Consider the following 71,690-nt stretch of genomic DNA (forward strand, 5'->3'; position numbering starts at 1 on the left):
ATTTGAAAAGACAATACTGTGAGAAAGCACAGATTTTGCAGGTGAACACCACCGCAACGCACCTAAAAGCGCGAATGAGGAGTCCACTGACCAAGGAAGCCAGTTTTGCAGCTTTCTTTTCCTTAAAATCAGCGGAATATATAGCGTTGCCGACGCAGACACTAATGAATCCAATTAACGATGGTGGCCTATTACATTAAAATTGAAAATCGGTTTTTGAGGAAAGAAAATGGCGCAGCAACTGTCTCACATATCTCGGTAGACAGCCGAACCCCGCCGTAAGGGATAGGATAAAGAAGAGAGTGAAAGAAGAAAGCAAGAAAGAGGTGCCGTATTGGAGGTCTCTGGTATAATTTCGAACAACTTGGAATGTTGGTGGTGGCGGTGGTAGTGGTATTATTAAAAATAATAGTAAAAAGAAGGAAAAGATTTTTGCTAGCCCCGGCATCTGCCATCGATAGTGAAGCACCTGAGCTGGGGCAGCGGAAATAAAGTATAGCAGGCAGAATGGAGAAATGAAATGAAAGAGGTGAGGGGACAGGAAGAGAGGATAGGGGGAGAAGTAATATGTACAAACTATTTATACAATAAGAAATGTGTCCAGGTTGTGCGCGTGATTAGTTCATTTTAGAGGAATTAAATCACACAAGCGCACAGCACTGTGTTGGTTACAACTGGAGTGGGGCGTCCAGTTATTAATCATTCAAGGTAGCACTCGCGGAGCGTTCGGTCACTGCGTGTAACTACCTGACGGAGAACAGACGGGACTTCAAGGCCGTGTGTTCGAGGAATGCACAGAGGCTCACCAAAGTTCGCTCACGAGTGCGCGCACTGCCCTGCGGCCACAATAGCGTCTTGATGAAGTCTGGTAGTATGCACTGCGCCCTATAGGCCGCGAGCATATCGCGACGAGCATCGGCTAACGCGGCACAGTGAAGGAGCAGGTGTTCTAGTGTTTCCACTGCACCGCATCCGTCACGCACATCACTCGTCGCGATTCCGTGACGCACCCGTCGTTCCCCGGGCCACACGCAGCCAATGCGCGCGCGGAGGATCATTGCACGTTGTGACCATGTAACTAGAGCGACAGCCGGTGACACTGTCGATGCGCTCACCTCCCGCGATGCGTGGGTCGGGGTGCTGCTTTCGGAGACGGTCGTGGATGGCCGCACGCACGTCCTCCAGCACAAGGGGCAGATCGCTGGCAGGTAGTTGGTGTGCAGCGGTCGCGAGGTCGTCAGCTTCTTCGTTGCCTGCGATGCCGCAGTGACCGGGCACCCACTGTGCACGCACGGCACAACCTCTCTGCGCGAGGCGCTCGATGCGCGAGCGAATTTCCCGCACTAGTGGGGTACCGCGGCCGTTAGATTGCAAGCGGCTGAGGGCGGCGCGGGAGTCGCACAGCAGAGCATTCCTAGGCGGCGGAGGGCCGAGCGCGAGCAGCAGGTCCAGCCCGACCCGGATCCCCATCAACTCCGCCGTGGTGGAGGAGCCCAAGAAGGCTGCGTGTTGCTGGCTGTGCAGTCGCAGGGCGGGGATGGTGGCCGCCGCAACAAGGGAGCAGCTGTCGCGGGCCACTGAGCCATCGGTGTACACGAGGAGATGGTCCTGGAGCTCCTCGTGAATGACGGCTCTGGCCAGCTGCTGCACAACACAGAGGGGTGTGCTCCGCTTTCCCGCAATGCCGATGATCTCTCGCTGTACCTCCGAGGCCGCAGGCCAGGGCGCGCAGGAGCCGTAGGGGGGTGGGCCTTGTGTCAATTGCTCATACTCGAGCAACGCCGCGCCCATTCGTGAGCGCCGGTGCGAGCGCATACGCTGCAGCAGCGAGCCGCCGTCCGGTGCGCGGTGAAGCCAGTCGATGTGATTCAATGCCCTGCGCGCTGCTTGGAGCTCAAGTGGCCACGCTCCTGCCTCGGCCAACGTTGCGGCGCACTGCGAGTTTTTGGGCAGGCCTAGGCACACGCGCAGGGACTTGCGGTGCTGACGTTCGAGTTTCTTCCAGCAGGGCTTGCGCACCGTGACGAGCGGCAACGTATAGAGCACCGCCCCCAAAGCTGCGGCATTGTATAGCCGCAGCGCGGCTTGCTGGGAAATGCCCTGGCCTCGAGCGGTGAGCTTGTGCACGTCGGCCATTATCCTCTTCATCTGCAGACAGGCCTTGGTCGCCGCGGGGCGGACGTAAAGGCGCCAGTCGATGTCTAGACCAAGGTACCACACCGATTTACGCCAAGGAATCGGAGTCCCGTCCAGTAACAGTGGCGCAAGGTGCGTGCGCGAGCGCGAAACGCAGGCCATGGCCACCGATTTGTCCCCACTCAGCGACAGACCAAGGCCGCGCAAGCTGGCGTCGATTGCGGTCAGGGCTCTCTGAAGACACCCCCGCGCGCGGAACGCCTCGCCCGGTGGTCCCCGGCAGCACAGAGCTATGTCGTCTGCATATATGGACATGTACACATGGTGTCGGCCGCTCGTGGGGAGGGAGGCCGGCACCGCTGACATGGCCATATTAAACAGAAATGGTGATAAGACAGAGCCCTGCGGCACGTCCATGTCCACTGGGCGAAGCTTGGAGAGCTTACCTCCTACTCGTACGCGCATGGTGCGCCCGCTCAGGATGCCATGAACGTATCGCAAAAGACGCGCGCTCACACAAGCCCCCTCAAGCACCGCGAGAATTGGTGCGTGGTGAACGTTGTCAAAAGCGCCCGAGACGTCCAGTAGTAGCAGCAGCGCAACCTGGCCTGCCGCCCTGGCATGCTCCAGCGCTGTAACAACGTCCGATATAGAATCAGCCGTGCACCGCATCCCACGGAAACCCGTCTGCCGCCCGTCAAAGGTTCTTCGGCGGGCGCTCGAAGCGAGCGGACGTGTTTTTTAGCTTTCTGCTCCTTCGGACGCTGGGCCTAACGCTTCGCGGCTTTGCGGGGTCTCCCCATGGAGGCCACAGACACCGTGCACGAGCTAAGGCCTGTGTTCGGCGGTGACAATGAGCAACGCAGGGCAGGCCACTCACGAGCACGGAGACGAACGCCATCCAGAGCGAGGTCGTCCAGCACCATTCGGCGAATGCAGGCCGAGATCGCTGATCTGCGGGACACGGTGATGTGCCTGACGGCGGCGCTCATCACCACCTCGGAGAACCTCGAGTCCGTCATCGGCACCTTGGACGTGTCCCCGGCGGACCCACGCGTTCTAGCCTTGAGGGACGCCATGGCGATCGCTCACCAGACGCAGAACTCCATGGCGCCACCCTCCCCGCCTCTGGCCACCTCTGCGCTTCCTGCCGCCATTGCTACACCTAGAGAACCGGCTGTAATGCCCTCTCCTCCTGATGCTGTTGCTGCGGGCTCACCGCGGACACCTGCAGCCGAGGAGAGCATGTGCACCCCAATGGACGAGTCTGCTCTCCGCAAACGGCGACGCTCAACGGGGTACGAGGAGGAGAGGGACTCGGAAACCAAAAGGGACATCGCGGTGGCCAAGCGGGAGCTCGAAGGCCCCCCCCCACCCGTCACTGTTCCCTCTCCCTCCACACTCGAAGGAGCAGGGCCTTCCCAGCACGAGCCCCATGGAGCCCACCTCCAGCCTGCTGCTGATGGTGCTGCTGTTGCTGCTGGGGCGACGGCGTCCGGAAGAAAACTGGGTGCGACCTCACCAAATCCCGGGGCACGAGACCAGGCTGGGCCTGGGGCTTCGTCTGCTGGCAGCGAGCGCGTCCAACTCCGCGGCGCGCCGCAGCAATGCGCCGCCGACCGCAGCGACACTGATGCTGGGGCCAGCCTGGTCCCGTAGCGCATTATCACTACCAAGGCGCAGCGGCGTCGGAGAGCTGCCCTGGAGCGAGCCGCGGCTGCCGTGGAGGTTCCGCCCAGTCTGGTGGGGACGGTGCTGTTTCGGCCGGCGAACCGGGGCACCGCCTTCACCATAGAACAGGGCTTGGAGTTGGCCGAGGAGATCGGATCCCGCCCGGGCGTCCTCGCCGTCCGGGTAAACATGCGGGAGAATGTGGTGGCAGTGGACGCGGGGAGCAGCGATGCTCTCCAGGTCCTGCTAGCCACAGCCGTCATCTGCGGCGTGCCGGTCTGCGCCAAGGAGCCTCCTCCTCGGAATCAAAGCTCCGGCCTGGTCTTCGGTGTGGACGGGCGCAGGACGGCGGAGGAGCTGCTAGCGGCGGTGGAGTCAACGGTACCGATGGTGTCGGCGTCTCTGTCGGGCAGCACACTCGCTCTCCGTTTTGCGGCGCCGACACACCCGGCGTTCATCCCCATATTCAAGCGCAGGCTCGCGGTCCGCCCCTGCCGTCCCCGGCCGCTCCAGTGTTCCAAGTGCGCCAGCCTGGGGCATGCCACTGAGGTGTGTCGTGCTCCTGCCCGATGCACGCGCTGCGGCGGGCCGCACGAGCCTAGTAGCTGCGCGAGCAAGCCCCGCTGCATTAACTGCGGGGGACGGCACGCAGCCATTGACCCAGTGTGCCCGCACTGGCAGCGAGAGCGTCACGTGGCCACTTTAATGGCCACATTCATGGCACGATGTCCAGGCGGGTTGTCCGAGCCGTCGTCCAGGCTGAGACAGCGGCCCCAGCCCAGCAACATCAGCAGACGCCGCGCGCGCTTTCTTATGCGCAGGCCGTGAAGGGAACACCCCAGCAGCAGCAGTCACCGAAGCAATGGCAGCGCCGGCAGCGGCGATCCGGTTGCCCGGCGTCCCGTACAGCGCGGCCCGAACATGCGGCCGCTTCTCATGGCCAGCCCCCTGACGCACGGGACTCGGAGATCTCGCTCCTAAAGCTGGCGTTGCGCGCCCTCAGCGCACTTTTCACGGAGGGCACCGATGGACACCGGCCTTGCTTAGAAGCAGCGGGTGCTCCCGCACAGATAAGCCAGCATGATGGCTAGCCGCCGGACTCCCTCCCGCATACCATCCATCCTGCAGTGGAACGTGCGCTCACTTGCGGCGCGGTATGCCGAAATGCGAGTTCGCATCGTACAGGATTCGCCGGAAGTTATCGCGCTGCAGGAGGCGTACGTACGTTCACATGACGGGGAGCCCCAGATGCGGCTACCTGGCTACATTGGCTACCACTCAGCCACCACGTGCGAGGAACCCACCTGTGCCGCAGTGCCCTGTTGTGACACATCTCATCGCCCCGGGAAATCAAGGTGCGCGATATACGTGCGGCAGGACGTCCAGCACACCCTCGTCGGCTCGGCGGCGGCGACATCTGACGCCCAGGAGTGCGTGGTGGTGACAGTGCGCGTCGGTGGTGTTGACACGTCGGTGGCCAGTGTTTATGTGCGTCCAGCTGTCGTGTGGAACGCGCTGTGTTTTCGTGCTGTGTCTTCGTTCTGTGCCCCGCGCCAAATCATCTGTGGTGATTTTAACGCCCACCATAGTGCGTGCGGCAGTGCGCGCAACTCATCGCATGGAGACGACCTCCACGACGCAGCAACGCAGCTGGCACTCACCCCCTTGAACACCGGCCAGCCCACCTTTCGACGACGCGGAACAACCGGCTCCTGCATCGACGTTGCCTTCGCATCCAGAGGCATCGAGGCGACATGGCGCCGATCACCATCTCTCTGGGGCTCGTTGGAGGCGCGCCCCAAACGTGCCTACTCCATTACCAACTGGAGTATGTTCAGGCGGGCGGTCGACGAGGCGGCGGTCACTGGCGCAGATTTCTTTTCAAATCTAGTCCGAAGCGTTCTCGCAGCCACCCAACGAGCAGAGGTAAGGGCAGGGCAGCCCACACCTGTTATGAAGCTGCTCAATCTGCTCGAGAAGAGAGATCGCGCAGAGCGACGGGCGCGACGGACTGACAGAGCCGCTGACTGGACTGTCTACAACCGCTTGGACGCAGCAGCGCGCCACCACGCCAATAAGCTATACCGCCGGCAGTGGGATTCACTATGCCAAAGGATGGAGGAAGATGTCAGCTCGCGGAGGCTGTTTGACACCCTGCGGCGCATCACCCAACTACAGGCAAACCGTCAACCGTTGGCCGCCCTCCCAATCTCCAGCGGCCTCAGCTTTGTAGAATTGGCAGAGCGGTTTGCCGATCGATTCACGCCGCCCAGCCCCGCAAATGCAGCTAACATAGCTGCTCCTGAGAGCCCCAGAAGCGACGCCAATCCCTCGCCCGTCGCCTCGGAAGGTTCATGTGATTTGCCGTTCACCGCGGCGGAACTGAACAATGCGCTGCAGCGCTGCCGCCGCCGCTCGGCGCCTGGACCGTACGGGGTGACATACCAGATGCTGCGAAACCTGGATGCGTAGCAACTAAATGCTCCTGCAGCAGATCAACCTGGTGTGGGAACGCGGGGTGCTACCGGAGGATTGGCGATCCGCGGTCGTTTGTCATATCCGAAAGGCAGGGCGCCCACCTACGGAGCTGAGCGGATACCGGCCAGTGGCATTAACATCGGCGGCAGGTAAGCTCATGGAGCATATGGCGTTGCAGCGTCTGAACGAGCGGGCTGCGGAGGCTCATTTTTTTGACGAGCAGCAGACGGGTTTCCGTGGGATGCGGAGCACGGCTGATTCTATATCGGACGTTGTTACAGCGCTGGAGCATGCCAGGGCGGCAGGCCAGGTTGCGCTGCTGCTACTACTGGACGTCTCGGGTGCTTTTGACAACGTTCACCGTGCTCCAATTCTCGCGGTGCTTGAGGGGGCTGGTGTGAGCGGGCGCCTTTTGCGATACATTTATGGCTTCCTGAGCGGGCGCACCATGCGCGTACGAGTAGGGGGTAAGCTCTCCAAGCCTCGTCCGGTCGACATGGGCGTGCCGCAGGGCTCTGTCCTATCACCATTTATGTTTAATGTGGCCATGTCGGTGGTGCTGGCCTCCCTCCCCGCGAGCGGCCGACACCATGTGTACATGTCCATGTATGCAGACGACATAGCTCTGTGCTGCCGGGGACCACCGGGCGAGGCGTTCCGCGTACGGGGGTGCTTTCAGGGAGCCCTGACCGCAATCGATGCCAGCTTGCGCGGCCTTGGTCTGTCGCTGAGCGCGGACAAATCGGTGGCCATGGCCTACGTTTCGCGCTCGCGCGCGCACCTTGCGCCACTGTCACTGGACGGCACTCCGATTCCTTGGCGTAAATCGGCGCGGTACCTTGGCCTGGACATCGACTGGCGCCTTTCCTTCCACCCCGCGGCGACCAAGGCCTGTCTGCAGATGAAGAGGATCACCGCCGCCGTGCACAAGCTCACCGCTCGAGGCCAGGGCATCTCCCAGAAAGCCGCGCTGCGGCTATACAATGCCGCAGCTTTGGGGGCAGTGCTCTATGCGCTGCCACTCGTCACGGTGCGCAAGCCGTGCTGGAAGAAACTCGAGCTTCAGCACCACAAGTCTCTGCGCGAGTGCCTAGGCCTGCCCAAAAACTCGCAGTGCGCCGCAACGTTGGCCGAGGCAGGAGCGTGGCCACTTGAGCTCCAAGCAGCGCGCAGGGCATTGAATCACATCGACCGGCTTCACCGCGCACCGGACGGCGGCTCGCTGCTGCAGCGTATGCGCTCGCACCCGCGCTAAGGAATGGGCGCGGCGTTGCTCGAGTATGAGCAATTGACCCAAGGCCCACCCCCCTACGGCTCCTGCGCGCCCTGGCCTGCGGCCTCGGAGGTACAGCGAGAGATCGTCGGCATTGCGGGAAAGCGGAGCACACCCCTCTGTGTTGTGCAGCAGCTGGCCAGAGCCGTCATACACGAGGAGCTCCAGGACCATCTCCTCGTGTACAACGACGGCTCAGTGGCCCGCGACAGCTGCCCCCTTGCTGCGGCGGCCACCATTCCCGCCCTGCGACTGCACAGCCAGCAACACGCAGCATTCCTGGGCTCCTCCACCACGGCGGAGTTGATGGGGATCCGGCTCGGGCTGGACCTGCTACTCAACCTCGGCCCTCCGCCTCCCAGGAGTGCTCTGCTGTGCGACTCCCGCGCCGCCCTCAGCCGCCTGCAATCTAACGGCCGCGGTACTCCACTAGTGCGGGAAATTCGCTCGCGCATCAAGTTCCTCGCGCAGAGAGGTTGTGCCGTGCGTGCACAGTGGGAGCCCGGTCACTGCGGCTTAGCAGGCAACGAAGAAGCTGACGACCTCGCGACCGCTGCACACCAACTACCTGCCAGCGATCTGCCCATTGCGCTGGAGGACGTGCGTGCGGCCATCCACGACCTTCTCCGAAAGCAGCACCCCGACCCACGCATCGCAGGAGGTGAGCGCATTGAAAGTATCGCCGGCTGTCGCGCACTTACACGGTCACAACGTGCAATGATCCTCCGCGCGCGCATTGGCTGCGTGTGGCCCGGGGAACGACCTGTGCGTCACGGAATCGCGACGAGTGATGTGTGTGACGGATGCGTTGCCGTGGAAACACTAGAACACCTGCTCCTTCACTGTGCCGCGTTCGCCGATGCTCGTCGCGATATGCTCGCTGCCTATAGGGCGCAGGGCATACTACCAGACTCCATCAAGACGCTATTGTGGCCGCAGGGCAGTGCGCGCACTTGTGAGCGAACTTTGGTGAGCTTCTGTGCATTCCTCGAACACATGGGCTTGATGTCCCGTCTGTTCTCCGTCAGGTAGTTACACGCAGTGACCGAACGCTCTGCGAGTTCTACCTTGAACGATTAATAACTGGACGCCCCACTCCAGTTGTAACCAACGCAGTGCTGTGCGCGTGTGTGATTTAATTCCTGTAAAATGAACTAATCACGCGCACAACCTGGACACATTTCTTATTGTGTAAATAGTTTGTACATATTACTTCTCCCCCTATCCTCTCTTCCTGGCCCCTCATCTCTCTCATTTCATTTCTCCATTCTGCCTGCTATACTTTATTTCCGCTGCCCTAGCTCAGGTGCTTTAGTATCGATGGCAGATGCCGGGGCTAGCAAAAATCTTTTCCTTCCTTTTTACTATTATTTTTAATAAAACCACTACCACCACCACCACCAACATCCCAAGTTGTTCGAAATTATACCAGAGACCTCCAATACGGCACCTCTTTCTTGCTTTCTTCTTTCACTCTCTTCTTTATCCTATCCCTTACGGCGGGGTTCGGCTGTCTACCGAGATATGTGAGACAGTTACTGCGCCATTTTCTTTCCTCAAAAACCGATTTTCAATTTTAATGTAATAGGCCACCATCGTTAATTGGATTCATTAGTGTCTGCGTCGGCAACGCTATATATTCCGCTGATTTTAAGGAAAAGAAAGCTGCAAAACTGGCTTCCTTGGTCAGTCGACTCCTCATTCGCGCTTTTAGGCGCGTGGCGGTGGTGTTCACCTGCAAAATCGGTGCTTTCTCACAGTATTGTCTTTTCAAATTGCTTCATAATGAACTAATCACGCACAACCTGTACATATTTATTATTGCGTAAATTTTTTGCGTAGATTACCTCTCCCTTATCCTCTCCTCCTGTTCCGTCACTTCTTTAATTTCATTTCTTCGTTATGCCTGCTATCCTTTATTTTCGCTGCCCCAGCTCAGGTGCTTCAGTATCGATGGCAGATGCCGGGTCTAGCAAAAATTTTTTCCTTCCTTTTTGCTATTTTTTTAATAAAACCACTACCACCACCACCGCTCGTCAAACAAATCAGCCTCCGCTGCCCGCTCGTTCAGACACTGCAAAGCCATATGCTCCATGAACTTACCTGCCGCCGATGTTAATGCCACTGGCCGGTATCCGCTCCGTAGGTGGACGCCCTGCCTTTCGACCACCTGGGGATATTTAACGTGCACAGACATCGCACAGCACACGGGCGCCTTAGCGTTTTTCCTCCATAAAAACGCAGCCGCCGCGGTCGGGTTCGAACCCGGGAACTCCGGATCAGTAGCCGAGCGCCCTAACCACTGAGCCACCGCGGCGGGTACGGGCGCCGTTTCCGTTTCGCCTTTATCGAAAGGCGACCACCGTGGTTGGGTTCGAAGCCGGGTACTCCGGCTCGATCAGTACACTGTCGTCTTAACAACTGATCAACCGCGGCGGGTGTTACATTGTTCCCGTGTCGCGATTCTGCCACAATGTTGTCAACTCCAACGCAAGCAGCGCACATTTAGCTACTGCCTCGGAGCTCAAAGCGCGATTGAGATTGTCTACTAACCCAGGGAGGAAGTTATGCGCCTCTGATTTCCTTTTCTTTCGTGACTGCCGCAGAAGCATTACGTCCACCTGCATATTAAAGCCAAAGCTATACTGGCCGCCGGTTGAGCAGTTTCGCGTGATTTCTGGAGAGCCGTGCTGCGCATGCGCGAGGATCAGTGACTACACACGGCGCATTTCTCTCTCTCTCGCTCCCTAGTCACAACTGCGCATGCGCCACAAGTATAGCACCGAGCCACAGCTGTTCTGCCGCTGCGCAGAGACGCGCCTTTCCTCAAAATGCAACTTTCAATTTTCCGTTTTTTTCTTTACCTCCCTCCCTTATCCCTTCCTTTACGGTGCGATTCGGGTGTCTACCGAGATATGTGAGAGGGTTACTTAAAGCCCCTTGATAATATCAAAGTTCCGCCAACCACTGAACTTTGCCGTCGCCGCGCGACCTCCTCGCTTTTTCCTCGCCCCTTGCTCGCCCCTTTCCTTGGGGTCGGCTCTCCACCCGATTTCCTGCTCGACGATTGGTCTCCCTGCCGTTTCCCTTGGAAACGGGGGGGGGGGGGGGGGGGGGTCCGGCGTTTTGCTTGTGTTTTTCTTTTTCCGTCGCGCCATTTTTCTCCTAGGCTCGGCGAGCGAATATTACGCGCTGTGCTTTTATTGCAACGTGCAAGCGCTATACAGTGCTGTTGCACGTACAACTGCAGCAAGCGGCCTGAAGATGGTTATGCGGTATTCATGATACCATATATATTCACGTTAGGGGATTAACCGCGACATCATAATGAATGGCTGACGCCGTTGGTTGGAAGGCATCCTTCGAGGGTTGTTTGCTGCTTCGTTTTTAGGTATTTTGCATGCGAGGCCAGAACGGAACGAATCTCCAAAGCATCCGCGCATTGCATCTTCTCTCCAAATAGCGACTGGGCTCAAAACGTGCTAGTTCTTGCACCTGCAGCGTCCTCTTTATAACAGCAAATCTGCAATTTTTAACAGAGAAGCTTTTAACGTAAGATCCCATTTTCCGTGAACTTCCGGTTGGAAGAAACTGCTGTATACATGTACAAAGTGACGCTGATTTGAGTTATGACATGCGCAGCAGTTGTATTTCCTTGAGCATGTTTTTTCTCAACTGTCATCAATACTGCATAGCACATTTCTGCACTAGCGTAGATGCTGAATATTATGTGATTCTACCGTCTGCTGACCATGCTCTCATTTTCTTTAATGATACATTTTTCGTGATGCCTAATCAAAATATCAGCTTTATATCGTCTGCTACATAGTAAAACGAAATTTTGGTGTCAAATGTAATATTACATTATTGAGAGGCGTTTATCTTTCCTAGAGATATAGAATGCATACTCTCGTAGGTATACCGAGTGTATTCTTAAGCTTCCTTGACACCAGTACCTAATATTGTTCTATGAATTGCGGTCGATGAATGGTTGTCTGCGTTCCTTGATCGCATTGAAAGTGCGCAACTGTTTTATTCAGTGAACAGAGTAGAATGCAAAAGCCACTTTCACACTTTTGAGACAAACCTATGGACGGAAGACGCACTCATGACTACTTTATTGTAAGCAGCTGCACGCTAAATAAGACCTACTGCACGCAAGTATGCACAGGCAAAGAAAAACATTTCGAAGCAGTTCATGTTAAGCCTAATTATCTCTGTTGTTGTGAGATGTTTCTTTCAGTTTGGCTAGCTAGCATAATGCGTTTACACTTGTCCTTAGTTTTCCGTCTATAGTTCAAAGTTTGGATTTACCTGCAGTTAAATAATTAGCACTAATTAATTCGAGTCGATAACTAGCACATGTCATTTGCACTGAACCTAAGCTCTCGAAAGGTATATAACTCGATGCTATAATGCAAATGGTGGTTTTTATTGCTTAAAGCTCATTAATGCTAATTAATAGGGATCGCTAACTAATTCAGAGCATCTGCATTCATCCTAAGCTTTTCAAACGGTATATGACTTGATCGTCTAGCTCAAATTTTGGTTTTATGCAAAAGAATCTAATTAACGCAAATTAATGCGGATCACTAACTAGCACAGTGTCATTACGCTTGGCCTAAGCTTTCCAACGGTATACGACTAGATGCTGCAGCACAAATTTGGGTTTTAATTGCAATTTACTAAATATCAATTAATTTCGTCCAGTAATTGGTGAAAAATAAATGTATAAGTAACCAATGATCCAAGCTCATGGTTGATCACGTGATATATACTATGCTTAGACAGATAGCTTGACAGTAGTGTAATAGACTAAGTCCCGCTTCCACCTTCTCTGATCTTGAAGTTCAAAGCGCCAGCCTGGGTCATGTTTCGAAGTTTTACCGCGGTGACAGAGTTCACGCCCTAAAAAACAAACACAGACAAAGTCAGAGGCAGTACTAGATCAGGTGCACAAAGTAAAACACTATCATGTGACTTTAAAAATGTCTGCAGTACAGAACTCGCCTGAAAGCTTTGTTTACGTCAGTATTCTCCATTCAAACAGTTCTAAGAAGAAACCAATCTGTTCATGAACATTACTTTGGGTATTCTCAATGCTCTTCTTGCAATTTTTCAAATATTTTGTACATACCTGGAGCGCGGGCCTGGCCCAAAAACACGCGCTTCACTCACTGCTGCGGCCGGCTGACGGGTGCCAAGGAGAAAAAGCGTGTCGTGCGCAGAGCTCGCAGCCGCCGCGCGAGGAGAATCGAGGATGAAAGCGCGGCGCGGGGGGAGAGTGTCGCTATTTTTCAAATTATCAAGAGGCTTTACGGTTACTGTGCTTTTGCACGTTCGCCACGCCCATCTCGCATGACGTCACACCACTGATCTCCACTAGGTGGCTGGATGCCACATTCCCCGCTTTCCGAAGTAGGCGCAAGTGAAGCCACCGGTAGTTCAGTTGCATGTCCCCGGAAGTTCGGTGTCTGCTGTGTATTTCAATGCAAAAAGTCGCCTCTTTCGCTTTTCCGTTCTCAGTTTTTCGCGTTGTTTTCGTGTAACGTCGACTGTAATATCAAAGGAATAAGCAAGCTCAACGCGAGAAATGTGTGCATTGTTTGGGGAACCCTGCAATTTCAGAGAAACCGAAGGAAACAGGCATCCAGGTCTCACCATGCCGCGGTAAAGGGGTACGTGCATTAAACACTATTTTCTGATCTGGTTCTTGTCTTCTGAACGTAATTAGGGGAAGTAGTGGTATGACGATGAGTCTAGGTCATCTTAAAAAACAATTTTCGTGTTGCAAAGAAAAGGCAATGGCACGGAAATTCTGAAACTTGAACTGCCGCTGTTTCAGTTTCGGGTTAATTGGTGGCGGACGATATCGCTTCTTATCAATGGCAGGTGATGTTTATCGCTTTAGTGTGTCATTTACCTTCCAGACGTGCTTTCCATCTAACTTTATAGCACAGCCACGCTTCATCTACACAGCACGAGAGAAACGACTGACGAGAAAGACGAATGCAGCAGCGCATGTGACAAGCGCTGTTAGAAGTCAACTGCACCAAGCATCACCAATGAAAGCCCATTCAGTCATAATTTGCTACACTACGGAACAGTGCTTGATACGCTCCGTCGAAACAGCACCACCATATACATTTTGGACGCGTTAATGTGAGCCAGCAAAACATCGACGGCACCTCACCAAATTGCGGCCTCGCCCTTGCTCCGGTTCGGTCTAAACATAATTCGGTGAAATGGTGAATGCAAAGCCCGCTGACTAATGAAGGTTTGCAGCTATTCTTTCTTAAATTTATCCCCCATTGACGGTATAACTTGGCCTTAGAGCGCGACGACGTGCATCACAACAAAGAGCAGAGCTGGCGACACTAGCGCAACGGGACGATACAGTGCTGAGCAGACGAGGTTCCGTACGTACTGTGTGTAGCGACGTTCTGTCGTCTGCTAGTGTCGTCCCATAGCGATGCAATGGACCCTTATTTTTGAAACGTCCTTCCCGAGGGCTTTGCTGCTCTCCTCATGCAGTTGACGGCGCAACAGGTAGGCATTGTCATGAAAAAAGACGAGAACGTCGAAAAGACAAGGTGCTAAGTGGAACACGAAAGCTAAAACAGAAAAAACCGCGCTGAGGTCCGATTTCATGCACTGCCAAGGGCTGACTTCCGGGACATGCTCGCCAACTTCCGGTGGCTTCACTTTCGGACGCCCGATGCGGCATCCAGCCCCCTAGTGGAGATCAGTGCGTCACACCGCGCGGCTCGCCGCTGTTTGGTATGACGTCACACCGCGTTTCTCGTCGTTACGCTTGCCTCCGCTCGCTTCGCCAGTTGCGTCGCATACCTCATAACACGTCGGATTGAAAAGGAGAGCTCGCGTGCGCCGCAACCACAGTTGTGTCGTCTTTAATGTGACAACATAGCTAGAGAACCAGACGAACCTGGACTTGCAATCAAGATTAACCAAGGCTAACCATGCTATCTATGCCTTACCTTTCACTACGTACATCCTGGCATAGCCGAGCTAAGCCACTAAACCGCATCGTTCATTGGATGACCGCCACCTGCCAAGGTAGGCGCGTTGCCTATTCAGTGTGTGGAACGCACTCAACGTTAGAGGGCTAGCCACGTCTAATTACCCGATACACTAGATTCAGCGGTAGTTGAACTGCAGCTGATTTTTTAGACTGACACGAGACGACGGCGACGCTAGGTTTAAGCTACCATTCATAATACCCTTAAGAGGTAACAACGAGGAAGCGAAGCACAAATTCGGGCGGCAAAACCGCCCCTCTCCCGTTGTTTTCCATCAACAGCACGAGTGATGAACTCGGTTCCGCCCGACCATAAAAAAAAGATCTTTTGTCTGCACACGTGTCATGACACGGAAGAGCGGTCATTACAATGTGACAAAGGTGCTAGAGGCATCCAGTATGACGTAATGAATCAGGTAACAAACACTTCAGTGTTATCTGGGTCTTGCGGGCACCTGATTCATTTGTTATAATGAAGTTTCCTTTTTTTGTGAAACATATGCGTGTTTGCACACCAACTGCCAAGCCTGAGAAAACATCAAGTCGTCAACCTACTACTGCCAAAATCGACCCGGTGAAACAACTCATCGCACTTCAGGTCTTCCTTCTGAACAACTTTTGAGACTGATTACGCTTCTTAAGCTCTGCCTGAATTCATCTGTACAGTCTGTAAAATGAGTCAACTATTCACAGGTAGCATTGACTTATTTGACCTGCGTATAGCCTTTAATTGGTCTTCTATGAACGCACCTCGAAATAACAACAAAACTAAACACATAACCGCGAGTTGTCAAACAGCGCCCCCTCTTGCTGGTGTATGCCAAGATAAAATAAAATTCTGATTAAAAGGAAGGCGAAGCAACTGACCCACTCTCTGCATGTGGACACCTGAATTGCGGCTGGAGGGAATGGCTTAACGAGGGAGTGAATAGTGCGGGGGAGGGAACATTTTTTTTTTTGCGAGGTAAGAGGGTAATATTGTTTTCGTGGTTAAAAGCAGAAAGAGGTGCCATATTGGTGGGCTCCGGAAACCGAACACCTGTGGAACTTTAATGTGTTATTGACATTCCACAGCTCACGGGCACCGTTTGCGTTTCCCCTCCATCGAAATGCGGCCTCCACGGTCGGCTTCAGATCGGGGTACCCGGCGCGAGAGAGATACCAGAGTGCAGCGTAAGGCAGCGAGGAGATAATAGTGAAGAGGAGAGTAAAACTTTAATGTGCTGAGATTAGGAGGGTAATTATGGCCAAACCTGGCGTTATTCATTGTTTGAAGCCATGTTATAACACGTCGCAACGCTCAGAACCAGCCCTGAAGCTAAATATTGGCAGCTACTAGGCATCTGATTTGAATTAAAACATTGAAATAAATGACTGCACAAATTGAAAGTTGAATGCTTATTGTTGCGAATGATTTGAGTTCGTCGGCAGAAATAGGTGCATGTCCAGTTCAGAGTCAAATGCTACACTATCCCCTGCCGCATCAGCTTGAGTGATCACTTGAGTTTTTTTTTTTTGAAGCCACAGTATGACGTACTAAAACGGGCATCTATCCAAATCTACACTCCTGGTACATCTTCTACCCTATCTAGCATCGCGCTGTTATTCCTGTGGGGATTGGCCCACACTCTCCCAACCCCAACTCGGCCGGAAAGACTTTGAACCTTCGGCAACTGCCCGACTATGCGAGGTAAGCAATGTTCGCGACACAGAGGTTCGAAAAAAAAGGTTACACGTGTGCGTGCCGAGCTGCGACAGTATTTCGCGCGCGCACATGAATGTTGAGGACCAAAGACCGCCGTGAATATGACTGCATTCTAACGTAGCTCACGCAGTCTTATAAAGCGTGCAGGCGTTACCGGAGCGCGAAAAAGTCGCTATAACAAATATTAGAATTGCGTTTCTTGAGATACTAACAAATTTCAGCATTCATTTCCACTTTTCGAGTTTTCTGGCATTTGTATTTCCATGCGCATTGTTAAACATGCGGGTTAAAAGAATAAAAAAAACGACGCTCAATTTCTGCGATTAAGCCAATGCGAATTAAATGCGCTAGCATTGTCGAGGGCAGGGCTTTAATTTTGCCTCGCACGAGATTGTGACGGAGTGCTCTCACCTGTGGACTGATTCGATCGCGCATTAAAGTTGAGGAAGGCGACAATATCTCGAGCACTGCCCGAGAGGCTTGCAGTTGAGCACATGCGTGCTGTGAATGTATGTGAAATTCAGATATGTCCAAAATCCGAGTGGGATACTACTGCTAGCAAACTCAGAAGTCTTTTTCAATTCTGCTACAGGACCACTTCACGGAAGATCAGTTCGAGCCGATTATTTTACAGAATACGGGCAAAAATAAGCTAAAGCCATTTGCGACGCCAAGCACCTTTTTGCACCGACCAGCCGTAAAGCCGCGAAAGCCCCCCCCCCCCCCCCCCCGCAAAGAATAAGAGTGGATAGTGCTGGCATGTACATGGTGTTCATTGGGTCAAATTTTTGAATAGAACTCACATGGCCTTCAAGCCAAACTCACTATACCAACTTATTCTACAGTTGTCATGTTTCATGGTTTTCATGTATCCTGCGCAGACACCCCTAGAGTCGAGCCAAACATACAGGTGGACATCAGATCTTGACCTGTGGACACTGAAATTTTTAAGCTTTCTTACATGTACTCTCACAATTTTTCCTGTTTGCATTTTGCCTTCATGCTCTTCTCGTGTTCACATGCAGATGAAACATGTGGCACAGAGATAGACAAGTTGTATATTCTGTACTTATCAATTTTTTTCTCGTCCAGTGCATGCTGCAAACTCGCATGTTTCATGTACCAGTATCCACAGGCCATTCAAGCACAGAGGCTGCAGTTGAGTGTAGGTCAAAGCATTTGACATCCTGTATGTATTTTCTCTATATGAAATACCAATGCCCCTCTATGTGGGTTGTCATATTGCCGTGTTCTGTTCGCAGGTGCTTCTGACGTGCAATCAGACACAGGGATGGGTGTCACGTTCCCACAAGAAAGTATGGAAGCTGGTGAGTTAAAAATTCTTTTGATTTTTGCAGTGTTTTGCCATCCACTGCTTTTTACATACTGAAGTACGCAAGGTGGCACAAGCTTTTTTCTTCCTCTGCCAAGTTATTATTCTGCACTCAAAATTATTTCCTTTCTTATGTAATCATCAATACACTTTAACAACCCTGATTTGTCAGACATTAGTGCAAAGTGAGGGAAAATAAACTATGTGAAGAGCACAGTTAGAAAATAGCATCTATGAATACTGCAACTACAAGTGCTTGTCCAGTATGCTTTTATATGCATTCTCTTTTCTTTCATATAAGTTCATTCACTGTCAGCAACGTATTATTTCAAACACTGTTTACAGCTGCTCTGCATCTTATTTTGGTTCGCTCTTACATCCCAACTGATACAAGAAGCCTTGCAAAAGAGAATAGCGCAGCTTGAAGCTGAACTCCAGGCGACACGACGAAGGCTTCGACTTACTCAAAAGCAGCGGTTGCAGACATTAAAAGCAAATAAGCACCTCGTTGCCGGCCTGACTAATTATTTGAATGAAGACCAGGTTAAATTTCTAAAAATGGCAACAATGAAGGGAACACGGTGGACCAAGAAAACCATTATAAAGGCACTGAAAGTGAGATTTCCTATGGAGCACGTGGCTATGAAGCGGTCAGGGAACTTGGCCAACCTCTGCCAACAAAACATACCCTAAATCGTCACCTGGAAGGGTACAAGTTTGCACCAGATTTGCTGCAGGAGATCATGAAATCACTCGCACTTAAGGTAAATAGGCACATGCTTATGACCACACACCTATGCCACTATTACAGTAGCTCTGTTTACACTGACTAATCCTTTCCTTTTCACAGGTCAGCCTCATGTCACCTGAAGAGCAGCATGCCACTTTAATGTTGGACGAAATGCAGCTTACACCGGGCTTGGTGTACTGCCCATCTTTAGGTAGAGCGCTTGGAGCCCCCATTATCCCGCTTGCAGATGGAACACTGCCACTTGAAAGCCTGGCCACTCATGGGCTGGTGTTTATGATCGGGGGCATCACAACCCGCTGGAAGCAAACAGTTGCTTACCGCTTTAATGGGAATTCATTCCTTGCCAAAGCAGTTAAGGACATAAGCATTGACATCATAAAAGCATGTGAGGCAATTTTTAAGAAAGTAGATGTCATAGCCACAGACATGGGAGGAGGAAACCAAGCCATTTGGAAACTATTCAGTATAGTCGTAGGCAAACACAGCAAGCCTAAAACCTCGTGTCCCCACCCATGTGATGCATCTAGGCAGCTTTTCTTCATGGCTGACGTTCCTCATCTCCTTAAGAACCTGAGGAGCCACTTAACAAAAGGCCAGAAGATATATCTGCCGGAAGAATTAGTGACAAAAAACAATTTGCCAGGAAACATAGTGTCAATCAAGCCTATCAAGACACCGATTGAAATTGACGCCAATGCAGAGCTAAAGGTAGCGCCTCACCTTAAGGCTTCTTCAGTAGATCCAAGCCATTATGACAAAATGAAAGTGGGGCCAGCTTTCAGCCTCATGAACAGTGACACTGCTGCTGCATTACGCTTGCTTGTAGAGAACGGACCAGTGGATAAGTCAGCCTTAGCAACTGCATGGTTTGTTGAGATGGTGTTTCGATGGTTCCGTCTGATGACTTCAAGAACAACAAAACTGGCACTGAGCCATTTTGATGATATTGAGTATGGAAAGGCTCTTCCGTTTTTTTAGGAAACAATTGCACTTTTAGAACATTTCTATTAGTGACAATGAAAGAAAATCTGTTTGGAAGCCAGTGCAGACTGGCGTCATCTTAGCAACATCATCCGTGTTACATCTGCAGGCCCTGTTTCTTGAGAAGTACAACTTCAAGTTCCTGCTTCTAAGCAGGTTTAGCCAAGACGCCCTTGAGAATCTTTTCTCGACACTTCGGTGCAAGAACCCTGTGCCCCGTGTTTTTGAATTCAAGTGCACACTTCGAGCTGCTACAATGTCTCAGTTTCTGCGGCCAAGTAAGGACGGCAGCTATGCTGAACAGGACTGCTTTTTGTTGACTGGCATGGAGGAGGACAAACCAGACGAAAACAAGATGTATGTTGTCCGTCCATCTGACCTGCTTGACATTGAAAATATGGAACATGAATCTCTAGAGTACTTTGCAGGGTACGTTGTCGCACAAATCAAAAAAGTAAACAGCTGCCAAGCCTGTCTTGAAGAAATAAGCAGCTCAGCCGAGGGCAACAAGCTAACCATGCTGAAGTGCTACAACAAAGATAACCAGGCTTGGAAAATGGGTCCTTGACCCCACCTTGAGTAACTGAAAAATACCTTTTGCCATGGCGCTCTTTGGCCATAGACGCCCTTGCGCCATAAAAATCCATAATCATCATCATCATCATCATCAAAGAGAAGCCGGCACTAGCAGTTCTCTCATCAGCTGTTTTGCAGTTGATAGAGACTGCTGAAAGTTATGTACGCTTGAATGAGGATGGCTTAACAACAAACAAGCTCTTTACATCTAAGCTCCAAAGTAGCATTCAAAGTGCTCTGCACTTAGGCAGTTGTTTCCCTACATGCCACAGCATATCAGATGGACTGCTTGCAACATTTTTGAAAACCAGAATGTCAATACTCGTAAAAAAAACGAAGCCTTATCCTCCTAGAAATGTGGCAGCAGAAGCATTGGAATGCACATTGCTGCCAGTAGCATTAGGTAGTGCACTGCGATTCCTGACAGCTAATTTTGGTGTGAAAGCAGTACTCGTGTTATCTATGTCATGTGGTCAGAGGCAATAACTTCTACTACGTACTTTAGGGGAACATTTTGTTAGCAAAAAAGAAAAAGGAGGAAGTTGAGGAAAGGGAAGATGTGTGTCTCTGTCATGGTGTTATGACCCCTTTGGGAGGTGGGCTTGTGAATTGCACTGTATATTTGTTAGAAAAAAAATAAAGGGGGGAAGTTTAGAAAAGGAAAGGCATGCTTTCGTATGCTCTACCATGTCCTCTGCCCTATGTTAAAAATCTACCATTTTTTTTACTAACTCATAATTAGTCTGATATATAAAAAATATGGCCTTTCCTAATTTACTACTATAGTTTGACAATTTGAACTGTTTGCTTTACAAGAACTTATTTATTTCAGCAGAACTCTTTATTGTATACAGAATCTTCTATCCACTCGGCAGGATCTCCTAATTGTATTTTGTGCGCTGCATATGTGAATAAACTTATTATAAGGTGCCTACATTATTCTCTTTAAAAAACAAGTTTTCTATAGCCACAACTACAAAATATGAAACTGTGACACAATATCTCAATAACAGAACTGAAATCGTTGCTGTCAAATTACTGATCATAAAAAGAAAACTGTAAAACCGCCGGTCACTTGCACGCACGCGCGCACACACGAGCAAGCAAACATGAAGGTCAGGCTGACTCAGTTGCTGAGCTGCGCGATTAGATCGCGTTAGCAGCAAGAATACTCCATGGCACGGTTCATACGGCCGATGTAGAATGTCGCGACAGTTGCACAGTTGTACACAGGAGCTGAAACACAGTCTAGAGGTCGGATAACAACCGCAATACGCCCCAGAGAACGGCAAGAGGCACTGGTGACACTCGTTTGCACACACACGCACTGGCGACGTTGTTTACTTTCCGCGAGGATCAGCGAAGTTATGTAGCAAGTTTTCCAATGCAGGTGACCATCAGCCTTCTTTTTATGTAAACTTTTCGCCCATAGCAACCGCAATGTGTATTCAGCGCACGTAAGCAAAAAAAAGCCACAGAGCAACGTAACTAAACCCACCCAAATGCAACGGCGGATAGCATGAAACAGAAACACACAACAAACTCGTCTCGCGTCGTCTACGGCTGCGACTGTGTTGTCCACCGTTACAGACTTCGACTCTTGTCTAAAATGCTACGAAATCAATATTCTTCTCTTTTTTTAATTCTTTGAAGATAATTTTTGGTCACAAAAGTGTAACTTAATTCGAAAAGCGCAAAAAAACAAGACCGAAACACGCGGAATGCAGGTTACGGAGCATTTATCCTCTCTCGTGCTTTTCTTTTAGCACGCGTTTGAAATTCAAAGATAGACATGTTCCTTACCTCAGTCTTTTTTTTTTCGCTTTTCAAAGGACTAAGGTACCGAAACGTTTTGTTTTCTCGCATGTGAAGATAAGTTCCCCTCTTATGAATACCGCGGGCCATGGTTTAATTAGCGTGGGCGTCGTCTGCTACACAGGACCTTTCTAGGTGGCGCGCGCGGATGGCATCCCTTTGACAGGAGGAATTAATGGTATATGGTTTAGTGGAAACACATCTTAGAGACATGGAGCAACCACCCTGTAACCCAGACTACGCATGAGAATATTGCAATAGAACAGAGGGCAGCAGAAAGGGAGGTGGAATCGGGGCATTCATTCATAAAAGTATGAATTTTCAAAGGGTTAGACTGGGATGCTAGGAACATTTATGGCTAAAAGGAACAGTGGCAGGCAAGCAAACACTCCTTGGCTTTGTATACCTGTGGACAGGGGCTAATGCCAAAAAGGAAAACAGCAAAATGTTAGAATGTAATGCAGGCGACATTGATGAGCTAGGAGGACAGGGCGAGATAATTATATTAGGCGACATGAATGCACACATTGAAGACCTGGATAGGTACACGGATTCAACAGGAAGCATATGCTACAGGAGATGTGTGACAGGCATGATTTAGTTGTATGCAACAGCACTGAGAAGTGTGAAGGGCTCATAACATGGGAGGCGGGGAGTCTGCACTCGACGATAGATTATGCACTAATGTCACAGAGGATGTATAATCGATTAGGGGTAATGAACATAGATGAAGATGGTTCCAGAAGTCTAGGGTGACCACAAGCGTATCAAGTTGAGCTTCAGAAGAAAAAGCAATGTAGCACTGAAGCGAGATGAACAATCAGGGGGGAATTTTTACTCAAAAAAGCAATTGGAAGCAGCAGCCAAACAAATCGAGAAAGTAATTTTTGAGGATAGTGAAAAACAATGGACTTATACCAAAATAACTCGATTACTCTAGAGCTAGCTAAGGTGCGAGTAAAGCTAAAAGGGAAAAGATGCAAACCCAAGAGTTGGTGGGATGAGGAGGTCAAGAGGGCAATAGAGAAGCGCCAGGAAGCGTCCACGGAACACAGATATTCCAAGAACAGGGGGGAACCAAAACCCGAAGTAGACAGAAAATGGGATACCTTCATAAAGTGTAGAAGGGACGCATCTATTTGATTAATGAGAAAATTAAAAGAAAGGGTGCCCAATGGATGTCAAAAGTAAATAAAAAGGATAGAAAAGCAGCCCAAAAATTCGGGAAACATCTAAATGCAATGAGTAATAAGACTAGGCTAGAACAAAGGCTTATTGTTACAGATGAGGGTATTCGACTAGAAGGGGATGAAGCAATAAAACACATAGGAACAAGGATGATGGAAAAATTTACAGCAAAGCACATGGTACATAATTTATCGAAGGAGGATAGACCTGGGATAGACCGGTTACAGCAATAGATTCACTTGAGGAAGGAGAGTGGGAAAGGGCAGAGAAGACGGTTCCTATAGTGGCACATCAACAGGACCAGATGGCATCCCGATTATGTTGATAAAGAAGTTAGGACCAAAATCCAAGCAAACAATAATACAGGTAGTGAACAAAATGATAGTGTATGAGAAAGTCCCCAATGAATGGCGATTAAGTAGAATGAACATGATAAATACGTGAAAGGGGGACAAAGCAGACGTAAGTAACTATATCGTCCCATAACAGTGACATTTGTGGTTTACAGGGTGGTGATGCAGATTATAAAGGATAGACTGCAGGCTTGGGTGGAGAACGAGGGGGTGTTAGGGGAACCACAGAATGGGTTCCGGAAACAAAGGAGGTTGGAGGACAATCTATTTTCATTGACACAGTGTATAGAAATTGCGGAAAAGGAACACAGCCCCTTATGGCTAGCATTTCTGGATATTAGGGGAGCCTATGACAACGTTACTCAGGAACATTTGTGGGACATACTGGGCACATTGGACGTGGAAAATGGAGTAATTAATCTTTTAAAAACTATATATATATATATATATATATATATATATATATATATATATATATATATATAGAGAGAGAGAGAGAGAGAGAGAGAGAGAGGTAACAGCTAGTGCTCATAAAATGGGAAAAATGTATCAGGGCCCGTAGAGATACAGCGGGGGCTTAGGCAAGGATGTCATCTGTCCCCTTTGTTGTTCATGTTGTACCTGCAAGGGTTGGAGACCAGGCTAGAGGGGAGCGGACTAGCTAGGCTTCAACCTATCTTTTTTCAAGCAAGGGGAATGGATTAAACAGACATTGCCGAGACTAATATACGCGGACGATATAGTGATAATGGCTGACAACAAGGATGACCTGCAGAAGTTGTTGACATATGCAGTACAGAGGGAGATAGATTAGGCTCAAGTATAGTAAGGAAAAATCTGCAGTCATGATATTTAATGAAGAGGGCGGCGAGCATAGAATACAGGAGTTCGTGCTAAAAGTGGGGTGTGGATAAATAACAGTGCTGAGTATCTGACAGAGCATGAAAAATATGTATTGAATAAAGCTAGTAGGAATGCAGCTGTCATGAAAAATAGGGCACTGTGGAATTACAATAGGTATGAGGTGGTAAGAGGGATCTGGAAAGGGGTGATGGTCCCTAGCCGGACCTTCGGTAATGCGGTCCTGTGTATGAGGCCAGATGTTCAAGCAAGGCTAGAAAAACAACGGGGAGTAAGGAGGTTAGCTTTGGGAGCACATGGCAATACACCAAATCAGGGGGTACAGGGTGATATGGGATGGGTGTCTTTCGAGAGGCAGAGAGGCTAGCAGTAAGATAGCATTTGAGGAACGATTGAGAAAGATGGAGGAAAAGCAGTGGGCTAGGAAAGTTTTCAGATACCTGTATATAAAGAATCTTGACACGAAATGGAGAAAGCGAACTAGAAAATTGACAAGCAAATATCTGGACAGCAGTATGGGGGCAAATCAGCAATTATCGGTTAAGAAAAAGGTTAAAGAAATAGAGAGAGCTCTGTGGAAAACAGGGATGCTGACGAAATCGGCACTGGGAACATACCGGACCTTTAAACAGGAAATTGTCAAAAAAATATGTATGATAATTGTAGGGGAAGCTCTTTGTTGTTTGAGGCCAGGACTGGAGTTTTGCGGACTAAGGCGTATAGAGTCAGGTACCATGAGATAGACACTTTGTGCATTGCGTGCGGAGAGGAGGAGGAAACGGCTGAACACTTGAAACTTTTCTGTAAAGGGCTTCACCCTACAGCAGCGGGGCTGACTTACCCAAGGCACTGGGGTTTAGGGATAGTGAAGGGAAAGTGGATTTTAAGAGGTTAAAAGTAACCAAGCGAAGGTTATATGATTGATGGCTAAAAGCAAGACAGGAGTAAAATTTCACAAAACATGGCTAGGTGGCTAGAGCCACCGCCCGATTTAAAGGGTTCAGCCGTATCCATCCATCTACCTTTGCAGCACCACACCATTACTTGTCCAAAGATGAGCATGTAGATAGTTCCTACTGTTGGCGAGGTTGGCTCACGCTTGGTGTGTGTGCACGCTTTTCTGTGTTGCGCCGTGGGTGCAAGGGTCTTCCGTTTTTATGTGCCGGAATTTAAAAAAAATCCTGTGCGCAAACATTCTGGCCTAATAGAGAGCAAACAGCGCTCACAAGGTAGAATATTATTGCTTAAGTTGTTTGAGATCTAAATAAACATCGGTATTTGCCTGTATTTGGTGGAATTGGCGAGAAACTGTTTTCGGCTACGAGTACAGTTTTTGCAGACTCGAGCCAAGCAGCCGATCTCACAGCCAGTAAACCTAATACCGGGGCCAGTTCGAACGTATTATTCGAACGTATGCGCTAAGAGCGTGTGTATTGTCTTCTTGCGTCGCTCTTAGCGCATACGTTCGCATAACTATCTCACAGGCTGCGCCATCTGCCGGATGGCGAAGCAAACGACGTCTCGGCTTGGTGGATGCGAGAAGCGTGCTCTCTTCGAAGATGGGGTTCGTCTGCCCGCCAGAATTAAGATCACAAGGAACATCACTGCTTCTGCTACTAAATGCCGCACTGATAATGTGACATCAACAGCACTGCACACACTAATAACTGATAAGTCGTCGCTTGTAAGTTGCATGTTTATCTGGCAGATGGCGCAGCCTGTGAGAGCGGCTGCTTGGCTCGCATCTGCAAAAACTACTCGTAGTCGAAAGCAGTTTCTCGCCACTTCCACCAAATACAGGCAAGTACCGATGTTTATTTAGATCTCAAACAACTTGGGCAATAATATTATGCCTTGAGAGCGCTGTTTTCTCTCAATTAGGCGAGTATTTTACACAGAGGAATTTGTTTTTAATCCGGCGCATAAAAACGGAAGTCCCTGTATACGTAAAAATCGCGGTTCATAGTTGTGTGACCTCGCAGTGGTTTATTACGTTTACGTGAAGTTTGTGCTCGACAATGTGAAGAAAGCAACGTCGTCGGCGCTGATAAAAGCACTTCACCCGAAGAGCGTGGATGATTTTACGGTGGGACACACATACCGTGTGTACTGGGAAGGGGATGAGAAAACAAAGGGCGGCTATTATGACGCACAAATCCATCAGATGACAGGTAAGAAAGCCTTTATTATTGTCTGACTACTTTTGTAAATTATACCATGCGGTAGCTGTAGCTACCCGTGTTTTCCCATTGCGTTTAATGTATACGTAGAGCGTTGATAATTTTTAACTGCGTATTTAGGAACTTCGTTCATTGAGTCTCTATGCATGTACCGCCGTCAGCACAACCTGGACTCCATGTACGCGAAAACTCACGCGAACGCGACGGCGGCAAGCGACGAGCGACGCCGTCGCGCGAAGCAAAATGCATGTGTCGCTTGCCGTGTCGCTGGGATCTGCACCCACAGAAAATTTCGCTCGTCGCCCGGAAGTCCCCCACGCGACTGGCCAATCAGAGCCCCCAAAGCCGTTTCCGGTCTGTCCACGGTTTCTCACGGGTACATCTCACGACACCTGCCCGTCGTCTTGGTCATCGCCACCGTCGAGAAAATATTTGGTTTTGTAGCTGAAAGGCAGACCTACATGATTTAAATATTTAAAACAATCTACTTGTTGGGTGCGGAGGGCTAACAGCATTTGGAGCGGGCTACGCGAGCGGGCGTACTGCAGGGAGAGATGCGTGTCGAGCCGCGGGTACCGGCACTCGATCCACCGTGCCGCTGCGCTCCAACTGTGCAGAAACACTCGCGGCGCGCATTCTCACTGGTAAATTATAGTTTGCTCACTTACAATCAGATTGCGGTGACAGTTTATGGGAGTGTTTTTATTAAGCCGGAGTGCACAGACACCGAACGAAAGCACACCTCCCTCGTGAACCCGTGATGTGACTTCGTCTCCGCAAGCACGCCGTTGGTTATCTCGACTGCCGCTACACCGCTGTCGTAGAGTAAATATTCCTTTGGCCCTGACTATGAGGAACATTTACAAAATTTTGAGCGAGAACAGGTTACGGGCGTGTTTCTAAACTTGAGTGCGAAAAGCACTGAGTCCTCTGCGCACGTCGCGGGTTCGCGTCGCCTGCCGACGGAGCAGGCGAGCGTGGCCGTGCCGCCTTGTCGCGTCGCTCACTCTTTCGCGCACATGGAGTCCAGGAAACGCGAACGCTTGAGCGCGTGTCTTCCACTGTCCTTGGCGCCGCTGGCCGTCGGCCGCTGCGTCTGGGTGGAAAGGGTGGAAGCAGGGCACGATCTGTCTCAGCACCGTGCAGCATGGTCTCTGACTCGGCGCCCCGAGCTCAGGGGCTGCAATACCGGTGCAGGACGCGCCATCGCGCGTTCGTGTTCTCTGACAGCGGTACAGCACTTGAATTTGCTTGCCAGGGCTACTAATGTGTTCCTGAGATTTTCTGCCTTTTGTAATCGCTCACGCTGTTCTGCTGTTTTGCCGTTCAACTGCGATAGAGGTTTGCGAATTCCGTCCTGTTTGCAGCATGTTGCGTGTTGATGTATGTAACGAAATTAATTTGGCAGTGCCCGGTAGCTGGTAGAATCTCCCGGCTGAAATTCTCCTGGCACTTCATCAACTGCATGGGCCCCTATGAATACGTTTTTTTATTTTTTCACTGGCGCTCCTCCAGCACTTGCAGTAATAAACTGTCTTTTATGTAAGTATACAAGTGGTGAGTGGCTGGGCCTCCCAGGATGAACCTGTTGCGTTTGGGGTGGGGGCTGGGCAGCAGACCACTTCATAGCTTTAGACGTATGTGAAAGTCGTGAGTACCCGGACGCCCCGAATTGAGCCCCGAGTCCCGCGCTCTGGCTGTGTTTCGCTTGCGACTAGTTCGGAAGTATGAAATATATAGTTCACTGCTCTTGTTTCCAGCTTAGTTAATGACCACGTCTTATAGAGCGAGGGCAGTATAGCTACGTGTATCGAATATTAAACTGCATAGGCCTCCATAGCCAAGAAAGCCGCCAAATGTGAGAGAGGCTCTCGCGCCACACTAGGTAGCAAGCGTAGAGTCTGCATTGTTTTTGAAAACTTGGCATGGAGGCGAAATTTAAGAGTCCCTTATACTGCGCGATGTCAGTGTAGTTAAAGAACCCCAGGTGGTCGAAATTTCTGTAGCCCTTCACTACAGCGTCAATCATAGCCTGAGTCACCTTGGGATGTTAAACCCCCGTAAACCATAAACCGAATAGTACTTGGGGCTGCACTTTCACATAGCATAGTTTGTTACTGCGGCTGAACATTGTCACGAGAATTATGCACTGTAAAAAAAAATGACATTGCTCAATTGAGCAGCCAATGTCAGGCGAGTGTTGGGGTAATTCTGGCTGACGACAGAATTGGCCTTGTCAGTTAAATAATTTAGAAGCGGCTGCAAAAGGTTTGGTGCGTGAAATCTAACGACGTATTGCATTTTGTCATTGCAATCAACCTACAGAAAATTGCACAAACACACTCCTAAAATACATTTCTTTTGTTCCCAGAATCCAGAGAGGAAATGGATGAATATATTTTAGGTCCCAGACATCGTGGGGTAGTCGTGCACCCGCCAAAACGTCCGACATGCCTGGCACAGGATAAAGTATGTATGCGCATTTGAAAACTGAACCTTGTAGTGAAATGAGATGTTTAATAGGTTTGCAGTGACATTGTGTCTCATGCTGGCATTGCTGAATTTTGCATCCAAAGAAATTTAATTTTTTTTAATGCCAAATACAACATCGGTGATTCTGTGTTTTGACATTGTGCTGATAACTACTGCAGGTTCGAAATGTCAAAGGGTTGTGGATGCTAGCAAGGCAGGCCACAACAGATGAGCTGCTGGACAGCATAGCAGAGTGTGGAGGTGAAGAAGAAATAGAGAAGCTTCGAAAAGAAAATGAGGAGCTGCGCCAGCTAAATATGAAACTGCAAAACCAGTTGTTGCGCTTCCTCTCAGCTGATGGTATGCACCTTATGAGTTTTTTTTCCTATATTTCCTGCAGTGCAAGCTTATTGATTATATGTTTCCAGGTCACGTAACCTGGGAAAAAGTTTTTGGTGGTTTAAGAAGGAATTGCGTGTGTTGGGGTAGGAGGGGAGGGAATAGCTTACTGTGCATATTGGAGTCTGCAGACCGAAGAGCAGCTTGCTCTCACTTTGAAGGACTGAACCTGGCAGTGACTGCTAGCGAATCTTTCTGTGTTACTCTGTTACTCTGTTCCCTTGCTGTAAAACACCATACCAATAGTTGTTACACCCGCTACTGTGGCTGAGTGGTATGGGTACTCGGCTGCTGAGCCGAAAGACCTGTGTTCAGTCCTTGCCTCGGTTGCGGCGTTTTGATGGAAGCAAAACACAAAAAAGTCCATGTACTGTGCGATGTCAGTGCATGTTAAGAACTCCAGGTGGTCAAAGTTAATCCGAAGCCCTCCACTGTGGTGTCCCTCATAGCCCATGTGTCGCTTCGGGACATGGGTTAATTGCAAATTGTGGCTACCCCACAAATCACAATTTTTGGTTTGTTCACAAAGTCAGCACGCTTGTAGTCCACTCAGTCATGTTGGCTTGTTCAAGAATACCAGGCTTTCCAGTAATGGCAGATCTTCAAATTCATTAGTTCGGGTGTTGAAAAAGAAATAATTAGTTCATGACAAAGGGATCTAAACATGCACTGTGTGCTGGGACATGAACTGATAGATTTTTTGGCACAGCAGTGAGCCATTTCACGAAAAATCCCCAGCTATGGGAAGGAATAACGAGGGATAAGAATGTAGTGGAGCTTATTTTGGAGGCTTTTTTCGCAAAGGTGCATGGGTGATTATATTCGAATCAGTGCAGAACTACCACAAAGCTGCTAGTTGCAACTTTAGTCTGCTATGAATGAACAGTCAAACTGTCAACCAGCACATACATGCGCGTGTATGAGAGCTGTTTATGGAGTGCCAGCCGTTTGCCATTGGAACGGGAACACACTACTATGAATATGCTGGACATGTGCATCGTTTCCCGCTCCTAACTAAAACTTGTCCTTTGTGGCTTCAGCACTTCTCTTTTAAGCACTGACACAACCAAATTGCAGCGCGCTCTTGCAAAGAGCAGCAAACGCAGGAGAGGATGCTGAGCGGGCTGTGCCACTCTGATCTACACCACTGAGGAGCATTCTTTCAGTGTGGTAGTTTAGAGGCCTTGCACTCTACAAAGTAGGAGGGCTTCACATTATTCTCTTGGTGGTAGCTTAAGTGTCTCCCAGTTTTTTTGCCTCAGTATATCAAAAAATTAAGCTGTGCTCAAATTTCGCATTACGAAATCCCATAACTGTTGGTCAAGTTTTCTTTCATTAGCCTACGTCTGTGCTACCCTTTGCAGCACTGCCTGAACCTGCACCTTCCGTGGCCATGGCGGCTGCATCTGCGCATCTACATCTGTGGCATCAACACCTGCAGCAGATACCTCTTTGGCCGAGGCATTCCCGGCTCCTTCCTATCCACCCGTGGCCACCTCTCGGCCACCACCAAGCCCCATTCCTGTAGCCCTGGCTCATGTTGACATCGTGCAGAGTGCTTTGGGCAGCCAGGGCGAAGGACCCACAGCAGACACTACAGAAGTTTGCACGTTGGCCGAGGATGGGAGGGTACGTTTAAAAATACAGATTAATATTTAATATTAGCTTTCATCTTTTCGTGCACTGCAGTGAATGTGTGCCTGCTTTGATAATACTGCACTTCTTTTCAATTGCTGGAACCAATAGAGAACCAAACAAAATTTCTTGATTGTGATAGTTATATCTCTAATATTTGTCAATCCAGGAAATCTTTGTGAGAGGGCATTCATTGAAAGAGGCTGGAAACCATTGAAGTGAAACAAAAATTCAACCAGATGGTGATCAGCTGCACTTGGGTGCGAAGTAAGCAGTGTGGAATAAAGAACAACTGTGGGTTACAAGTATTCTAGCTGAAAAATAAATGCATAGGACCCAGGAATTGAGTTAGGCAAGACTTGTGATATATAGCTGGTTGTTTCTTAGAGATAGGATAGCTAATGAGAGGACACATAGTGAAAATATTTGGGGCCGTAGTTTCCTCAGGTTTGTTTTATTGCAGATCAGTGGGAGAGGCATTTGTGTTGCAGTGGACGTAACATGGCCAATTTTGATAACCATGATTGCTTGCTTGTGCCTACCTTTCTTGTTTTGTTATTTTATTACTCAGCCAGGAACAGCAATATTGTCATAAGCTGAGGACAGATATGAAGGTAACGTAACTTTTTTTTTGGTGCTGCAGTAGCGAATAGCAATGCATCATTCCGTCAGTAACGAAAGGGGAAGTAAAGAAAACCTTAGTAGCAATGCAAAAGGGAAAAGCAGCTGGTAAGGATCAGGTAACAGCAGATCTGTTGAAGGACGGTGGGGAGATTGTGATTGAAAAACTAGCCACCCTCTATACTCAATGACAATGACGTACGACCTCTACCGTACCAGAAGCTTGGAAGAACGCAAACACTATCTTAATTCATAAGAAAGAAGAAGCCAAGTACTTGAAAAATTACCGGCCAACCAACTTACTGTCCGTTGCCTACACGGTATTTACTAAGGTAATCACTAATAGGGTCAGGGCAACCTTAGACTTCAATCAAGCAAATGATCAGGAATACTTTCGGAAAGGGTATTCCACAACAGGTCATATTCTCACTGTCAATCAGGTGATAAATAAATGCGCAGAATATAACCAATGCCTATATATAGCCTTTATTGATTGCGAGAAAGCATTCGACTCTGTGGAGACCTCGGCAGTCATGCAGGCATTGCGGAGTCGGGGTTTAGAAGAATCTTATGTGAAAATACTGGAAGTTGTCTATAGACCAGATTCTTTTACCCTCGCATGCAGGCTGCGGGTGTGCTGCTACTCTCGACATCATTCGCCATCTGTCGGCGCACGCGGCACGTTGGACTGCGGGCGGGTCGCGCCGGCGGCACGTAGAATGCGTATTTGCGTGTTCTTCGCATCCGTTGCTGATGTGCTCCATCACCTAACGCATGTTGGTGTGTTGTGCGTCACTACTCAGATTTCCCCAGGCCGTTCTACGGTTATCTGGCACACATTGTTACACACATATCCGAGGGTAGTCGACCAGGTAGGGTGCGGATTGGAAGCAGGTACTTACAAGCACATTTCTGGCGTGTCGTTTGTTGCCGTCTTTTATGTACGTACCATCTATGATAATTTTATGTATCAGAATGTATATGTATTGATTTGACTCGATGGTGCAGTGATGTGCAAGCAGTAACCGGATCGGCCAGCTGCTGACTGAAGGTTGTCGAGGCGAAGCACTTGTTTTCGATCACCAGTACGACATATGTGCGCTGAGCTTGCTATTGTTCCTGTTAAACACATTTCGTGCATGGGGATGTAAGCACGACCGCTACCAATTTAAGTTGTTATTTCCGCATTTATCTCGGAGGGATCGGCGGGGTAAAGGGCTGACCGTAGTATCTCTGTGCTGCTGGTACCTGCCTGAATCACAGCAATATATACACGATTTTATTACGTTCTATGACACTTGGCCAAACGGCTACGTGACGCTGCCACACGCACCGAGAGCCTCCACAGAAAATAAACGCGACTTCGGGCCGCAGAATTCGTGAAAACTGGCCTCTTTGCTGATATTGATTCAGTTTTTGATAAATTAAGCTAAAAAACGTTTTTATGCGCCAGATAGCATAAACCATGACAAAATTTGTTTTCTATTAGCCCTGCGACTCAGTTGAGCTCACAACGATAATTTGTTGATATAACAGGCGCACCACGTAGCTGACGAAAATTGAAAGCCCTTTTTGTTGTGGTTGCTTTATGGCCGGTAGAAAGGATTAAGAGCGCATTGGATTTGAAATTGCATGCTAGGTGTGCACATAAGGCTTGATACTGACCAAAAAAATTTTCTCTGTGATGGAGCACCAAGACGATAGCGATATAAGCGCGAGCGCATGCTGAGCGCCGGCACAATTAACACGAATGTCAAACTAAAATGTAATGATTAACGCATCGATTTTATCCCTTTGATAATGCAAAGATTTCCCGCAACACAACCACGCTGTGGAAGTATGCTGGACAATGTTTTTTTAGCGCCCGCAGGGCAGTAATTCAAGGCTATATGCAGGCACGGCCGTGGAGCTACCGCAGCCCCCAAAGAAATGCCCGCACCGTGGCACGCCAGTGGGCGGAAAATGGCCGTGCCCGAGAGTGGCTCTGTATTCTGGTCTATAACTGCACAGGGTAACGTGATCTCGCCAACGCTATTCACCGCCTGTTTACAGGGTTTATTCCGAGGCCTGAATTGGGAACAGCTAGAGATACAAGAGTTAATGGAGAATACCTAAATAATATCAGATTCGCTGCTGACATTGCCTTGCTGAGTCGTTCAGGAGATGAATTGCAAAGCATGATCAGTGAGTTAGTCAGGCAGAGCAGAACGGTTGGTCTAAAAATTAACATTCTGAAAACCAAAGTAATGTTCGACAGTCTAGCAAGGGAAAAATGTTCACAATTGGTAGCGAGTTTTCTGGAAGTGGTAACGGAATAAGTCTACTTAGGGCAGGTAGTGACCGCTGATCCGGATCATGAGAGGGAAATAACCAGATGAATAAGAGGGGTGGAGCGCATATGGTAGGTTCTCTCACATCATGAATGGCAGTTTACCAATATCCCTCAAGAGAAAAGTGTGCAACAGCTGTATCTTACCGGTACTCACCTACGGGGCAGAAACGTGGTGGCTAACGAAAAGGGTTGAACTCAAGTTAAGGACAACGCAGCGAGCTATGGAAAAGAAAATGATAGGTGTAACGTTAAGAGACAGGAAGCAGGCGGAGTAGGTGAGGGAACAAACGCGTGTTCTTGACATCCTAGTCGAAATCAAGAGGGAGAAATGGGCTTGGGCAGGGCATGTAATGCGAAGGCAATATAACCGGTGGTCTTTAAGGGTAACGAAGTGGATTTCAAGAGAATGCAAGAATAGCAGGGGGCGGCAGAAAGGTGGACGGATGAGATTAAGAAGTTTGCGGGCATACAGTGGGCGCAGCTGGCAAAGAATAGTGTTAATTGGAGAGACATGTTGCCTTGCATTGGACGTAGTCTGGCTGATGATGATGATGGATTAACTGCTTAGTACAACCTGCACTGTCAAGTGAAGTTTATTTCAGCTTTTGTCTTACAAAAACTGTGGGTGACGAAAAAAGTGGTTCGCAATGACCGCTTGACAAGCTTCGTCACCCGTAGAAGAACACAGATTGCCTTGCAGCAACTGTTTGTAGGGGCTATATGGCTTGGTGTGTTTACTGAATGGCTCATGGCACTTTATTAGAAGAGTTACATATAGTTATTTTCACAGTTTGTAGTGTTGCTGAAAGTAGTTCTGTTTGGTTCCATGCAGGTGAACCTTGCCAATGTTGTTTATTTGGCCGAGAGGTTCTATGGCCAGTTGCTGGTGGGCCCAAAGGACTCGCACTTTTTGAAGCGAGCAGCCGTGGCCATCTGGTCATCAGAACCTCTCGCAAAAAGAAGTGTAACTGGTACACTATCGAACCGTTTCGTGGCCCAAGGTGGGGGAGAAGCCAGCTCAACAACCGCTGACCCCCCATAAAGTCAATGCACTAAAAGGTGAATGCGGTCAATTTGTTCACTCTTCTATAAATTAACTGCAGTTTAATTAGAGAAGAGTTAACAAAATGCAGTGTAATTTGAATTATGTAGCTGTTAACTTGTTTGGAAAGCTTAATAAGACACAAAGGTACTGGTAAACTGGCTAAAATTTTCTTTGAACGCACTTTGTGTCCGCAGAAATTGATTGCTGTTGGTGTCACACATGCTGTGTGAATAATATTGTGCTTCTATCTTCAGCCATGAAACTAAATATTTAAGGGTTTTTAAAAAAAAATAATGCCTGAAAGATTTATTGTTCACTGTTGGAAAGTAATTTAGGAATTATTTTGATAGATAAATTGACAACTAGTGGAAGAAAAGGCCAAATCCCACTGGTGAAAATGAATGCACAACCTCCACAAGCTGTGCGTAGTGTCTTGCCAACTGAGTTACTACGGCAGCCTCTGTTTTCAGTGACGTTGCATTGGTAGGATGCTGGTAAACTCTTAAAGTTGCTGAGAAGAGCAACCAGATTGCTTAAAGGGGCTCTGAAATGCCTTCCGAGGAGAGCACATTTACTCACTTAATCACTGCACTGTGTTGCCATGAAAACCGGAGCCAAATAATACTCTTCTACACGCAGCAGACGACCCACAATCACGCATCAAAGTTGGTGAGCCTTTCCCGGCGACTTTTTCATACTCGCACTCTCCTCCGTCCCACGTATCTGTGTAGACAAGGTGAGAGGTGGCCATTGATTAGATTCTTTGAGACATCAGGCAGCTACCGTGGCTGCGGCCAATAAGCCGCTTATCTCCGGCGGGTCGGGAAGCTCCGCTCCCAGAGGGGGTTCGGCGAAGAAGCGCCTACCTTCCAGCGCGCAAAAAGTGACGAGAGGAGAGGGAAAGGCGCGAAGAGGCTGAAATTCAAATTTAGACTACACGTAATTCCGCTTCTACAAAGCGCATTTAAAAAATCCTTGCTAGGCACTATTCGTGAAGCAGCATGCTGCAATATCCCAGGCATGCCGCAACTTTATTAGAGCCCCCTTCACAGCCCCTTTAAGTCAGGCCGGTGGCAGCGCCTACCATCGCAGGGCAGTGGCACATCGTTTAACCATTGCACCACTGTGCCAGGAGTGGTATGAGGACTCCCAGGGGTCTCTGAATGTAAAGTCAAGAATTACTAATTCCGCATTTATGGTCATTAACACATTAACAAAGCCATGTCATACCCTTAAGGCGGTGCTTAAGCCCCTTGAATTTTTGTTTATATGTGAACTGGTGCATCTTGTGGTGTGTCCCTGAAGAAGGGTCCGAGTTAGTCCCGGAACCTTGGGTAAAGTTAAAATATTGGTTGCCATCAGTTATCTCTTAACTATCTGAAGAACCCAACCAGACGGACTTCCGTCGAAGATGTTTTCGTTAAATAAAGAAGAAACTACGAAAAGCTTCTAAGCAGGCAGAGCTTAAGTGACCCTCCAATTTTTTTTTTAATAGCTGTGTTTTAGTGTAGCGCAGGCAAATTAACTAGTGCCTAGATTCACCTGTGAGTCATTCTAACACTCATGATGCATTAATTTCAATTTTCTATGCAGTGTTCTTCAAACATTATGTGACGTGCAAGGGCTACACGCCGGAGGAGGTGACGAAGGCGTCAAAAAATATTAGAATGTGGCTCTCACAGAAAGCATGCAAGCTGCAGCAACAGAGGCCACCAAAATAAACGAACGTCAGGTTTCCAATAACAGCGGGGGGTTGCGGTGCTAAGATGCCTTGGGCCAAGCAGTGGCCTGCAGTATTCTGAAATAAATAAGGCCGATAGCGACCATCATTGTGACCTTCATTGACCGAGCACTTGTTTTATCACTGCGCCGCCGAACTGCATGCTTTCTGTTTGAGGACATGAGTTAGCCCAATAAACAATTTTTTAGTTGGTCGCAAGCTACCTTGTCGTCATTCTGGCCTAACTAACGTTAACAAAATTTAACTGAAGCAACCAGTACAAGCTGCGTATGCTGCCACAGATATTGCCGTGTAATGACATTAGTACTGCAATTTCAGAAAGTATGTATGTCCAATGAGTGACTTAAGCTACCATAAAGAGCACCATTTTTTATTCTCTATGTGTATTCAACCTGTGGCGTGTCCTGAAACTGCCTGAAATATTTGGTTTAAATATCGTTGTAACAGACCTCGTATTATGCACTGGAATTCCCAGTGCCCTCTATTCTCTTGAATTCCGGGACTTTTACTAACATATAAGCGTTGCAAATGTTCATTTTTAGTTCCTTACACTATAAGCTAAGCCAGCTGGTATAACGCGCATTGCTGTGAAGTTTAGTGGAGCTCCGTTAAGTTGCGGAAATCTTTTTGTGGTGCTACTTTGTTTCCTGAATGACATGAGGAAAGTTCGTGCCATCGGGAGTTTTATTGAAAGCGATGACAAGGCTACAGAAATGCAGGAGAATAATGCAAACCTTTTAAACTAATCTCCTCTCAGATAAGTCTGTTTGCTCGTAAAGGCCGATTTTATTGGCAGAACACAGTTCCGAACTAATTTTGCTTTGGTGGCAGTTAGTTCATGCTCGCAGTTACTGTCAACAACTCACTTATTTTTTTCGCCAAACTTCAAAATGCTGTTCCAAGAGGAGATCTTGGATGTCGCTTGCGTGCAACGTGCTCTGCTCCTGAAGCCAGGGTTGGGTTCGTTCTATACCCGTTCTTTTCGCGAATGACATGATGTGTTTTCCTGAGGAGCACCATGAATTCTTGCTACCGACGCTGTTGTGCAAAATTAAAGCAGCTGCGCTTGAAATTTCAGGAGCTATATGTACGCTGCAGAATCTTTTACTTCTTGAAACTTGCCATCCAAGTATTACATGCCGCATATCATTCCACACAGTCGTAAAGAACCTGCCGGAAGACGGAACTATGTAAGCTGATAGCATTGCTTTTTAGCCAAATATAAGGGTAGAATGTGTTGACGTCTGTGCTTGAAGCAATTCGTTCGACTATACACAGTCGGGCTAAAGGAGAGAGCGCGGAATCGTTAATTTGTTGTTTCAGATTTCACGCATGGCAAAGGGGCTGACTACGCGGTCTTTGCATAAAGCGTAAGAAGTAAAATATAAAGGCTTGACGGTTACCTCTGACACAGGCCGAACGGTGTTGACCGAACTGGGAGCGAGCACGCGTTCTCCTTCCGCGTGAACGGCGGTCGCAGCGGCGGAGTGGTGGTGCAGTGGCGACCCCACCGAGGTGCGGCGGGAGGCGGAAACAGACCCCATTGCGAAGGCCGTAAGAAGAGTAGCACGCGCTCCCCTTGAGACCGGCCGTGAACAGGCTTAGCTATTTCAGTTTACAGTGTTGTGAACGAATGGAAGTAACTGAATCATGTAGAGCCAGTCTCGGAAAATCATCGCGTTTACGCATCTCAAAGGTGCCAGGTTTGCACGCCATCGATGATTCCCGAGTCGAACAGGTGCAGAGGTGTCGTGCTGCACTCTGTATAGATGGTGCACATACCAGCATTGCCCATAGAGTGACTCTATTCAGTGAATCTAGCATTGCCAGCATTACAGGAACACTACATTGCTCTAGGGTGCCTCGATGTTCCAGGCCATCGATTTAGGTGTGCGTGTGCGTGCATGCGCACGTGTGTGTGAGAGAGAATGCGGACCGGCTGCTCACGCCAGTCCGCGTGCATGGAGACCAACCGCCGCCTTCGAGGGTTAACACCTGTCTGTCACTGTAGTTTTGGCGGGCCGCGTCTTCTGCACAAGCATGGTGCACGCCCACCAGATGGAAGAACGTGAATTTGCGGATATGGTCGCAAGTGACCGCTAAAACTAGGAAAACAGTGCGGATCGAGGCCTGTTTTCATCCGTGATGATCGTTTTAGAGCGACAGCTGCAATTATAGGGACTTCGCAACTATGTAAACGGCTCTGCCTTTTAAGTCAGTGCTTCCGCAAACTGCCGCTTTCATCCGCTGTGGGTGACGGGCACGGTCTGGTCATATAATGTAGGCTAGCGAAAAGTCTGGGAGTTTCCTCTCCCATTCTCAGCCTTTCAGTGTGAGGAACTCTGCATGAGGGCAGTAACTTGTGCCGTTGAATCAGCATTTACTTTCTTGACAACTCCCACTGAGCATAGTCCGAGCCTCCAAGTAATTGGTTCCCGGACCAAACGAGCTGTGCATGTCGTTTACTTCTGGTTATTACAGGGAAAGATTGATGCCAAAATTACTGCGCTAATTTTTGTTGACATGAGATGGCATTTACGCCTTGATCGCATGTCTTACAGCACGACAAAACCGAAACGCATAGGGTGAGCGCGATATCTGGCTTCCAGAACGCGCTAGTTGGACAAAACTCAGAACATTGTGGCAAGCACCTCTCAAACGAGGCCCTCCAGCCAATGGTATCGACCGATTCTCATGACGTCGCGATTTATCCCATTTCACGGAGGTGAAACAAAAACATAGATATGCAAAATAAAATAGAGATCGTGCGCAGCTTTAAAACTTTGGCGCCATTTTTAAATATACACTGTCGTGGGATGCCCACATTGTTTCTGTTACAAAAAAATACTAAATAAAAAATCCTAAATTTTAGGTATAGTTTTTCGTAATCGCCATGTATTGCCTCGCCACTTTCCGATATTGATTTACATTTTTTTCCTTGAGACTTACGTACTGCCACTTGGTATGGGCATCAACTACTAAATCTAATATAGAAAGACTGCTCATCCTGCAAAAAAAAAGTCTTTAAAAGCTGTCGAGAATGTGCCAATGCACTGTCACACACGTGAATTATTCACAAAATACAGCGTTGTTCCAACCATAAAATGCTACGACTACCGGGTTTTCAAGTTGTTCAAACAAGAAATGAATAAGTGTAAGCAATGCGGGCTAGTTGGTTATACATTTGGTGTGTATAACGCGCTACACACTAACAAAAACGACAACTGGAATGGGGGACACAGGACAAGCGCGCACTAACAACTTAGATTTATTCTGGTACGAGGGTACGTAAATACATTTCATGCACATGCTGAAAACAATCAGTTCATTGCCAACGGCTGTGTCGCACGCTCCTTCGTTTCTTGATTAGATGTAACTCCTCACTTGATAACACCGAGGGTGTGCTTAAGCACTCGTCTTCACCGGCCTCCCATATCTCAAAGGCTTCTTTTATTTCTCTTTCTTTCTTGTCCTTTGCCCGAGCTAAAATTGTAGTCCGTTCAAAGTATGGTGAACATTTGTGATTTGCGCAATGGGGGGCAAGGTTCCCAGGATTCGTTACTTTTCCTAAGTTTTTACTGTGCTCTTTCAACCTGGTGTTTAGACATCTGCCTGATTAACCCATGTAGCTCATTAAGGGAGGAATCTACGTCTTTAAGGGAGGCATCTACGTATATGTTCTCTTCATCTTGTTCTCTATCAGCAGCCGTGTGTCGAGCTAGGTGGAGCCGTGCCGCCGTTTGTGGAGTACGTCTGTAGTGGCCGAAGTGTGGACGAAGCCAGGTTGGAGCCAGCCGGCTTTCATAATCAACCGGTGCCGAGAATTGGTGGTCTCAGCGTTCCAAGGCGCGTCCCTGTTTTGTGCAAGTTCTGCGTGTTTCGTGCCCAGTTACAGCTTCCTCAATGATTTTGTGTACAGGAGGAAGGGCCATCGCTTCCTCTAGAGCCTCTATGCGCGTATGTCGTGGTAGGCCTGTTATAGTGCGTAACGTGGCCCTATGCAGACAAGCTGGGTCTTCATGGATTTTCGTGGTCAGTTCGTACGAGGGGGCGCCGTAGAAAATATTTGACAAGCCTCGTGCCTTCCACCACCGTACTTGTTTGACATACGAGTGATGAGATGTAGGGTTCTCTTCTAGGATCTCTTGAGGCGTTTGATCCAAGTACGAAGACTGTTACAGCTGCTGACGGGCACACCGAGAAGCCTGTGTGATCCGTTATGAGATGTGAGCACCTGGACTGCCATGAGAAGATGCAGCTGTTGGGACGGGTTAGTACGGATCCTGCCATCAATGCTGAGAAATTCAGTCTTGTCAGGTGCCAGTTCAAGGCCCAGCTCCGTTAGTGAGGTCTCCAGGCTATTTACCGCTGCCTTCAGCTCGGCTTGCATGTGATCGCAGACTCAAAATCATTGGCCTCGACCCACACTGTTACGTCGTCTGCGTAGATCGCGAATCTTGCGGCACTGTCTTGTTCTAGGCGTCTTGCTGCCTTCGCCATCGCCAAGTTAAACAGTAAAGGGCTGAGGATTGAGCCCTGAGGAACTCCCCTGTCGAGGTAGTACGTATTTGCGAGGGGTCCATTCTCGGGCACCACAGTTGAGACGTACGGGTCTGCTCTGGAGAAAGTTTCGTATCCAGTTCAGCGCCCGTTGACTGGGGTAGGTCTGGGCAAGCTCCGCGAGGATGACATTTTGATCTACGTTGTCAAAAGCTTTTCTCATGTCGACCGCGAGGACGTAATCAGGCACGAGGCATCGAGAAGTTCGATTAATGACTCGCCGAAGCAGCCATAAGCAATCTTGTGTACGCAAATTGGGGCGAAAACCGGTATGCGCAGGGTGGTACCAAGTTGTGGCGTATTCCAGGTAGTATTGAATCTTATTGTTGATTTGTCGCTCAATCAATTTGCAGATTGTGGAAGTTGGAGCAATTGGTCTGAGGTTGGAAATGACAGAAGGATCTTTTCCAGGCTTTGGGGTTGACCAGTGTTAGCTTGAGCAGCTCCAGCACATACCCTGTCTCCCATGAGCTATTTACTGTTTCTAGGAGGTGCGCTTTGGCGGCATCACCAAGATTTCTAAGCATCTGCCAGGTGACGCCGTCGTGCCCTGGCGCCGAGTGGCTCTTTCCTTGAGAGAGCGCCCCCGACAGTTCCCCTATTGTGAACGGCTTGTCAAGTTCGGCATCCAGGAAACAAGAAAATACAATAGTACCTTTTTTCCTAAAGCACGCCATCGGTGGGGCTTTTGTGACCCAGGTTGCTCTTTCCGAGGAATATCTCGCGATTAATTATTCACTGAATTAGTTGCCACCTGCCACGGTGGGCAGGTTGTGATGGTGTCACGAGGCCACGTGACATAGGTGGCCCACCTGCCACTCAGGCGGGTGGCACTCAGCCACCGAACTTTTCAAGGTCGCAGAGGGGCCGGACAAACAATGACGGAGGGCTCTGGTGCTAGCGCACTGTTGTGTCTCTACCCCCCTCTCCATCCCCGCGGCAGTCTTCAATTATGCCAATCCCAAAGGCAGCGCAGGGTCTTGCTACTTTGGTGCTTCTCGGAAGACGCGCTCCCAGGCGACCAGGAATGCGGCGCCCAACACGGCGAGCGGCGAAGTTCAGTCTAGCCGAACCACGCGCCTTCACTGCGGCTAGTAACGACCTAGCGACAATGGACCACTCCACGCCCGGCGCCACGCACGGTGACGAGGGGCTGTCAATCATCCGCGCTTCGCTTCCCCTTCCCCCCCCCCCCCCCGGCCGACTTCCTGTAGAGCCAATGTGAGCTCTTGATTAACTAAAAGCCAGCTGCGTTTGGCTATTATCGTTCGGAAGCCGTCTGCGGCAAGAGCAGCGGCCCTCTCCAGCCGCAGACCGAACGAATTCGCAGTGCTGGACGGTGAAATTCGCAGCATGTGAAACGGACCTAAGGCACATGGTGAAGCCATTTTCTTAATTTGACATTATAAACACAAAGAGACACTTCATAATCAATTCTATCTTCACAAAGAAAACATCGCTGAACTCAAACAAATTTACAGTAATTCTGAAAAATGTGATGCTTCAAAATGCTCGGCATGCTTCCACTCTGTAGAAAGAGTTGTGTGTGCGAGAGGTTCGGGAAGGGGAGGTAGGTGAAGGAAAGTGTGTTAATGCGTGTGCGTGCACGTGTTTCCTGCTTTATGGCTATTTATAGAGGAGAACTGCCTTTTTTAAATTGGGTGCATCGTCAAGGGCAGGTGTTTTCTGGCATGCATGCAAGCGGCAACTAGGGTCGTCGAGAGCACCTGTACGTTTTGTTTATTTGCAACATCACTTTAGGTGCTCTGTGCTTTTTTTTTTCTAAAAAAAGGGGGCGGATGGGGGGGAGAGACAATTGGAATAAAAAGTAGCTAGTAACGTGACACCTCAAGTTACCGAAAAATGTTAACGGAAGTACGCTACCCGTTACAGTTCTGAAATGGTAACGAGTACGTTACTAAGTTACCGAAAAAGTAACGCGTTACCGACAACAGTGCCTACACTGTCAACCAAAGCACGGAACTTCCTCTATCGATCCGCAAGAAGATCTATGTACACCAGATACCCGGAAATATATATCCGACATCTAACGCGGAGCGAAGAGAAGCCGCAGCCGAAAGCCTGCGCAAGTAATGGGATGGCCGGCCGGATACGCGCTACGTTGATGCAGCCGGTCCAATGCAAGGGCGGATGGCAATCGCCATAAAAGAATCCCGAGGGCAAACTAATCAACTGCGCGTCAGTGCGCATGTCCAACCTCACTCACGCAGAGGATGCAGCCATTGCGCTAGCGCTAGCTGCGAACCCAAACGCTAATATACTGATAGATTCCCAAAATTCGTGCAGAAATGTAGACGAACTAATCCATCAGTCAGGTCTCACAATCTTAGCAAAACATACTCCTAATCAAGCCTCAATCATATGTGGTTACCAGGGCACACGGAACACACTGGAGGGATGATGCCGCCCACCGGCACGCCCGAGCTATCTTAAGGCGGGTTCACGCTGGCGAGTCGCAAACGTCGCACGACCGAGTTCGGTCAATTACTTACGGTTTCCGAAGCACTAGGAAAGCGGGGAGGGAGCGTAACAAATCGATTTAAACCTGTCGCGGGACATTTGCGACTCGCCAGTGTGAATCCGTCTTTACACCGGGCTTACCCCTTTTAGTGGGATAGGCAGAACATGTTACGCAGCCAATAATCACCTTTGCCTAACATCTACAGGCCTGCATACAGGCCAGAGAGACATATACCCCATACTTCATGAAACCCTAGACAATGCGGAAGAGCACACCTTTCATCGACTGCAAACAGAAACTTTCGTATCACCACTTAAAACTCCACCAATGGTACCCTCTACAAACCGCAATGCCCACATTTTGGAGAAATAGATACGGGTTTCCACATGGTGTGGGCATGCCAATTCGATCCCACTATTGGGAGACTTCCTAATCCCAATTTGGAGCAGTGGGAGGCCATTCTGCACAGCGAGGATCCGGACCAGCAACGAGGACTGGTTCGCAGTGCACACGCTCCATCGCAGGCTGCCGGAACAGGCGGACCAGCCGAGACTCCGAGAATTGGCATTCTTTCGATCAGTCAATTATCGTTGAACATGTTTCTAATTTTCCTCCGAAAGAGCTGCGCTGTCAGAAGTGTTTGGAAGGGCATTGTTGCACCCCCCGCATTCTATCAATCAATGAGCAGCGCAGGATGTTTATACTTGTTTACTTGGACGGCTGACACCTGGGAAGGGGCACGCAAAAACGACGCTGGAAGAGTCTACGCTGTGGAATGCGCTCACCAAGCATTTTTCAAAAAAAAAAGGGCCAACAGAATCACGTTTTCGTCTTCTTTCTTGCTTTTTTTTTCTCTGCCGCCAACTTGCCTGATCATCACTAAGGTCTGGCGTAAACTTTGAAATCCTCGAAGACTCGCTTCCTTTCATAGTGGCGTAGCCACCATTCCAACTTAATCGCTAATACCGGGGCTGGTAACTGCACTTAACACTGTTCCCAGCTGTTAATGGCGGAGAAAAATGGAGTAGATACCGTCTCTGTCAGACTTCTTATGCATTTTTCCCCCAGTTCACACGTTGCCAGTCGTGTGTGCGCATATGGTACAGTCTTAATCTACACATCTCGTTGTGAAGGCCGAGGCTCCGCGCCTGTATAAGGTCGCCTTGTTGGCCACCCGCCAAGCAAGATGTCCGCCGCTTGCCAGTAGCGCAGCGCGTTATCAGTGTCTACGCGTGTGAAAACACGCCTCTGGACATCTATCCAGCTGGGACGGGCATTTGTAGACGAGAGTGCGATTGGCATCTTCCCGCCGTCGCTGTTCTTTATGCATCGCAAGAACAAGCGCGAAATCGCCACATGTGAAAGCAGATTTCGCGCTTTTTGTGACCAGCTGCCAATTTCTAAATACACCCAAATCATTCGCATATGAGAGATGATCGTTTAGGGAAACAGCGTTGTTATCAAACTGCGCACCAGCCCGAACCAACGTAGTTTGTCTCCGCAGCTGCCACTCGTGAGTGCGTTGTCAAGGTGTCTCACAAATCAGACCACGGAGGCAAAGCAGACCAGGAAAATATTAAGGCACAGATGCAGTGCGGTAACTGCTCGACTAATTGTTCAGGCAAACATAAACACAAATCAGTTATTCGATAAGCTGAGAAATGCTTGTGTCTGCGCTTAGGTGGACGAACGCACAAATCTCTTGACAGTACGCCGCTGTTGATGCAGAGTCGGCACGATAATTATGGGTGGCAAGAGCGAACATCCAGTTCATCATCATCGGCCTTACTGCAGGACAAAAGCTGCTGCAATATCCCTCCAATTAACTCTGCCCTGATGCAGCTGAGATCAACTCAAATCGGTATGGTATGGTCACTGTTGGGCTCGCAGACACAAATCACATTAATCATGGAACAGAACTATCTGCGCAGAGCTGTATAAACTTACAAGGCGAGCGTACATATACTAAAAGACGCCTGCACACAACGCACTTATGCAATATACGTTTCTACAGCCGAGATTTCGTATTTCGTGCTCAGAGCGCGAGGAAGTCTTTCACCATATAAAGCCACCATTGCGGCACTTCCGCGCTGGCAGCTGCGATCTCCTTGCAGCGATCTCCAACTTTCCACTACTGAAACTGCGCGCAATTTAGTTGGGGTCTTCAAGCGATCGCAAAGATCCTGTAGCCAGCCTCGCGCATACCGCAGGGGCTTCATGCGATGCGCACGTCATTAGCGAAAACATCGCTGGCGGCATCAGTGTTTTTAATGCAGAAATGCGTTCTTCCACAGAGATTTCAGATATCAAAGAGCTCTGTTCTTCGGCGCTGGCGCGGCAGATTTTCTCGGCAACACTTTTGCGTCCAGGCACTGCAGAGCTCACCTGGGCGACAATGAATTTATAAGCACACATGAATGCTATGCATGACCACGCAGTAGCATCCATGTGAGCTTGGAGGGGAAAAAGAAGGAAAAGAAAGCCTAGACTGAATATAGAGACTTCCATGGGAAATCGGTGCGGATTCATTTCTGCAGCAGTTGCGTCCAGCGTTTCGCTAGTCTATCTCCGAATTGTTCGCTTCCTTAAGATCGATACTGCTGTGTCCCGAGCGCGGAGAGTGCATCAGATGAGGAAAACTGGCGCATCAGTATCCTCTCAGATATGTGAAACCGAAGTAGAAAATATTTTCTGCGCACAAGCCGTTTTTTTTTTCTTTTGCGTGCCATTCATCAAAGTTTCAATCAGAGTTTTGTTCGTTTTCTATTGTCTAATGTCTCTTTCTCAGCATTCCCGCGCTTCTAAGTGATTCGAAAAATATCATAACTTGCCTCAAGAGACCTGCAAAAAATGGAAGTGCTGTCAGATATTCAATACACAGTTCAGCTAATTTCAACCCTCAAATCAATCCACGGGACCGGTGGCAATGTACGAATTAACCAAATGTCGAATTATCGGGAGAACCGAAAAAGAGACTATAATTGTTTCCCATCAACATACATCTACCTCTTTAAAAAGTTGCATTCGTTGATTCCTTCGCGCGAGAAGTTTGCGTGACAATAGCTAGTTTACGCAGATCGGCCAAATGCTGCTGTGCTCGCACACTGTCGAATGAACCAACGCATACTTTCTCTAGGACACTCAGGGTAGTGTAAGGCAAAATGATTGCGCGCTCCGCGATGACACGAAGAACGCTGACAGCATGGTCCGGAACGCACACGCAATGAGAACAAAAAAATTGCGAAGCGCAGCAAAACACAATAAAGCTTTCCATCGTGCCTTCCGCTTATGATCATAGCGATGAGATACGGCGCCTTTGCATTTCGGTTGGACATCAGCGCTGCTCATGCTATAGTGGCCACACTTTTGAGTCGCCATCGTAATCACTCGGCGCTGCCTGTTGCAGTTAACCAAAGTGCTGCCAAATATTAACGATAATTTCGCGCCATAGAATAATACATGCATTTGAATACAGTTTTCTCATTTAACAAGCGGCCAAATTAACGAGGTTTTGCTGTGTACTAGTACATTCAGCAGTCGAATGTAGGGTGTAGGTAACGATAGAGGATCATGGGACGTGCGATAACACTGGAGTACCAGTAACACTAGAGCACCTGCCAGGAGCTGTTACACCACTGCTGCGAAGTGATGGGGAGACATTTTCTACGTTCAGGAAAGTGCTGGACCTGTCCAAAAATAATGCAGACATTCAACCTATAAATATGCACCATTTGCACGCGTAACTGACGTCAGAGTACCTTACTTTATTCGGGATCTCGGGCACTTGGAGCACATAATGTTTCCTCTTGTAAAAGCTTCGCGAAGTCAATCGTCTCAATGTCCTGCGCGAAGTAGCTTCCTCCATAAACGCCTTTAGGTTCCGAAATTGTTGTAAATTGCTGCGGGCCAAGTTTTTTTCTTTAGGGGTCTAGTATATTGGTTTAGCGCTGTGGAGGCTTTCCTTTGTGGCCGTATGACTGCACTTGGGCGGATGCAAATGAGCAATTATTCCCTTATTACTAATAGTCACATGTGGTGCAACGCCGCTCTGTGCCGGAATTTAGGAACCAAAAGCGGTATAGAGGCTAGTCCTTCGGGGACTAACGGCATTGTCACAATCCTTCAAACACCGGCCGATACTCCCTCAGAGATTCAACTTCAAAGGAAGCCCCCCTTCCTCAGCCACAGCTAACCGTTCATCGCGGCGACTGAGCGCTGCAGTTAGTTCCATTCTGCTCATTATATCACGCGGCCTGTGCGATTTACGCCCTTGGTATGCTTTCCTCGGGGCGGTTCATGGTAGCGATCAGCAGACTTAACCCCTGTCGCTTGCGCTGGCCTAAATCGCACAGCCAGCGCCCGCGTCGCTGCCCCGTCACCTCATAAGCGGAAGCACGCCCGGCTGAATGATCTGTTCGTTTGTAGGCGGGACGTCTGAGAGCCCTGCAATCGCGGCGCGCAAGCGGGCACATCACGCAGTATTTTCTTTGTATTTCGCGGGAATCTCCAGTGGCCGAATAGATGGAAACTTATAAACTGTTCAACCAGACGCTCTGCGGATCGTTCTACAACTTTCTCATTGGAATTTTTTGCCTAACCGCGTTGCTTGCGAAGCTGGTTAATTAATCTAGACTAATTATGCAATTACTCAGAATACAGAAAATAGTGTTATTTGCTCCGTACAACAACCAGCGACATGCATTTAGCTGTGTCATCTTAGAGTGGGTGGGCATGTTTTTAAACTCTGGCTAAAATTACCTGGGACACCATGCATATATATCGTGATCCTTACCGAATGAGCTCCGATCAGCGTCGTTGCACTTGCTTAGAAGCCAACTGGGCACGCGAAAATGACGGTTTGCATTCTGCCTCGCGAGAAAAATGGTTTGTAACCGGCAGGGCAATATAATGTTATAAAATAAACGACATAATAAAAGCTCTTACATTAAAGGGAATTGCGTTTTTCTTCTTTCGATCTTCGACATTATTTCGTTGCAGATCGTCGCTTTTATGAATTTATAACCAAGGCGGGAATTTATTATCCGCATATAGTAGAGCCCCTACATCTTCCCTAAAAATCGAAATGTATTGTAAGACGAGGAAAAGGGTTCTTCTCCTTACTTCACGGTGATTTATAGCTTGCTCGACGCGATGTGTTCCGCTGTACAACTGAGAAGCAAACCGGGCAGCCTGGTCACTTTTGGCAAAGACGGTACGTTAAATCGATGTAACAGCTAGAGGCGAATTCGCTGGCCAGGATCTCTGCGAGCGGGATTCACAAGGCTCGCTTATACCGCGGTTTATTTTGGCTCACGCTGGTACCCTCCTGGCTTCGATTGCAGCTCCAACTACTCTCACCCTCCCTTGGCAACCCGGCTATCCAGGGCGCAGATGAGATGCGCCCACCTCATTCTCAGAAAACGAGCTGCAAGTGGTCCAAGCTTATTGCAGGCGCGCCCAAGCAACAAAGAAGTTGAGCTTCGTCAAGCGCATTCCACGAAGCCCGATTACACGTTCGGGTTGCTAGCAAGTCGGCTCTTTCATCATACCAGGCTTGCGAAAGGTCCAGACTCACACAAAATCCAGCGGTGGAAGAGGGAACGCTAATTTGCGTCGGAGAGTATTTTTTGAGTGGAGCTGAGAAATCGCACCTCACCACTTTGCGGAGAAAACGCCCACGCGAATGCTTTCTAAACACTTCGTGTTCACTATAGCGTGACGTCGTGTACCTGTGCGTAAACCCGCTCAGTCTCCAACAACTTTCAAACTGCCTTCCACGCGCGCAGTTTAAAGGCGCACTGCGAATGATAAAAATAAAACGAACGCCATAGGTGATTTACAGACGTCTGTACATATGTACTAAGTCACCGGAAAAGGAGGCAAATATAAGTATTATGTCTCGAAGAAGTTTATAATGAGGCTTATAACAACAATGCCGTATATATTCCCCCTTCTTACGTGTTGCGATTCCCAATGTTGTGTGCAGTTGCAGAAAAAAAATATGTCAACGTAGTTTTCGTTTTATATTCAAAGAGAGAGGGGGGGGGGGGGGGTTAACCAGGGAGACGGGGAGGTTAACCAGGCGATGCCCAGTAGGTTACCGTACAAATTACACCGAATCGTCAATGCCTTCGAAACGTAGAGTCTTCTGCTCCTCCCAGCTTGTTCCCAGTTGTGCAAAAGCACCGAAAAGATGGAATAGCGAGGAAGAATCATTCCCCAAGCCCGTCTTCTGTGCACGGTTTATTGAAGCTGAATTTCATAATTTCCCTTTTCCACGCTAGCGGTCGCAGATCGAGTTGAAAACTGCCTGGATAACTACGCACCCGCTTCAAATTTCAAAGCAATCCAGCGTTCACGCTCCCGGCCTATACCGTATTCTTATGGAGCCCTTCGTTTTCGGGTAAAACCTAATTTTACCCAATTATTCCAACCCGAAGACGTTTATAAATATTTGAGTCAAACCCGATTTCTTAGCGAAAATGCCCCTTCTAAAAGAACACACAAGGGCACGGGAGTGAGTTGCTCGTCAAGATACGCGTATACGGTGTATGAAAGGGCACAGAGAACATACGTTTTCTTGAGCAAAGCTGAAGACAGCGCACGAACATGTGTTCGTTCAGCTGGATATATTTAACTTCTCTTAACGCTTGTTATTGACGACGTTACTTAATTTGAGCAGATGTTCGAAAAGAAACTTTTAGAAGCGAGGCGCCAAGACACGAGCGCGAACCAGGCATTTATTCGGCATCATGTATCAAGCGCTATAACCACGCTAACGACGTCCTGCTCCGGGGCTCTTTCCCTTTTAAAACGGCGCCGGTGGGGCGCTTAATGACTGCTTTCGCAGTGTGCAAGGCAGGCAGGTCGTGCACGCACGAATGCACGCACTCGAAGTGCTGCATAGGAGATTGACAGTTTATGCGACGAAATAATTGCAATACACAAGATGTACTACACCACATGGCAATGCTATGCAGAAAATTTTTTTTTTCTAACTAAAAAAAAACAATTTCTTTAAATGTTCTAGGTCTTAGGTGAAACGCCCTGTATAGCATACGCTCAGCAGACGTGACTAGATCGTTCGCGAAGAACCGTACATGAACACTAGAGTTTTACAATAGGGGGCCCCAAGAAAATAGCGGACCGGGGATATTTAGCGCCAGGCTTGGTTTCGTTGACTGCAGCACCATGACGGCCAAGAAGAGAAATGCTCAAAAATAAAAATAAACATATTAAAATATTTTTGTTTCATATAACTGGTTACTTTTCTGCAGCACTGAATGCGCACCGAAACAACTCAACATAAAAGGAATGCTTTTGACCTTTTTTTTTGGATTGTGTGCCACGTCCAGCGCATCTCGGGCGGAACGCGCAGTGGTAACTCTGGTCGATGTAATTATTTTAAGTTTTGTTTACGTGCACAGGAATAAAAATTACTGCATATATGAGAAAACAGTGTGTTAACGGAATGCCAATTCTTTGTGACCTGTTTTTGGACGAAAATCGCTATCCTGTTTGAACCTCCCGCGCTTCCTATAAGACTATAAACCACAATGCTCTCTCTGTGGTAATGAGGCGGACCTATACTACATGGTATGGGCCTGCCAAAACAACACCGTAATAAAAAGGATAAAAGAACCGACGATTGAGCGGTGGGAGGAAATGCTCTCCAGTTCCGACCCGGAAGTACACCTGGAGCTGACCGGAGGCAAGAGCGCCTGCAGGGTCCAGTGGACTTCCGGAATAGGGGGACCGACCATCAATGTTAGTTCCAGTTAAAATGTTCTCATCATCCCGCGCTTCCTGACGTCAAACGACGCGTACCCGATAAGCCTGTAGCAGCTCTGTAAACATGGAAGCAGTCTGAAAATTTGGCGCGTTTTATCGCTGAAATTTTGTGGTGCGGGCATGTTCAGACGAAGCGAAAGCTTCGTACGCTTTGCCTTTGCCATGAACGTTAGAGAGAGCAACGCCGAATCGGTGATGAAGCGAGAGGCCCCGCTTCGACAAGCGCCGCCATGTTGCTCGAACGCACAGCGGCATTCCTACAAGGCGTGACTTACGCTTTGCGCATGCGCATTTTGACGCCCCAAACTTCTTGGGGGCCACAAGGCTTGGGGCCCCCTATTGACTCCCTACTGACGGGGGTGAATCTAGCGAGTTCCAGACTATTCTCAGCGATGTAGAAGCCGTCTCTCGGAAGTTCTCAGTCATGTTTATATTATCATAAAGTGCGTGACCAACAGCCATGGTCATTTATGATTCCGACGACTGCCGAGCGCGCTCCGAAAACATTCTTCTTGTATACTCTTCCACCATCTCCAAGCTTCACTCGTGAAGAAGGAGGATCCAGTGCACAAACTACGAGGTGGGGCTGCCCGGACGTCCTTCCTGCATCCATGGCACATACTTCAGAACCTCGTAGGAAACTAGCCAGAATAAAACTATCGTTTAATTTGTACCACCCTTAGCTTCGCCTAAACCCTTCACCATCTTTCATCCATCATCGTCCGGAATCACAAGGAACCGCGATCCGCAAAAGATAACTCCTTTGTTTCCTCGTATACCAACAGCGTAAAATATTTCGTTTTTCCCGAGAACCCCAACTGATTCGAACAATCTACCTGCTGAAGTATGTGCCGGGACTGAAAATGGGCTTCAAGCAATTCAAGAGTTACTTGAGATGTGGGTGTTTTCATTTGCTTCGACGTATTGTTTTGCTGTTGCAAAAGAACGGCGGCACAACTACGACATCACAAGAAAGAGAAAGAAACATGCGCACACTACCTACTGTTGGTGGTTGGCAGTGTGCACATGCGGCGTTCTCTTTCTTCTGATGTTGCAGTTGCGCCGCTGTCCTGTTGCGTAATGCACCAACTTGTCCAACAGTATGTTACTACGTTTTGCTGTTGTTTAGTGCAGTGTAAAGTTTACTTTTATTAGCGTTGTGTAACCCAGGTCTTTTTTGTGTATCTCACTCCTGCTTGGGCCATGAGCTGACCTGCAGTGTCTGATAAATAAATAAATAAATAAATAAATAAATAAATAAATAAATAAATAAATAAATAAATAAATAAATATGTTTGGTTTTATGGGGGTTTAACGTCCCAAAGCGACTCAGGCTATGAGGGACGCCATAGTGAAGGTCTCCGGAAATTTCGACTACCTGGGGTTCTTTAACGTGCACTGACATCGCACAGTACACGGGCCTCTAGAATTTCGCTTCCATCGAAATTCGACCGCCGCGGCCGGGATCGAAAAATAAATATGTCAATAAATAAATAAATAAATAAATAAATAAATAAATACACACGATGTGCTTGTGCCCCCGTACAGGACTAGTTATATCCAACACTTACACCACTTACAACACTTACAGTGTTTGCACCCTGCCTTCCCGGTGGTGGTGGTGGAAACTTTATTAGACACAGGGAGTTTAGGACGCGCAGGTCCTTGGGCATCCGCATGGCCCCACTGCACTCAAACGTTCATGTCCCGGAGGCTCACGACGCTGGTAGCCCGGCCTGTGGCGATGGCTTGCTTGGCCAGGTCCTCGGAGCGCAGTAGGGTCTCCCAAGCCTCCCAAGTGGTAAGGTGCTCCAGGCCCCGCGGGGAGGATCCGTCGGGCAGAGGAAAAGGATATGATCGAGAGTGGCTTTGGAGTGGTGGCAGAGGGTACAGGAGGGGTTTGTGTGGACTTGGTGATAGCGCGGGCGTATATAAGGGGAGGGTAATGTGCGTGTTTGGACCAGCCTCCAAAGTGTCTGGTGATAATTGTCGAGGGAGCGAAGGGAGTGAGGGTACAGCCCATGCTCGGCTTTGCAGGCCCAGCTGCGTCAGTTCACTGAAGGAATGCATACGCTCCCGTGAGAACCCCAGATCGGAGGCCGCCGGTGCCCGGTTGAGAGAACCTCGGGCTAAAAGCGTTGGCAGCCTCGTTTCCGGGATTCCTGGAGTGGGCAGGCACCCATATGAGCTCCATGTGGCGGGGCGGGTGTGCGGCGAGGGAGTTCAGTATGCGAAATGCAGGGACGAGAACTCTCCCGCGGGCGAAATTTAGTATGGCAGTTTTAGATTACGATAGTATATACCGGGCCTCCGTGTGCGTGATGGCTAGGGCAATAGCGGCCTCTTCAGCCTCCTCTCGAAGTGGCAGTGGGGGATATGTGAAGGGTGGCAATAGGTTGTAGGGAGGGGTTCGTGATAGCTACAACCGCGTTCTCGCCTGTGCATGCGGCATCCACCCACACGGCATCCGGTTCCATGTCATGGTGTTTGTGGAGCGCCCGTGCGCGAGCTCTGCGGCGGGGTTCGTGGTAGGTGGGGTGCATGTTTTTGGGGAGAGGTTTAATAAGTAGTTCGCGGTGAATGTGGTGGGGGACCTGGAGCTGTATGGGATCCGTGGCTGGTATCCTGACACCGAGAGTGTGTAGGATGTGTCTGCCGGTGGTGGTTCTCGCGAGACGTATGTATTGTGTCGGTCGGTTGGCCTCGATAAGCCTCGATATCGTGTTGTGTAGGCCTAACTGGGGGAGTTTTTCGGTTGAGGTATTTAGGGGTAGGTGTAGTGCTGTCTTTAATGCTGTTCGGATCATGGCATCCAGGGTGGAGATTTCTGTACCCTGGAATTTCAGGTAGGGGAGCGTGAAGAGAAAGCGGCTGAGGACGAAAGCATGAATGAGACGACATAGGTCATGCTCCTTCATTCCTTCAGGCCCGGTGGTGTCCAGAAGCTCGGTGAATTAGGTGGGATATTGACACCGCCGTCTGCTTGAGACAATTTTGACCCGCCGCGGTGGCTCAGTGGTTAGGGCGCTCGACTACTCAGTGGTTAGGGCGCTCGACTACTGATCCGGAGTTCCCGGGTTCGAACCCGACCGCGGCGGCTGCGTTTTTATGGTGGAAAAATGCTAAGGCGCCCGTGTGCTGTGCGATGTCAGTGCACGTTAAAGATCCCCAGGTGGTCGAAATTATTCCGGAGCCCTCCACTGCGGCACCTCCTTCTTCCCTTCTTCTTTCACTCCCTTGTCCCTTCCCTTACGGGGCGGTTCAGGTGTCCAACGATATATGAGACAGATACTGCGCCATTTCCTTTCCCCAAAAAACCAATTATTATTATTATTTTTGCTTGAGTTTCTGGATGGTGATAGTGTTTTTCTCGTTCTGGATGTGGAGGCCCAGTACCCGGAGAGTGTGTACCTCCAGGATGTACCTGTTTTCCAATGTCACGGTTATGGGGGCTGTGGGGCAGCTTCGGGTTGTGGGGCGGAGTATGAGGAGCTCCGACTTCTCTGGAGAGCATGATAGTCCGATACTCCGCGCATGTGTTTGGGTGAGGGTAGCTGCCGACTGCAGAGTAGTCCCTATGTTTTCATCACTGCCATGGGTGGTCCATAGAGTGATATCATCAGCATAGAGTGTATGCCGAAGGTGAGGGATGGTTTGTAGTTTTCGGGCAAGGGGGATGAGTGTGACATTGAAGAGGAAAGGGGAGAGGACAGATCCCTGGGGGTGCCAACTTCACTAAGGGTGTATGGGCGGGATGTGTGTGGACCGAAGTGAATTTCGGCCGTGCGGTTAGCAAGGAATACTTGAATATAGGTGTACATACGTTCACCTATGTTCAAGGGGGAGAGCGCCGCCATGATCGCTTGATGGTCTAGGCGATCAAAGGCCTTGGAGAGATCCAAGGCGAGGACCGCTTTCATGTGGCCCGGTATGGGGGGGGGTCAAAAATATCCTGTGTGAGCACGGCGTCCTGTGCCGACAGGTGGGGACGGAAGCCCGCCATGCTGTGCGGGTAGATGTCTTGCTCCGTCATGTGTTGAGTAATTCTGGCGAGTGCGACATGCTCCAAAAGCTTGCCCTGGCATGATGCTAGTGAGATGGGACGAAGATTTGCAGGTGTAAGGGGTTTGTGGGGCTTGGGTATAAATAAGATTTTGGCGTGACGCCAGGATTGCGGAAGGGTGCCCTAGCTCCTGCCAGCATGTGTTGAAGTACCCCGTGAGCTAGGCAATCGACTGATCGTCCAAATTGCGGAGCATGCTTTTGAAGATACGGTCAACTCATCGAGTGGAGTTAGAGCGGAGAGTCAGGAGGGCCGCTCTGACTTCTGCTTCCGTAATCTCCGCGTCGAGATTGGCATTCGGGGTGCCGGCATAGGGGGGCAGGGGTTTTGAGGTACCTGTAGTTGTATGTGTGTTCCTAAGTATGTTGAGTGCGTCGGGAGAAGGGTCGGTCCCGTGTACAAGGCGTGTGACGTGGTGTTGTGTGGCTGGTTTGGATTGCGTGGGGTCAATTAAGTGACGGAGGAGTTGCCAACTGCGTTTAGAGGACAGATTGCCAGCCATACTGTCGCAAATCTGTCCCCAGTTGGATCGGCAGAGCTCCTCAGAGTGCTCAGTAATGTGTGTTTGCAGTGCGGCTAGCCGCTTTTAAGGGTCCGATTGAGCTTTTGCCATTTCCAGCGCTATAGGATGCTATGGTGGGCCTCCCATAGGTGGACCAGGCGAGTGTCGAGGGTGGGCGTATCTGGTGTGGTGTCAAGCGTTCGAGTATGTGCGGAGACATCGTTCATGAGTGATGCCACCCACTGGTCGATGTCTGTAACAGGGGGCATCAGGAAGGGCCGCCCGTGCGGCGCGGACCGCATCCCAGTTGGTGAGTTTGTGTGTTAGGTGAAGGCTTGTTCTTTGTTTGTACGGTACTGTAACGGAGATGATGTAATGATCACTCCCTAATGTGTGATGTGTTGTGTTCCACGTAATACCCGCAAGGTTGCGGCTCAGTGTCAAGTCCGGGCTGGTGTCCGCGCTGACACTGTTGCCAATTCTCGTGAGAGTGTTCAAGTTGTGTATTGTGAGGCGGAGCTGTTGTACCAAGGGCTAGAGTCGCCTTCCTCGTCCCGTGGTGGCGCGGTAGCCACAGTCAGTATGCTGACTGTCGAAGTCCCCTCCGATAATCAATGGATGCTTGCCTGCAATACGATGGAGATCGCGCAGTAGCGTTTCCAATGAAGCCATTGGATGAGATGGTGTGTGGTATATATTTGCAATAAAAATAGATGGTGTGGAGTGTGCATCGGGTAAGATTTCTGTGATCATGCAGGGTGTCTCGGAGGTGAGGGTAAGTGGGTTGGGTAGGGGGTTCTGTGGGGTAGGTGGGCGGTATTGATGAGGGGATTGGGTAGGTGCAGCGAGGGAAGGACCTGCTCTATTGTTCGTTGGCGGGTGTCGTACCGTGCAAGACTCATCTCAAGGGTGCGCACCATGCGCGTAAATGCCGCTTCAATTTGTTGCTCGAAGCGTTGGGTCAGGTGATCGACGAGGTGATTGAATTTTGCCTCTAGACGCGAGTTCATTTCGGCCTGGGAGACCTGGCTCGCACCCCGACGCAACGTACTGCCCTTGCGCGACCATGGTTCGTTGGGAGGAGGGGTAGAAAGCGCGTCAGACCATGCGTGGAAAATAAATTTCACCGTCCCTTTTCGTACACACTTGTAATGCCTCCGCTGTGAGTCTTTGCACAGGTACAAAACATTCGCATCCAGTTATATATATATATATATATATATATATATATATATATATATATATATATATATATATATATATAGCAGACAAGGTAAAGTAAATGAGGGGCCCGTTAGACAAACTTATGAAGGGAGCCAATAGTCACCGAAACCAAGGTGCATAGGGGAACGTTATCTTTTTTTTAATGTGTTATGCTTATCAGTGGGATAATATTACTTATAGTGTAAGCGAGCCTTGAGCGGGTGAACACTCTCAACACTCGCTTACACCCAATGAACATAAATACCCACGAGAGCAGCAGATTGGACAGCCGTCGCCGTAGCTCAGTTGGTAAGAGCACCGGACGCGATATTCGGAGGTCGTGGGTTCGGATCCCACCGGCGGCATGGTTGTTTTTTCTGCTGCTTTATATAAGTAATTTTCTTTAAGCTATTTATTAATATAATATTATCCCACTGATAAGCATAACACATTAAATAAAAAGATAACGTTCCCCTATGCACCTTGGTTTCGGTGACTGTTGGCTCCCTTCATAAGTGTGTGTATATATATATATATTTCGCCGAAACGTCGTGAATTAAAACCTGTTATGTTTCTTCAATGTTTGGTGATTTTATATTATATTGACCAAATCAGCTGCCAGAAATCACTTTTGGTATATATATATATATATATATATATATATATATATATATATATATATATATATATATATATATATATATATATATATATATATATATATATATATATATATATATATTCGCGCCAGTCTGCTTGCCTATCTTTCACACTTGCTTCCCTGCCTGGCTGTCACCGCCGCCCCGTGACATCTCTCGGGGGTGCCGGGTATATGCACAGGGCTCCCCTGCAAGTCGCCGCAGCAGGCCAAGCCGGGATCACGCGATACATGCGACTGCTTGGCGGAAGCGCTTTGTTTGCGTCGATAGGTTTGTGGCGTCAGCTGACGTCACCACGAATCATAGCACGCGCGTGTGTGAGGCCGTCCACAACGTGGGAAATCTATGAACGCGACACACAAATTCCTCAACGCACACGCACGTGGCCCACGCACTCAATCACGCAAAGCCGTCGGACAAGTGCAGCGGCGAAAACTTCCAGCCGCTGTTCGCACTCTTCCGCTTTGTTTGAATGAAACGCACATGCAGGCATCGTGTTACGAGCCACATGACGTAAACACGTGCAGCGTTATTACCCAGGCCCGGAGATTGCATCCGCGTCGCCGGGCGCCCGTGGATTCCTTCCTTTATCATTAGCTCGACTTGTTTTTGCTGGGTTAGCGACGCCGACGAGTCTGGGGAGGCGTGCACGCGCGGGCCTCGACGTTCACGGGCGTCGTCGGCCCTGTGTCGCAACTCGGCCGCAGGGGCCCCGTTCACGAAGCCGAGGACCTCGCACCGACTTGGCACCGCGTCAGCCGTGTGCGCTCAGCTGCGGCGAGTATTTTGGACGGGCCGCGGCCTGAGTTCGACGTCAGCGCAGCCTTGGACACCCGGCCCGGGTTTCCCGAAGGCCGCTTGTAAACAACGCTGTCGCCAGCGCGGACATTCCTGCCTGGCAGCGTTGTTTTCGCCCAAACGCACTCGGGCCGCGCGCTGTGTCACGCACGCCGAGCCACTACGGGCGGTGCGCGCTGCAGGTCGTTTCCCAATGCGGGTTCCGCAAACTCGGCTTCGTGCCGATCCCTCGGTTAAAAACGGAAGAACAAAGCGCTCACTGCAAAGCAGGCAACGATCGTGAGCCGTTCTACATCGATCACCTATTGTGCTACGGGAAACAAACAATGAATGGCCGCAGCTAGCAGCGAAAGCTTTTCTCCGTGTTTTCTTTTGCGTCATGGCGAAGCCTTGACGGCAGACTTTGTGACAAATTCCTCCGCGGTCCGTTCGGCGCTGCTACTATTTTGCTCTGCGGGAGATAACGCATGTTCTATTGCCGGTTTGGAGAAAGATCTAATTATAAGCAAGCTAGTCTTGTCGATTACACCGGCAAAACGTGCGACCTTGCACTGCCTTAGAGATTAACACGCGTTCTCACCACGGAGCAGAAAAGAGGCTGCTCAAAGTCAGTAGCTATAGGCTGATTTGGATTACACACAAGATTCCTTGAAAACGATGCCTCATTCACATTTTCACTCGGCATAATCGTGTGCAAAGATCCCGTAGTAGTTCGATGTTACTTAAGGCCGACGTTTCTGCTACTGCTGCTGCTGCTATTGCCAGAATCTCCGTTTACCAACAGAACCTGCAGCAACGCTCGTCATGGCCCCAGCCTCAAGCGATCAAGTGCGCGTCTTTACCGCCGACTTTCCCTCCACAGTCTTTTCGAAAGCAGGAAATCTGCCAGCTATCGAGACGCAAGCTCTCCCGAGTTGCCTCAGCACCGTCGCCAGCTTTCGAGCGTCGTGAGCTTGTGTTGACTGTCCCTCACGGTCGCCGCCCGGCAACACGAAGGATTGAGGCGGCGTCGCGCGCAGAAGAAATTTTCCTCGCTGTTTTTATCGTCCATGCGGGGGCGTTTCGCGACGCGCTCATGTAGGAAAACTACTGCTACACAGTACGTGGTTGCCCCCGGCATACTTGATCGCGAGCGCTGTCGCAGTTTCGCTAGAGTCGAATCAAAAGATGCCGGCAGCGCTCCGTCTCTATTGTAGCCACGTCGCGTATGGAAGAATACAATAGGCGCATAAAATGGTGACGCGCACGTCTGGACTCGTTGTGCTTTCAAAGTGAGAAGGCTGGATCGCTATGCTTTGAGTCGGGCCGCTCATTCTTTGCGCTGCGCTTCGGACCGACAGCCGACGACTGACGCGCGCATAACAAAAGCGCCTACGGCAAATTCGTGCCGGCGTTTCTCCTCGAGACCTTGGCTCTGTTTCCAACCGCCGAGATCTCGGGCGAAAGCCGCAACGCCTCCATTTATATCTGCCGCAAGTTGGCACTCGCCGGACTGTGACAGCTTCCCGAGCTTTCGCGCAGTGCCATAACCGCAGTGGAGAGCTTTTGCTCTACCCTCACACGCTCCTGTCTTTCTCCCCGCCGTCGCCCCTTCTTTCTCTTCTCCGACTCGCGTGAGGCACCAATGAAGCTGCCTTCACTTCTTTCTTTGTGCCTTCTTCGTGAGCCGGGCGCTTTTGGAGTGCCTCCCAAGTGTCCCGCTTGCTTTGTGCTTCTTACGTTTCCATCGCCGTCACCTATCCGTCACTCCTGCGCGCCTTTCACGTCGAGTTGTTCGGGGAAGCCATTTCCTCAACGCTGCAGCCTCGCACTCCAAACTGTACACACGCTGCTCCCCGTCGAGAGTCCTGTCGTCAAGAGGGGCTGACTGAGCGCTTGAAAGCAAGCATTATTCAATGCAAAACGTGTCGTGCAGGAACTGTGTTTATCCGAGGTACAGCGTGGAAGTGTCTTGTAGCGCTTTCCCTTGGACGAGAGTAGTCTTACAGTATAATTTTTTTTTTGTGGCAGTCATTTCTATCATTTATACAAGAGGAGAAAAAAAGAATCCTGTTTCTCGGCTGTATCCTGCACGAGCAAAACATGCAGGTAATAAAAACACGCACAACATCTGGGGAAACAACCCCCCGCGCCAAAACATTCCGACGCCCTGGTCTCACTACCGATCTAAACAACTACGAAACAAGCTCCACCGTTCAGGATGTTGCTGTCCAATAATAGCAGCCACCTCCAAGAACACCTTGAAATTTGGCAGTGGAGTTGCCGTACTTTCCGCAGCAAAATCGCTTCTCTGCTGGCTCATAACCCACGCCAAACGCCCCAGGCGATGCGCTCGGCCATCTCCAATTTGATCAAAAAACAAAAAATCACGGAAACTTACCCTAATGTGCGTAATCAAAGCCTGAAATATTTTTGCCGAAAAAAAATTATTCGTAAGGTGAGCGCAGTTTGGATATATTGAAAAGGCGAGAAACCAGGCCCTGCTCAATAATTTAAAAAATTCAAATTTTTTGGAAACACTTCACAATTTTTTTTGCATTGACATTTGCACAGATTCTGGCTTTCGATATAATTCGGAGCATAGAGCTTTCTATGGCATATTTTTTTAATCGAAAGGAAATAAGAAAATGTACCCTTTTTGTCGTTTTTTGTTTCAAATATCAACTTGCTCTCAGAAATTCGGAAATAGCCGTTTTGCTTCCCTAGATGTCTAGTGCCTATAACAAATGTTACAGGTGATGAAACTTTGTACATAAAAGATTAAAAAATACTAAATTTGCAAAAAATGAGTTTTGCACCAAAAACACTCGTTAATTTCACTCTATTGTGGTTCAAGTAAAAATACAAGCAACAACGGGTTACGCAGAACAGTTTATTGCCTTTCAGTTCTGACATTTTTATCGAGGTAATTTTTGCTTAAAAGTGAGAAAATAATTTTTGAAGTTAAGCTCTCGCGCCGCAAGTTGCGTCGTGTCCTAACGCCTGTTTGAGTAGATGAAGCGCACAAAAGACAGCGCACAAAGAATAGCACGAGACAGGCGCTTGTAGAAGAAAAGTATTGCAGTAGATGCGGTGAACGCCTCTTCACCGCAGAGCACGACGCAGACGACACTGTGGCCAGACGAAATGTAGAGTTCTTGTTCTTAAGTGAGGTTTGCACTGCAGGCAAGCAGGAGAACGTTGAGTAGTTGAACAGGTAAGTGAGCTAGTTGTTCGGTGTGGTTCTGTCGCAGTCAGTCATTCTTGTCGGCGCCATGACAGGCGTAAGCACCAGCATAAGAGCTTGTGAGACGCCGATCTGGAAATGACCAGAATGATCCGGTGTTCAAACAATCCGCGACGCAGCAGCACCACGTGGTACCTGACCCTTAATTGTGGCCGTCAGAGGCTCATGCCCGGTTGTTTCCGATGTGATGTGTTTGTTGTATTCGATTTAATCAGTGCAATTTCTGCATTAATCCTCCAGCGACAACTGTAGACGAGCCACTATGCTGGCGAAGCACCTTCATGCGAGCGACACACCTTTGCGCGAACGGGCCGCGTTCACCGCCAGAGCGTCTCGCGTTACTCGCCGCAGTGGTGTGCACTTCGCACCTTCACGTGCACGCGCTCCGAAGCGAGCGCTCTCCGGGACCTTATTCGGATATAAATAACGCACTTGTGATGCGTCTGCCGTGCCAGCTGATCAGCCCTCCTCGTGGTTCATGCGAGACATCACGCTTAATACCCCTTGTTACGTCTCGCCTACAACGCGCGGTATAGCCGGCGCGGATGCAACGGACGCCGCGGCTTCGTTCATCGCGGCCGCAACGCCTCCCGCCAAGCGCGTCCAGGCAGGTTTCAGTGCCACGTGTCGTCGTGCGTGCGTGTGTGTGTGTGTGCATGTTTTGCCCACGCTTGTCAAAGCGCGGCAGCCGGGGAGAGGAGCTCCCCAACTGGGAGGCGAGGAGGTCTGACCGGCGCCGGCCTGGCGGACGCGCCCGTCACGTCTGGACATGTTCAAGCGTCGCCGTATCGGATGACTCTTCCCAAGCCGTTCCCTCTTGCCCTCGACTCCGAGCGTATAAAACGCCGCTGCCCCGGACGCCGAGAGGAGACTTCGATTCCTTCCTTCGAGTAACGTGGTCGCCCTGACCGGCTGCTCTTTTGAGATGCCAGAATAAACAAGTTGTTCTGTTGCCAGTCGACTCATCCTTTGCCGGGACCTTCGGATGTTTCCAGCTTTGCCCCAGGCCGCCAGGCCAACGCTACCCTTGGGGCTTGCAACCCAGATGCAACAACTGGTTGCCAGCGGTGAGATCCCGACAACGGAGGCCAGCAGCGAAGATATGCGGTCAACTGTATGCTGAGCAGCACAACGACCATCCGGGAGCAGTGCAACGAGCCCTGTGTGATGACTGGTTGCCTGCAGCGGAACGACTGCGCTGAATTCTTGGCTGCGAGGTTTGGTGAGTGCGGGACTTTCTTCTTCTGAGTTTTGCCAGGCTTTTGTTAGTGTCAGAAACAGAGCTGGTAATTGTGGTTGTCGTTGCTGCCGGGTTAGTTTGCGGCAAGACAATAGCAGGCAGTAGAGAAAGCAGCATTCGGAGCAGCCATGGATTTGAAGTCGTTGCGCAAACCGAAATTGCTGGAGCTTGCAAGAGAGTTGGGTCTGGATGTCTCAGACAAACTCAGAAAACCAGAACTGCTAAGGGCTATTCTTGAGTTGGAGGCTGAGGATGACGAGCTGTCGGAATGCCTTGAGACGATTGAGGAGAGGGAACAAAAAGAAAAAGAGAAAAACGAGCGCGAACGTAAAGAACAAAAAGAGAAAGAGGAGCGCGAACGTAAAGAGCAAAAAGATAAAGAGAAAGAAGAGCGCGACCGTCAACACGCTTTGGAAATGAAGCGTCTCGAGGTAGAGATGGAACGCGCTCGTAATGGAAGTCAGGCACACGGTGCAGGAGAACGGGTATCGTTCAAAATGACTGACCTGATGCGGCCGTTTAAGCTTGGAGAGGACATTGGTTTGTTCCTGGTTAACTTTGAGCGAACGTGCGAGAAGCAGGGGTTCTCTCGGGAAACGTGGCCACAGCGCTTGCTCACTTTGTTACCCGGCGAGGCGGCCGACGTAGTCGCTCGCTTGAAGAGAGAGGAGGCAGAGGATTTCGACCAAGTGAAATCGAGTCTGCTAAAAAAGTACAGGCTGTCAGCGGAGGCGTTCCGTCGGAAGTTTCGGGAAAATGAAAAAGGCAGAAATGAGTCATATACAGAGTTTGCCTACAGGCTTATGTCAAACATGCAGGAGTGGCTCAAAGAAGAGAAAGCGTTTGGTGACCACGAGAAAATTCTGCAGTGTTTCGGGCTGGAACAGTTTTATAGTCGGTTACCTGAGAACGTGCAGTACTGGGTCTTGGATAGGCCAGACGTTAGTACAGTGGCTAAAGCCGCCGAGCTAGCCGAGGAGTTTGTGACGCGTCGGGCTCGCGGAGCTAAGGACGGTCAAAAGGGTGAATTTGGCTCCAAGTCTGAGAGGCCGAAGTTCACACCCATGAGAGCAAGGGGGGACACGCGTAGTGCGGATGCGAGTGAAAGCAGTCCGACCGAACGTAAGGAGACGGCGGCAGCCGAAGCCGAACGCAGAAAGCGGTTCGAGGCGAGGCAAGCGCGCGTGTGTTATACGTGCCAGAAGCCGGGTCACTTTTCGGCGCAGTGTCCAGAAACAAAAAGAGAAGTCGTGTGTTTGTCATTATGTAGCACTGACGAGAACATGAAGCTTCTCGAGCCTTACATGCGAGACTTCCTCGTGAACGGGAAAGAGTGCCGAGTGCTTCGTGATTCCGCAGCTACAATGGATGTAGTTCACCCCTCTTACGTAGAACCCGATATGTTCACGGGCGAGTGCGCATGGATCAAGCAAGCAGTGGAAGCTCATAGCGTGTGTCTGCCCGTAGCAAAAGTGCTTATTGAAGGACCTTTCGGAGCACTTGAGACGGAGGCCGTAGTGTCATCTAGGCTGCCCCCCCCAGTACCCGTACCTTTTTTCGAACAGGTCCGATCACCTCCTGCGCGAGAAGGGGCTTTTGTTTGGTGAGGCTAGCGTTCAGGCCTTAACCAGACCGAGAGTTCGGGAGCTCGCTGCAAAGGCGGTAGTTGCGGGGCCGACGTTGTCGAACAATGAGAAAGGGTCGGAGGCGCAGCAAGCTGATATTCAGAGCACGTCCGAACTGAATAAAATTGAGCCTGTAGCGCTTAAGGCACCAGGTACTGGAGAGGAAATGCCCGACAAGGGAAAGTTAGAAGAGCTTCCGGTCGAGCTTCCAGGACTAGGCTCAGTGACGAACAGGGAAGACACTGATCAGGTCATTAGTGACTTACTCAGTAAAGCACCGCTGTCGCCTGAGCAGAAAACCGAACTACACCAACTCTTACAAGAGTTTCAAGGTCAGTTCTCTGAGAGGCCTGGTAGGACTTCTGTCCTTACGCATGATATAGAACTTACCTCCCCAGAGCCAGTACGATCCAAGGCGTACCGGGTGTCACCCCGCCAGCGAGATATTATGGAGGCTGAGGTAAAGAAAATGCTACAGCTCGGTGTTATTGAGGCGGGTGAGAGTGATTATACCTCCCCTTTGATTTTAGTTGAGGTACCGGGCAAGGAACCTCGTCCTTGCGTCGACTACCGCAGGCTTAATTCCATTACTAAGGATCAAATTTATCCGATCCCTAACATCGAGGAGCGCCTTGAGAAAGTTAGTAGCGCTCAGTTTATTTCCACCCTAGATCTTGTCAGGGGTTATTGGCAGGTTCCACTTACAGAAGAGGCTAGTAGGTATGCGGCGTTCATTTCACCAATGGGAACATTCCGTCCTAAAGTTTTGAGTTTTGGTTTGAAGAACGCGCCATACTGCTTTTCAAGCCTCATGGACAAAGTGTTGCGAGGACAGGAAGAATTCGCTTTACCGTATTTAGACGACGTAGCGATATTCTCCGCATCCTGGTCTGAGCATATGGCACACTTGCGGGCAGTGCTAACCCGCCTGCGCGAAGCGGGCTTGACAGTCAAAGCTCCCAAGTGCCAATTAGCACAGGCCGAGGTTGTATACCTCGGTCACGTGATTGGACAGGGTCGTCGCCGCCCCTCTGAAATAAAGGTGGCCGCTGTGCGAGACTTCCCGCAACCGCGCACGAAGACCGATATTCGGTCGTTCTTAGGTGTCGCCGGCTACTATCAGAGGTACATCCCCAGGTACTCCGATATCGCGGCTCCCCTGACGGATGCTCTAAGAAAAACAGAGCCCCAAACAGTCGTTTGGAGCGAGACAAAGGAAAGAGCTTTTAGCGCCTTAAAGAGTGCCCTAACAAGCCAGCCTGTGCTACGATCGCCAGACTACACAAAAGGGTTCGTTGTTCAGTGCGATGCTAGTGAGCGAGGCATGGGCGTTGTACTGTGCCAAAGGGACAATGGAGAAGTGGAACACCCCGTCCTGTATGCTAGTCGTAAGCTGACCTGTCGTGAGCAGGCATACAGCGCCACCGAGAAAGAGTGTGCGTGTCTCGTGTGGGCCGTTCAGAAATTGTCATGCTACCTAGCCGGCTCGAGGTTTATCATTGAGACGGATCATTGCCCTCTCCAATGGCTGCAGACCATCTCTCCCAAAAATGGCCGCCTCCTGCGCTGGAGCCTAGCTTTGCAACAATATTCCTTTGAGGTGCGTTACAAAAAGGGGAGTCTCAACGGTAACGCCGATGGCTTAAGTCGAAGCCCCTAACGTAGGAATCCGCCTCAAAGTTGTTGGTTACTGATGTTTTCTTCCTGAGGCAGGATTTTTAACATATTGCTTTTGTTTAGTGTTTCAAAGTGATTATGTGCTTTCTAGTGCAATTTTCCAATTTGTGGACGCGTTCTGAGTGCTGCTTGACTACTGTAAGGAACTAGGCAGTAGTATAAAAGGGGAAAGAGCCTGGCAGAGCTTAGTGAGGGTTGTCTCGTGCTTGCTGACTGAGCGGTTGCGTTTCGGCGTAGTTCTAACGCTTGCTGGGAACGAGCACAAAAATGGCAACTCTCCCGAAGTGACTTTGCAGTGTCCTATGTGATCCTGAACCCGAGAACGAGGCCTTCTCTGTGCGCTGCGCTCAAGCAACGTCGAGGGACGATCGGTTTCGATTACGAGCATCATCGAGCGACATCCCTCTGGACAGCGGATGCAGTCCCCTGACCATCGGGATCTCCTTCTCCCGGCGGGGCGGTCTGTTACGTCTCGCCTACAACGCGCGGTATAGCCGGCGCGGATGCAACGGACGCCGCGGCTTCGTTCATCGCGGCCGCAACGCCTCCCGCCAAGCGCGTCCAGGCAGGTTTCAGTGCCACGTGTCGTCGTGCGTGCGTGTGTGTGTGTGTGCATGTTTTGCCCACGCTTGTCAAAGCGCGGCAGCCGGGGAGAGGAGCTCCCCAACTGGGAGGCGAGGAGGTCTGACCGGCGCCGGCCTGGCGGACGCGCCCGTCACGTCTGGACATGTTCAAGCGTCGCCGTATCGGATGACTCTTCCCAAGCCGTTCCCTCTTGCCCTCGACTCCGAGCGTATAAAACGCCGCTGCCCCGGACGCCGAGAGGAGACTTCGATTCCTTCCTTCGAGTAACGTGGTCGCCCTGACCGGCTGCTCTTTTGAGATGCCAGAATAAACAAGTTGTTCTGTTGCCAGTCGACTCATCCTTTGCCGGGACCTTCGGATGTTTCCAGCTTTGCCCCAGGCCGCCAGGCCAACGCTACCCTTGGGGCTTGCAACCCAGATGCAACACCCTGCTTTACTTCTCTTATTTGGCTGCCCCGCACCAAAGCGTGCATGTTCGAACTTCGACAGCGAAAATGATCTCGTTCATTGCATACCATCCGCCGAATGTCGCGCGATATCTTCTTTAGCTCCAGCCCTAAAAATTCACGACAGCGAACAAAGGCAAACTGAAGCGATTATCTGGCCATAAGTGTGGTGCCATGCCAGGTGCCGTGTTCTGCGGTGAAGAGGCGCTAAGAGACGACGCGACTTGCGGCGCGAGAGCTGAACTTCAAAAATTATTTCTTCCATTTAAAAAAAATTACCTCGATGAAAATTTCAGAAATAGGCAACAAAACTATTCTACGTAATCCGCTATTGTTTGTATTTTTACTTGGACCACCTCAAGGTGAAGTAAACGAGTGTGTTTGGCGAAAAACGCACTATTTGCAACTGTCATTCTTTTTTTACTTCGATGTACGGTTTCATCACCTGTAACATTTGTTATAGCTACTAGAGAGCTAGACAAGAAAAACGGCTATTTCCGAATTTCCGGGAGCAAGCTGATATTTGAAACGAAAAAACGACAAAATGGTTAATTTTCATATTTTCTTTCGATTAAAAAAAACATTTATGCCGTATAAAGCTGCATGCTCCAAATTATATCGAAAGCCGAAATCTCTGCAAATGTCAATGAAAAAAATTGTGAAGTGTTTACTAAAAATTTGAATTTTTTATTAATTATTGAGCATTGCCTGGTTTCTCGCCTTTTCTAAATATTCAAACTGCCGTCACCTCACGAATAATTTTTTTTCGGGAAAAATGTTTCAGGTTTTGATTACGCACATTAGGATAAGTTTTCATGAATTTTTTGAACAAATTGGAGATGGTCGAGCGCAGCGTCTGGGACGTTTGCCGTGGAGTGGCCCTGCTACCATTTATTTAAGGCTCCCCTGCGCCACCAGCTATAATATGTATTCAAGAGAAGGGGGCCAGTCTCACACTACGTGGCAACTACACAATTCAAGAGAGCGCCTCTCCTAGAGTGGCAACGCTCGCAGCAAAACTAGTCACAGCTATCCCCCACAAACTGGAATACCCAGATCTAAACCATGTATTCATAGAGGTCCTACCCCAAAAACAAGGGGAGACTAGCATTTTAATATTAAATCTATATAGCCCCCGACGCAGCAAACACGAGGACTTTGGCCCTTGCATGCAGGAACGCGAAGAGAAAGCCCAAAGAAATCCTCTCGTCATCCTAGTGGACATGAACGCTGGGCATAGCGAGTTAGGTTATACGCGAGATACAAGCAAGGGTACAGGCTTCATAGGAGTCACAACATGACGGCCTGGAACTGATTATGATACCACAACCCCGGTCAGAACGGAGAACACCGTTAGCAGGGACACTTGCCTTGATTTAACCAATGTCAAAAACATAAGTAGCGCAACCTGGACTAACTTGGAAGAAGATTTAGGACGCGATCACAAAAACCCTCAACCTATCTAGGCCGACAGCCAAGTGTCGCAGGACCCTAGGTACGGCAAAAAATTCATAGGGCACTTAAGACCGCTTAAGTTCTGTGAAGGGGAAATCATTGGTGTGTCATCGTGAGCGTTCGACCTCGACGCAGGTTGCGCACTGGAAACGAAGACGCGCCTCTGGAGTCTCCATAAACGCTGATTCCATAAACGCTGAATCTGTAGAGGACAAGGGGAGGAGGCGACGGGACGCGCCGGCGCCGCCGTGGGTCGGACACACGAGATGCCTCGCGCATCCGCGCCGCTCGCCTATATCTTGAGATGCCTAGCACCTACGCGGCATCATCAAGACGTCTCTCTCCCTTTCTCTCTCTCTCGTCGCCTCCGAGCTCTATTTTGTTTTGTGAAGATTAAAGTCAGTCTGCTCGGAATCTCCCCGCTGTCAGCACGTCTCTTTATCCTGCAACGAGGGCAAAGCCCTCGCTACAAATCCACAAAAGTCCGAATTAAACACTCGGACACTCGGTTCGAATACCCGTCGCGAGCTAGCCTCCAACCTGGGACTAATGGTGTATTCCAATCGCAGGCCCGGAGCGGTCTGCACGCTCTGTGACAGAGCGCCTGAATCCGACGCAGAGCGCGCGACCTGAAATTGCGATTGGAGTACACTTGCTCTGGCCAGAGCATGTAGGGCGCCGCTATCGCCGCTGAATAAGAACGTCACGCAAACTTCCGGTCGGATCCGCCGATTTCGGCGGAGCAGTCCCGACTGCTCCACGGAGCAATCTCGGCTCGGCAACAGCTCCCTGTCTACGATTGGAAGACGCGATCCGTGCCTCAGATCTGCGTTTGGAATACAGTTGCTCCGAAAAGAGCAGAAAACGTTGCTCCAGAAGTGCTCCAACTCTGCGATTGGAAGTCACCCTAAGAGACGTATGCAATACGCAACGAGAAACGGTATGACACCACCCGCAACGGTGTCTAAAAGTTTCGTCAAAATTTTAATATGAATATTGGTTTTCCATGAAAGGAAATGGCATAGTAACTGTCTGGCATCTCGGTGGAAACCTCAACTGCGCCTTAAGGGAAGAGGAAAGAGTCTGGGAAGGCATACAACTGAGGGTGCATATGTCGTCGGTTCTAATCCCTGTTGCAAACTAGCCTCCGACATGGCTAGCACATGTAAGCTAGATGCAACGAGAAATCGTATGACACCACCCGTAACGCTGTACGACAAGCGGTTACGTCACAGTTTTGGCACGAATGTTGTCGGGAAAACTGGCGCCACATTGAGGTCGGCCAGTAGCGAGTATATATAGACGAACGACATGGGCAGGAATGTCTGAAGTGGCGGTGCTCGGCGTGCTCTGTGCGTCATACGGCCGTTTGATGACGTCACGCTATTTTTCTTGTCATCGCTCTGTGCCATCTGCGAGTACATACACTAAAATACACACGGTCCCCGGCTTTTCTCGTAATGAGATTAGTAATGCTTTCGCATTAAAAACGCATAGCAGATTGGAGTCGACAAGTTAAAGAAGCCCATTCCCCAACAACACAGGCGCACGAATACTAGAAAATCCGGAGATGGACCTCCATGTCCTCCACCTATGGGACGCTGGGAGAGGACTAACACAGCGGTGGAAAAAAACAAACTAAATCGGAAACTTAAGCTTCGTATTGAATCCCTCTCCACACAAGCTCAGGAATGCGCAACCAAACTCTCCCACAGAGACTGGACGGAATGCCGCGGCTCACTCAAGGGCACTCTGTACGTCGCGAACCTGGAAAATTCTGAAAAGCATGTTAGGCCCCGAGAAGACTAGGTTGACCACTAGCAGAACTCTACAAGCGATCGCCCACAGATTTAAGAGGACGAGAGAAGAACTCTTGAACGTCATACACAATAAATACATAGGACCCCCCCCCCCCACCCAAGCCAGCTACCAGGGAAAGCCAAACCCCGCTTTCGATGCCCTCATCACTTACGCCGAGGTAAATGCGGCAGCCCGTACGGTTCAACGCAATGCCACGCAATGGTCAGACCAAATAACAAATGAATTAGTCAGACACCTAAGCCACGAACACCTGGTAGCCAAATACTTACCAAATACTTCAATGATGAACTTCGTGAGAAAGGTCAAGTACCACCAGGATGGAGGCATGCTGAAATTATCACCATCCCGAAACCAGAGAAGTCTGCAGTAGTAGAGTCATTGCACCCAACATCTCTGACTTCCTGCCTGGGGAAAGTATAACAAAGAGTGGTACACACTCGCCTCTGAAACTACACAGACGACAACAGCCTGTTCTCCCACACCATGCTGAGCTTCAAAAGCGGCCTCTCGTCTCAAGATGCTTTTCAACGCATCAGAGAAGAAGCGCTGGAATCCATACCGCGCAAAGGGGAACACCTGCTCCTGGCCCAAGAACACAAAGGAGCCTTCGATAACGTGCTCCACGACGCAATACTACAGTAACTAAGCGTTCTGAATGGCGGAGAGTACATATTCAACTACGTGGAAACCTTTCTCCGCGACAGAACTTGACTATCGGAATAGGTACGGTCTGCTCGGGCACACTCTCAGTGCCAAATAAGGGCACTCCTCAGGGAGCCATAATATCACCCTTGCTCTTCAGCACAGCAACGTTGAACTTAGCTAGGAAACCGGTAGCAATATTACCTGTAATATCTAAAGGTTTGGAAAAAGTTATTTGTAATAGAGTGACAACGTTTTGTAATAAGTTTTCTATTATAACGCCTCAGCAGTATGGTTTTCGAAAGCAGGTGTCAACCGAACTGGCTCTAC

General features: G+C 49.5%; 1 protein-coding gene and 1 pseudogene across 5 annotated transcripts; both read left to right on the forward strand.

The window, feature by feature from the left end:
• Positions 1-14,616: 14,616 nt before the first annotated feature.
• On the forward strand, positions 14,617-18,742 carry LOC144117052 (uncharacterized; annotated as a pseudogene).
• Positions 18,743-25,784: 7,042 nt separating this feature from the next.
• LOC144114977 (uncharacterized) lies at positions 25,785-36,772 on the forward strand. 5 transcript variants are annotated; one of them, XR_013311179.1, is made up of 8 exons: positions 25,785-25,960; positions 26,166-26,331; positions 28,712-28,809; positions 28,992-29,172; positions 30,576-30,840; positions 32,093-32,243; positions 34,632-34,858; positions 36,438-36,772. XR_013311179.1 is itself a non-coding variant. In XM_077649057.1 (8 exons), exons 1-4 carry the CDS (start codon positions 27,488-27,490, stop codon positions 30,737-30,739), a joined length of 528 nt encoding a protein of 175 aa, XP_077505183.1. In that variant the 5' UTR covers positions 26,340-27,487; the 3' UTR covers positions 30,740-30,840; positions 32,093-32,243; positions 33,363-33,478; positions 34,632-34,858; positions 36,438-36,772. The 5 variants fall into 5 exon arrangements, 4 of the variants coding, with proteins under 4 accessions (XP_077505186.1, XP_077505183.1, XP_077505184.1 ...); XM_077649057.1 differs by lacking the exons at positions 25,785-25,960; positions 26,166-26,331 and adding exons at positions 26,340-27,572; positions 33,363-33,478; XM_077649060.1 differs by having other exon boundaries at positions 25,883-26,331.
• The last annotated feature ends 34,918 nt before the right edge of the window (positions 36,773-71,690 follow it).

The sequence above is a fragment of the Amblyomma americanum genome, chromosome 1, assembly GCF_052857255.1.
Source record: "Amblyomma americanum isolate KBUSLIRL-KWMA chromosome 1, ASM5285725v1, whole genome shotgun sequence".
Classification (NCBI taxonomy): domain Eukaryota; kingdom Metazoa; phylum Arthropoda; class Arachnida; order Ixodida; family Ixodidae; genus Amblyomma; species Amblyomma americanum.

Excerpts from the sequence above, each read along its gene's own strand:
- LOC144114977 (XM_077649057.1), top strand. The coding sequence starts at position 27,488 with ATGGTCTCTGACTCGGCGCCCCGAGCTCAGGGGCTGCAATACCGGTGC. Across the intron at positions 28,810-28,991 it reads CATGCCTGGCACAGGATAAA|GTTCGAAATGTCAAAGGGTT; the intron begins GTATGTATGCGC and ends TAACTACTGCAG. Across the intron at positions 29,173-30,575 it reads GCGCTTCCTCTCAGCTGATG|CACTGCCTGAACCTGCACCT; the intron begins GTATGCACCTTA and ends TACCCTTTGCAG.